This window comes from Microtus pennsylvanicus, chromosome 6, assembly GCF_037038515.1.
Source record: "Microtus pennsylvanicus isolate mMicPen1 chromosome 6, mMicPen1.hap1, whole genome shotgun sequence".
Lineage (NCBI taxonomy): Eukaryota > Metazoa > Chordata > Mammalia > Rodentia > Cricetidae > Microtus > Microtus pennsylvanicus.
Window position 1 is genome coordinate 87,814,115 of NC_134584.1, and position 70,535 is coordinate 87,884,649.

At 46.7% G+C, this 70,535-nt stretch overlaps 2 protein-coding genes across 4 annotated transcripts in view; one reads left to right on the forward strand and one right to left on the reverse strand.

Annotated features, from left to right (window-relative positions):
• Positions 1 to 9,388: 9,388 nt before the first annotated feature.
• On the forward strand, positions 9,389 to 41,107 carry Gpt2 (glutamic--pyruvic transaminase 2). 3 transcript variants are annotated; one of them, XM_075976775.1, is made up of 12 exons: positions 9,389 to 9,523; positions 9,740 to 10,004; positions 19,632 to 19,721; positions 21,643 to 21,751; positions 25,763 to 25,893; positions 27,987 to 28,230; positions 32,272 to 32,351; positions 34,398 to 34,534; positions 35,673 to 35,847; positions 37,816 to 37,971; positions 38,467 to 38,579; positions 40,851 to 41,107. In XM_075976775.1, the coding sequence occupies exons 2-12, from the start codon at positions 9,762 to 9,764 to the stop codon at positions 40,939 to 40,941; spliced, it is 1,569 nt and encodes a 522-aa protein (XP_075832890.1). In that variant the 5' UTR covers positions 9,389 to 9,523; positions 9,740 to 9,761; the 3' UTR covers positions 40,942 to 41,107. The 3 variants fall into 3 exon arrangements, with proteins under 3 accessions (XP_075832890.1, XP_075832892.1, XP_075832891.1); XM_075976777.1 differs by having other exon boundaries at positions 9,439 to 9,609; XM_075976776.1 differs by lacking the exon at positions 9,389 to 9,523 and adding an exon at positions 9,599 to 9,620.
• Positions 41,108 to 53,779: 12,672 nt separating this feature from the next.
• Dnaja2 (DnaJ heat shock protein family (Hsp40) member A2) overlaps positions 53,780 to 70,535 on the reverse strand; it is a 21,097-nt gene continuing 4,341 nt past the window's right edge. The window contains exons 4-9 of the mRNA XM_075976778.1: positions 63,807 to 63,887; positions 63,447 to 63,580; positions 61,369 to 61,565; positions 55,319 to 55,463; positions 55,071 to 55,198; positions 53,780 to 54,561 (exon numbers count right to left, since the gene is read on the reverse strand). Coding sequence (XP_075832893.1) covers positions 54,370 to 54,561; positions 55,071 to 55,198; positions 55,319 to 55,463; positions 61,369 to 61,565; positions 63,447 to 63,580; positions 63,807 to 63,887 — 877 coding nt within the window. The 3' untranslated portion in view covers positions 53,780 to 54,369. The remainder of the gene's footprint in view (positions 54,562 to 55,070; positions 55,199 to 55,318; positions 55,464 to 61,368; positions 61,566 to 63,446; positions 63,581 to 63,806; positions 63,888 to 70,535) is intronic.

Consider the following 70,535-nt stretch of genomic DNA (forward strand, 5'->3'; position numbering starts at 1 on the left):
GTGTTACCGTTATGCAACAAAAAATGTTCCTAACAGCACATGCTAATATCCGAGAAAGAGATGAGAGGCCTTTGGGGGAAACAAGATGCCAAGCCGGGACACAGGCTCAGAGAATTCAGCATTTGGGTTCTGAAATGAAGACAGGGGACACAATCATCTTTTGTGTCTCAGGCCTAATTAGCATATTTGAGGCTTGGGATTTAAAAAGTCCTATTCAGAAGGAGAATTTGCACTTCGTTATAGCAAATGTTCAGTTGGAGTCTATCATCTCCATCCAGCTGTGAGCTGTATTTGTGAAACAGCTGTGCAGAGAGAGAGAGAGAGAGAGAGAGAGAGAGAGAGAGAGAGAGAGAGAGAGAGAGAGAAGGAGAAAGACAAATGATAAATGGTTTGTTTCTTTATTGATTGATTGATTGGTTTTTCGAGACAGGGTTTCTCTGTGTAGCTTTGGAGCCTGTACAAGAACTCGCTCTGTAAACCAGGCTGGCCTCGAACTCACAGAGATCAGCTTGCCTCTGCCTCCCGAGTGCTGGGATTAAAGGTGTGCACCACCACCGCCCAGCTGAGAAATGATTTATTAATCGGTACACTGTATCACACAACACAGGCTGGGAACAAAACTGTGACTCAGAGTCCTAAGTTCCCGAGCAGTATTTGTGAATCAAACTTCACGTGGGACGGTCCATAAAAGTAATTATTTATTCATCAGCTCTCCTTGAAACTCTAAACCAGCCTCAAAACAAACCAAACTCCATCCTGCAAACGTCAGGAACTTGGAAGCAGATTGGGGTGGGGTGGGGACCGTGAAAGAGACAACGAAAGGGGGCGTTTCCAGTCCGTCTGTCCCAGACACTCTAGGAATCTGCTTGCATTCCCAATGTTCCGCCTCTCTGGCTAGAGTTGGTCTCTGTTTTAAGCAGCACATACTGGTCTTTGCACAGGTAGTTACGTATTTACTCGGGACTTGCTGTGTAATGATTACCCTATCAGGCCCTGTTACCAAATATGAGGTCACAGCAATGGCAGGGACTTATCTAGACCTTGTCCCATGCCAATCAAAGTTCTAAGCATATTAAATCAAGCTTGTGTCACAAGGATCTTAAGAGGGGGGAGGCTGATAGCTCCCGTTCACACAGAAAAGTTTGATACTCTGTCAAGGTCATCCATTCTTACTTGGGAACGCTGGTTTTAGAACGAAATGGTCTTTGCTACGGTCCACACTCTCAACCACGTGATATGCTATATGCTTCTTCTTAAGACAGAATGCCATCATCCCTGGCATGGTTCCGTCTGATACATATACCTGGTTTTCTACCTACCTCCTTGTTCAGTAGATTCCGAAGGAGCTGAGTTCTCCATTGCCACTCACAGCAGTGTAGCAGTGGATGAGACCCCAGCTGATCAGTGTTCCAGCTGTCCCCGACCTTGAAATTGTCTCGGGATGGAATTCTGACCCAACGAGAGCCAGAAATTATAAGGAGCTGCTGCTTAGGCTTCCGAGAAAAGGAAAGTTTGTTTTCTTTTCTCGGGGTTTTCAGCCTATGAGGAGCTCTCGCCTTAGCCCTTTGCTGCTGTGCAGTGCATTATCCAGGGGACACAAAACAGGGAAGGCAGATTGGAGGACACCCGTTCTGCACAGGCCGACAGCACTCAGTTCCGAGAGTCCAGGACCTTCTTTTGATTTGATTTATTTTTATTGATTATCATTATCATCATTGCTAATTTATTCACTTTTTATTTATTTCTTTGTTTACTTTGATTCTTTGAGATGGGTAACACCGTGTAGCCCTTGCTGGCCTGCAACTTGCTTTGTAGGCCAAGCTGGCCTTGAACCCAAAGAGAGCCACCTGCCTCTGTGTTTCCCCTGCTGGGGACCAAGGATGTGTTCCCACCACAGGCATTCTTCTAAATGTAGCCACTGCTTTTTTTTTTTTTTTTTTTTTTTGGTTTTTTGAGACAGGGTTTCTCTGTGGTTTTGGAGCCTGTCCTGGAATTAGCTCTTTTAGACCAGGCTGGTCTCGAACTCACAGAGATCCGCCTGCCTCTGCCTCCCGAGTGCTGGGATTAAAGGCGTGCGCCACCACCGCCCGGCCTGCTTTTTTTTTTTTAATCCATGAACTGGAGAGATGGCTCGTCAGTAAGAGCACGGGCTGCTCTTTCAAATGACCCAGGTTTTATCCCCAGCACCCATGTGGCAGTCCATAGCTATCTGTGACTCCAGTTTCAGAGGATCTAATGCCATAGTACGACTTTCAGGAGTACCAGGCACATAGTGCGGCACACAAACACACATGCAAATAGCTCATCTATAATCATAAAATAAAATTTAAGAACATATTTATTCATTTAACAGTGTCACATCCTTGACTTCCTCAGTATTCACCCAGAGCCCGGTATGTCTGTGGATGAACTTCTATATGAGGAAATGTAGCTGTTTTTTAAGTGTCCAATGCCCCCACAGTTTAGTTCTGTCAACCAATATACATTTTTGTTTTTGTTTCTGAGCTTGCTTCATTTCTGCAGTATCAGCTGTTGTACCCAGGATCTTGCTTATATTAGGCAAGGGCTCTACCACTGAACTGCCATGACCAGCTCTGTTTTATTTTGAGACAGGATCTCCCCGGTATGCTTAGACTGACCTGAACCCTGTCAGCCTCTCCAGTAGCTAGGATTATAGACACGGATCACCACACCTGGCCAAGGTATACCTTTTAATGTCGTGTTTTGCGCCAGGGTCCGGGAGAGAGGGGTTCAACCATTCTTGGTTGTTACACTTTTATCCAGGAAAGCACAGCAAAGACACAGATAATCCTTCAGTGCTCATTCTCATTCTCATAGCTGTCTTCTGTTAATGTTAACATTCCCCAAGTGCTGTCTCAGCAGGGCGAGGTCAGGGACCAGAGTCTACTGAACACAGAGCAAAGCCAGCTCAGGCATCAACAACAGCTGTCAATGGCGAGGTGACTCGGTAGCAGGTAAGAGCACGTGCTGTCCTTGCAGAGGATCCAAGTCTGACCCCGCGTACCCATTGGGTAGCTCACAATCACCTGTAACTCCAGCTCTAGGGGCTCTGTGGTGGTTTGAATTAGAGATCCTACATATTCTCAGGCGTTTGAACACTTAGTCCCCAGCCGATGGTTCTGGGGGTCTTAGGAGATGGAGTCTTCTTAGGGGAAGGTATGTCGCCGGAGGGTGGCTTTTGAGTTTACTATCTGCTTGGTCCTCAGGGTGTGAGCTCTCACAGCTGCTCTGCATGCTGCTGTGCCTGCTGCTTCCTCATAATAGCCATGATCTTTACCCTCTGGAACCCTAAGCCCAAATAAACCCTCCTTTCTATAAGCTGCCTAGGTCATTGTGTTGATCATTGCGTTTTATTACAGCAAAAGAGAAGTGGCTACTACAAGAGCCAATGCCTTACTCTGAACTCTGAGGATATTTGCACACATGTGCATACACACGCGCGCGCGTGCACACACACAAAGTCTTTTTCTTTTTTTTCTTTTTTTTTTTTTTTTTTTTTTGATTTTCGAGAAAGGGTTTCTCCGTAGCTTTTGTTTCCTGTCCTGGAACTAGATGGAACTAGACCAGGCTGGCCTCGAACTCACAGAGATCCGCCTGCCTCTGCCTCCTGAGTGCTGGGATTAAAGGCGTGCGCCACCACCGCCCGGCCACACAAAGTCTTTTTAAAGATGTAAAACATAACAATACATCATGAAGTGATTACCAGACAAATAATTTGCACAGCCCCAATCACACAGTTATTTATTTTATGTGTGTCTGGGTGATGGCATTTGACTTTTAGCTTTTTCCTTCTAAGATAGGGTCTTGCTGTGAGGCCATGACTGTTCTCAAACTTGAGGCAATCTGCCTGCTTCTGCACCCCAAGTGCTGGAGTTGTAAGTACATGTATGCTATCATGTTCAGCCACGTCTTAAACTGAGTATGCATTAAAAGGGGGGAACGAGCCACCAGCAACTTCATTACTTAAAGATACGCACAATTCGTACCGGATGACGAACATTTCAGACATTCTTATCTATTCAGATATCCGCAGAGAAGATTAGAATCTCACCTACCACTCCAAGCCCTTTCAGCATCCCTGTGGGGCAGGTATTGCCACCCTTGGTGACGTGTGAGGCTCACTCTATAGGAAGTTAGTCTTGTCGAAGAGGAGGTGCTGCTTCTGACATTCTTAGAACACTAAGTAGCTCAGAAATCAGATGGATATTCAAGACATTCTGCACAGAGGATCTCAAGGCAAAGACTGGGAACAGTCCTGTCGTGTGGTTATGCAGCCACCCTGATGATGAATTTGAAGCCGGAATTCAGACCTTTGAAGTACATTTTCCCAGCACGGCTCGTTCAATCTGGTTCTGAGTCCCTTATTTTGAACTTTAAGGGCATAGATGATCCCAGTTAAAGAGAATCTGTGTTGGTGGAAGTTAGTGGCTCTGAAAAGGTCTTATCTGTTAGTCACAGGATGCTAGGTGTGACCCAGAGGTGAGCAAGGAACGACTAATTAGGGGTTAAAGCTAGCCTGAAATAATTTGTAACAAGGCTCTGGATCTGCAGCATTCCAGCCCCCCACACCGCTGCAGGACTCATCCATCCATCAGCCTTTGCAGACTCAGCTCCTTTCCAGGGGTTCTCCACACCCCTAAGAGCTGCACCGACTTATAACCCAGGACCAGCACATAAAAGTTCCCTCTCCTCTTATCGAGGCCAGTGTGTGTGTGTGTGATACGAGCCTTCCACGTATGATGACATTCCACGTGAGATGACATTCCACGGTTTTGATTCGTACTTCTCTGATGACGATTAGTGATATTGAACACCTTTTCATATGTCTGTTGGTCGTTATCTTCTCTTGGGTGCCTAGTCAGCTCGCTCGTCCCTTTTTCTCATGTATTTATGGCATATGCATGTGTGTGTACATCTGTGTGCACATGTGCTTGGAGACCCGAAGTTGAAGACAGGAGAAGACTCTTGACTTTCCTCATTGGGAAAGGGACTCTCTGTTGCCCCCAAAGCTTGGTGACATGTTTAGTTTGACAAGATAGCTTGCCCCCTTTTCAAATCAGATTTTTTTTTTGTACCTCAGTTTCTTGGATATCTAGGTATTAATCCCTTATCAGAATTGAATTCTATATGTTGCTTTTTGGGGAGAGGAAGAGGGTTGTTTATTTTTAAATTACCACTGTATGTATGTGTCCTTGTGATGTATGTGGAGGGGCTTGTGTGCCTCGGTCCCATGCGGAGGTCACAGGGAAACCTTGCGAAGTCAGTTCTCTCCTTCAGCCTACACGGGCTGCCAGACTTGCACATGGCACCTTTACCTCCACCCCCAGCCACCACGTTGCCCTTTTCTTGTTTTTTTGTTTTGTTTTGTTTTTTGTTTGTTTTTTTTCTTTTCTTTTTTTTTTTAAATATTTATTTATTTATTTATTATGTATACAATATTCGGTTTGCGTGTATGTCTCCAGGCCAGAAGAGGGCACCAGACCCCATTACAGATGGTTGTGAGCCACCATGTGGTTGCTGGGAATTGAACTCAGGACCTTTGGAAGAGCAGGCGATGCTCTTAACCACTGAGCCATCTCTCCAGCCCCTGTTTGTTTTTTTTTTTCGAGACAAGGTTTCAAGCAACCTAGGCTGGCCTCAGACTTACTAAGTTGCTGATCCCCCCCCCCTTTTTTTTGATTTTTTTGAGACAGGGTTTATCCGTAGCTTTTGGTTCCTGTCCTGGAACTAGCTCTTGTAGACCAGGCTGGCCTTGAACTCACAGAGATCCGCCTGCCTCTGCTTCCCGAGTGCTGGGATTAAAGGTGATCCCCCTTTTTTTGAGATAGGATCTCATTAAGTAGCTCTGACTGGTAGGGGGGGGCACTACATCATTCTGTGGACAAGGCTAGCCTTGATCTCACAGAGACCTACAGGCTCTTTCTCCAGAGTGCTAGGATTAAAGACTCAAGGCACTATGCCTGCAAACAGGAGAGGTTTTTGTTGTTATTTTGCTTTCTTTATTTTGGAGAGGAAGGGGGTAGAGAGGTTAAAAAAAATGCTGCTTCCTGCCTCAAGAAGACTCCCCCACACCTTATCAATACTGCTGTCCTCTAGCTTCTCCAAAGCTCACAGACCACTTCTGGCTAATTCTCCCTCAGGCTTCTTGGCTGTCAGAGCCCTTTCTTCCCAGCAGTTATTACAGTGCAGTGTGTAATCACGTTTGGGTGTGGGATGAGCGAATGACATCTGCTTTTGTTACGAAATGGTCCTACACAGGGACAGCGTGTCTGACTTATTGATGTCTCACCACAGTGCCGAGGACATGATGGGTCTCCACAAAGAACTTGTTGAATTAAGGGATGAAGAAAAGTACCAGGTCTTCCGAACACACCACCAACTGCGTGGGCAGACTACGTTTGCTGTATGCTTGTGGTATTTACTCTGCTTTGGGGAAGGACGTTCTTGATCGTTTTGGTCAGGTTTTAGTCTCAGTATTTAGGCTCTTGTTCATACTGGTCCCCCGCTGAGAGAGAGCTGAAGAGAAGCAAAGTTCGCGGAATTGCCACCCCCTCTTACAAGTACCGTGAAGAAACTTCCAAAGCTTAGTGCATCGCAATCAACTGTTCAAATTTCCAAATTCAGAGCGTTACACAAGAGTGACTCTAGAGTTCCAGCAAATCAGAGGGGCAGGGGGGCATAGGTGATGGGGGGCAGACAGCTCCTACTCCACGTTCCTGACTGAGCAAGCTGCTTAACCAGAGTCGGCAGCGCAGAAGTAACACGCTTGCCCTTTTGTGGTCCGCACACACTTAAAGGTGGTTCACGAGGGAGGTGTTTGCTTGTTTGTTTGTTCTCAGTGCCCTCCCCTCCCCACATCAGAGTTGAACTCTGGACCATCTACCACTGAGTCACACCCCCAAGCCTGGGGTACTTGCTTATACAGTCTCAGAGACACAGTGGCACTGGACTTGTTAGGGATATGAACGATTTGTGTTTTGCAATGATGATGTGGGAACCAGCGTTAAGTGCGCAACTTGCTGGGTGTTGTTTTCTCAGTTGTACAAACAGCCTTGTGTTTACTTCCGGGAGACCAACTCCCAGATCCTTTATTCTTCCTGGTTAGGCTAGAGATAGCTGGGTTGATAGTACAATGGCTCAAAGGACAGTGAATAGGTCAAAGTTAAGTGTGATTTGGAGGTGAAGGGGTGTGTGTGTGTGGCTCTTCAGCTGGTCAGAGTGAGTTAACTGGACATCGAAGGCAGTGAAGTACTCAGAGGTTCTAGGCCACTGGGGGAATCTCCAACCTGGAGACCGAATGGATGGGCACTGAGACAAAAGCTGGGAAGGAGAGCTGTTGACAGGGGTGCTGGACAACTGAATGTCCAGACAGGGGAGTGGAGAGATGTCCAGTGGTTAGGAGTACTGATTGCTCTTCTAGAGGACTCAGGTTTGGTTCCCAACACTGACATGGCCCTTCACAACAGTCTGTAATTCCAGTTTCAGGGAATTCGACGCCCTCTTCTGGCCTCCATGGGCACTGCACCCACATGGTGCACAGACAAACATGGAGACAAGACACTAGCACACATAAAATAAGATAAAAATGAAAAGCCGGAACAGCACCTCTTTCTTCTTGCCTTCTGGGAGGCAGGCCACAGGAAGGGCCTGGCTCACCTCCGTGCTCCTCTGCCTTAATAAACGATCTCTTTTCTTGTAAGAGCAGAAAGATGGCGGAGACAATGACGATGGAGCAGAAGCAGAAGCAGCTCCTCTGCCACCGAAGCAACTTCTTTGACTTGAGGAGTCAGCCAGTCTGCTAAGATAGGAACACTCTCTGTGGTTTCTGCTCTCCCTGGCACATTTCTCTCTCGTGAATAATCAATTTGTTTGCTCAAAGCATTTGGGAATCTCTCAAGGAAAGACCAACAAGAGCGGTGTCAACTTCAGTATCCATGTCCCGCCAAGTTTCCTCAGAACGTTCTCCTCGTTTGTGCATGGTAGGTGCCTGTTACTCCCATTCACACATGGGGACAGTAACATGCTTAATTAAAGTTAGGTGACTCAGAAGTGGTTGTAGGGGCTGAAGAGATGGCTCACAGGTTAAGAGTGCCCTTCCAGAGGACCCCGGTTCAATTCCCAGCACCTACACGGCAGCTCACATCTGTCTGTAACTCCAGTTCCAGGACATCTGGCACCCTCATACAGACCTACTTGCAGGAAATAAATTAATTTAATTTAATTACATCTCTGATTAAAAAGTGGTTGTCGGCAGTTACTCTCAGCCTCTGATTTCCCGCTTCTGTTTCCCCTACACTGCTGTGTTTATTCCGCATCTTCTTCCCCCAACTCTCACAAGCTTTGTGTGTTTGTTCGTTGTGGCTGTGCCAAGCCCTGGGCTGTTCCGCCTGAAAACTCCCAGAATCACACAATTTCCAGGACAACAAGGTTTTTAAAAGACGGGCCATTTAACCTAGTTTATTTGGTAGATGTGGAGAAAGTCTGAGACTGATGTCTGTGGCACAGCCTGGGTCATCCTGCCTTTGCACCAAACGCACTCCCAACCTAGTCTGTCCCAAGCTTGCCCCTTATGTGTGTGCACCTTGCACGTGTGGAGGAACACACCAGCTGGATACTTCTGCCCAAAGCAATTAGCACCATGCCCTGTGGATTCATTGTTCAGCAAATATTTACCAAGTGCCTATGTGCAAGAGTTGTGAAAACAGGCAAGAAAGACACTGTTCCTGCCCTTCTGAGTGAGCACGCAAGAAGTACTTAAACAAGGTAATTATAGATGCTGAGAAGGCTAGAAAGAAAATAAAATGGAATTATTATAGGAGAGGTGAGGCTTCAGATAGAGTGGTATTGAAAAGCCTTACCACTCGGTGTGTGGTCCTTTCCGAGCGCTCCGCTCCCCCCACCCCCACCCCCATGTTTTTTGCTGAGAAGAACACTGAAATTGAGAAGGAGCCAGGGTGGCATATCAAGTCGCAGTGGCCCTACTCTCTAAACAGCTGCCCCTGAGAACCAAATGGCCTGGATGATGAAACTCAAGGAGAAAACTGCATCACCTCGCCGTCCACGTCCCCATAGGTGTCGCGAGGTGAGGGTGGAGGGAGGCGGGATCTGCGTCTAGGGAGAAGCAGCCAAGCAGCAAATAACTAAATTCCAAAAGCCTCTGGAAAGGACAGCTACCGCCGTACAGTCGGGATTCTCTGTCCCCTGAGAACCCGCCCAGACGACCGCTCCCCGCCCCCTGCCCAGCCTGGTCCGGCTTGCGCCAGGCCCTAGAGGACTTGTAGTTTATCCAGCTCGTCACAGCAGTGTTGGTACGGCCCAGATAACTACAAGACCCAGAAGCCAGCGCGCAGGCCCAAGGCGGAGTCAGCGGCGGTGGGTGTGCGAATGCAGGGGGCCAGAAGGTGCGGGTGCCAGGCGCCAGGATGCGGTGGCCGGCCACTCAGCTTGGGAGCAGCCCAGACGCTTATTAACCAGATCGGTGCGGGCGGCTCCGCGGCGACAGGCACGTTGCATTCTCACATTGGGTGCAGCCCGGGCCACCCGGCTGTGCAGCGTCTTGATGCTGCAGAGGCGCGGCGCGGGGTCCCGGTAACCAGGGGGTGGGAATCCAACCCCGGAGCTAGGCTGGCGCTGCTAGCCGAGAGCCTTGGGTTCTTGCGGGGACTGGTGTCCACCTGGGGCTGTGCGCGATGACTTGCTCTTGTTCTTTCTGGGCCAGGGTTATCCTCGGCAGGTTCGCGATGCAGCGGGCGGCGGTGCTGGTGCGGCGGGGCTCCTGCCCCCTTGCCTCGGGCCCCTGGGTCCGTAGTCACAGCAGCGCTGCAGCCGAAGCCTCCGCGGCGCTCAAGGTGCGACCGGAGCGCAGCCCTCGAGACCGCATCCTCACTCTGGAGTCCATGAACCCGCAGGTGAAGGCGGTGGAGTATGCCGTGCGTGGACCCATCGTGCTCAAGGCCGGCGAGATCGAGATGGAGCTGCAGCGGGTGAGCCCGGGGCCTGCGGGGCGCGAGGCCAGGGGGCGCTCATGGCGGGAAGAACCTTGGCAAAACCATTTGGGGTCCTCCAGCAGGACCTCCATCCCCGGCGTCCAGCTTTTTCATTGTACCATTTTTTGGCTGGAACGAGAGAACGCCCCCTCTTTGGCCCGTTACCCACCAGTGCCCCGCATCTGGCACAAAGTGAGGCCTTCCGACGGTTCACTTGTTGAATTGTACCCAATTATTGAACGGCCTATGCTGCCAGGCACTGCGTGTTCCCTGAGTGTCCTCGTGGAACTAAGATCCCTTGGAAGGAGGAAAACAAGTGAATATAGAAGTGAGAGTTTCAGATAGTGAACAGATGCTTTCAAGAAAGTAAGACGAAGGGACCTGGGGGTGGTGAGAGAGAAACCCTGTTAGGTAGAAACGGAGGGAGGAAGGGAGGTTGTGTGGCTAGTTTGTTCCCGAACCTTTTTTCAGGGCTGTGGCCGGTTGGGTTTTTGCCAGCCACAGTTGCTTGACAAGAATGGGACTCTGCAGAAGAGACTGGCAGAATTCCTTCTTTTGTACCTCGAGAACCGTGACTTCTGTAATCATAGAGTTGGGTCCTTGTGGTCTTAATAAGGGCACCCTGGTGATTCCAGGGATGAGGGCTTGAATCCATAGCTGTTGTAAAAATCCTGGGGTGATTTTTCCCTGCCCCAAACAGGGTGGTGTGGCTGTATGTAAGACATACCCTTGGGTGAAACCAAGTTCTTTGTGCTGGGGACAAGGTCTGGCTGTGTAGCCCAGGTTGGCCTTGGACTTCACATTCTCCTGCCTCCACCTTCCCTATGTTGGAACTTACAGGCACACTCCACAGCCCTGCATCCTAGGATACTGAATTTTAACCTGGGTGGAATTCGGAAGGCAGAGTCAAGAGGGAACATTAAAAGGAAACACTCCTGCCGGGCCGTGGTGGCACACACCTTTAATCCCAGCACTCAGAAGGCAGAGGCAGGCGGATCTCTGTGAGTTCGAGACCAGCCTGGCCTACAAGAGCTAGTTCCAGGACAGGCTCCAAAATCACAGAGAAACTCTGTCTCGAACCCCCCCCCCCAAAAAAAGGAAACACTCCTAAGATTAATAAGAAAATGTTAGCTGGGGGATGGTGGTGCTTGCCTTTAGTGGATCTCTGTGAGTTCAAGGCCTGGTCTACAGAGTGAGTTCCAGGACAGCCAGATCTCCACAGTGAAACCCTGTATCGAAGAAAAAACTAAAGAAAAGAAAAGAAAATGTTAGCAGATAGTTCGGACCCAGAATGTGAGTTTCTTGATTTTGCCCAGAGTCACCAGGTCCCAGTGTCTCCAGGACTCAGTATCCTTGAATGAGTGAGAGAAACTCTTCTGGTCTCCTCTTTCCATGGGGAGTTTGATGAGGCCTCAGACACTCGTTTGACTCAGAACAGTGAGTTAGACGAAAGGGAGCTAGCTCAGTGTCTGCTGCCGACCTTTATGGGGATGGGTTTGGGCTTTTTTTTTAAGATTTTTAAATTATTTTTAAATATGTGTATATGTAGCTGGGTGGTGGTGGCGCACACCTTTAATCCCAGCACTTGGGAGGCAGAAGCAGGCGAATCTCTGTGGGTTCGAGGCTAACCTAGTCTACAAGAGCGATCCAAAGCCACAGAGAAACCCTGTCTTGAAAAACAAAAACAAACAAAAATGTGTATATGTGTAGTTATGTGCACAGGTGCCCATGGAAGCAAGAGTTGGATCTGCGTTGGGTGGTGGTGGTGAACCCCTTTAATCTCAGCACTTGGGAGGCAGAGGCAGGTGGATTTCTGAGTTCGAGGCCAGCCTTGTCTACAGAGCAAGTTCCAGACAGCCAGAGCTACAAGAGAAACCCTGTTTCAAAAAACAAAGCAAAGCAAGAGTTGGATCTTCTTGGAAGCTGAAGTTACAGGCACTTGTCAGCTCCCTGATGTGGAAACTAAAGTGGAGTCTTCTGCAAGAGCAGAGTGTGGTCTCAACCCCCTGCACTGTCTCTCCAGCCCGCGGCTGTTAAAGGCTGGGCCCAGAGAAGCCTGGCTCTGTTCTGTGCCTGCCTGACACACTGGTGGGCATGGAGCATGTGTTTTCCTCTTCCGAACTTTGGGATCTGGGAGGCTGCAGCTGTCCCTCCTTGAGGCAACAGTCTCCCTGCTAAAACAAAGCTCGGATTAAAGTGTTCCCTGTTTTATCACGTCACAGCTGATTTCTCTGGTTCCAGAGCTGGGAGCGGTTCCAAGAATTCTCTCTACGTTTGCTAAAGAGCAGCTTCCGTGTTGGCTCTATAAAGCAGAGGATGGTGAGGACCAGGAGGTCCCCGACCTTAGGTTCAGGCTGCCATATTGTTGTTCCAGTTCCGTCTCCCCCGGCTCATTATGGTTTGGTGGGATTTTTCAGCAGGCAGAGGACATGTAAGAATGTTCCAGGAGCAGACAGAGGACATGTGAGAATGTTCCAGAAGCAGGCAGTGCTGTGACCAGTGGCAGAGAAGTTGGGAAGTTCTAGGTTTAGGGGAAGGGGTAGATGTGCTTAGTAGGAGTCTGTGTGGCCGAGGGAGGCAGGGTGGATGAGGTGGAGGAGCAGAAGTCGCTTGAATGACTCTGGACTTTACCATGCCTCTCGACTGGACATGAGGAGCCGGGAAGGGTTTCCGGCAGTGGTATAGCTCAGGCAGACATGTCTTGGTCATTGGGCCAGAAGCCCTACTTCCTAAACAGACATCCCACACATCCAAGTTTGAGTACCCCCAAGTTAGCTGAGAAGTTCTCTCTGTCCACCTACATTCTCTGATGTTTGTTTTGGTTTTAAGACAGGGTCTCACCGTGTAGGCTTAACAGACCTGGAACTTCCTAGGTAGATCAGGCTGGCCGGGAACTCCACAGAGGTCCATCCACCTGCCTCTGCTTCCCAGTGCTAGGATTAAAGGTGTGCACCACCGTGCCCTCTCTAGCCGTAATGGTCAACTCTGTCAGCTGTATTTGTCAGTTGTTTGTTTCTGGGGGGAGGGGAGGGTTGATGCTGGGGATGAATTTAAAGCTTTACTAATGCTAGGCAAGCCCTCTACCATTGACCTGGAGCTGTTCTGAGCCCTGTTACTTTTTTATTTATTTTCTGTTTGTGTTGGCTTTGTAAGGTTTGTTATTTCTGCCTCTGTTTTGAATTTAGCAATCCAAATTGGACGGGTGTTCTAAGGGGTTTTATCTGGTCAAGAAGTTTGTGTGAAGACTTGGGGCAGTTTCCATGTTTTCTCTGCACATTGGTTTCCCTAGTCTGTGAAGTAGACAAATAGCTTAGCTGGCCCACTTGCTCCATTCTCCAATGCCTTATCCTTAGGGACCTGAGGTGACCTCTATGATGGGTCCCAGCATCTTTTTTTAAATTTATTTAAATTTATTTTTTGTGTGCATTTGTGTGAAGGTGTCAGATCTCCTGGAACTGGAGTTACAGACAGTTGTGAGCTGCCATGTGGGTCCTGAGAATTGAACTCAGGACCTTTGTAAGAGCAGCAAGTACTACTTTTTACCACTGAGCCATCTCTCTAGCCCTGGGTCCCAGCATTGTATGCTGCTTATGGAATTGTTTCAGTGAGTTCTTTGCCAATAGTGCCGGCTAGACACGTGGCCCTGGTGTTTGTCTTCAAGGTGGCTGGCAGGGCTTAGTCCCCGTGCTTTTTGCTCCTCTGATAAGGTAGCCTGAAGGAAGAGGGGAAGAGGCTAAGGGGACCATTTCTCCTCGATAGCAGCTCCACCAAGGGAGAGCCTGTTTTGGGGTTCCGGATCCTATTGGTCATTGGGAGCAGCACTTTTTAATAAGCTGCAATTAAAGGGGGTTTGAGAGGATCTGACAGTTTCTCAACCTACTATTTTTTCTCTTGCTTGTTTAAGGGCAGGGATCAGGACTTGACACAGTAGAACGAAAGAATGGCTTTACTTTTCCAATTGTAAAAGTAAATACCAGCCAGGTGGAGTATTGGGGGGAGCTATAAATCTAGCTACTTGTCTGAGACAGGGGGATTATTTGAGTCCAGGAATTCAGGGCCAGCCTGAGCAATGAATACAGGAAAGTTCTGCTTCAAAACCTACAAATATAAAAGTGCTTGCCATATAAGCATGAGGGTCTGAGTTTGATCCCCAGAACTCAGATGAAAAAGCCAGGCCTGGGGGTGTGCACCTGTACCCCAGTTTTGGAGAGGCAGACAGGAGGATCCCTGGGGTTCCCGTGGCCAGCTAGGAGCCTACTCCAGCCAATGAGAGACCCTTTCTCAAAACACGAGGTGGATGGCTCCTGAGGAACCACACCCAAGACTGACCTGTGACCCCCTTGCACACATACACACACATGCACCTACAGGAACATAGACAAAGTAAGCAAAACAGAAACCAAAAGCTCTCAAAGAGCAGAAGGTTCAGAACTAGAGAAGTCTGATTACTTGTGTTACCTTCAGTGTGTGTTGTGTGTAACGTGGGACCCTACCACATGGCTGTTGTTCACTGGATAGAAGTTCTAGCCCTGGATGTGCTAAGCACAAGGGGTCTCTCTGGCCATCTTCAGAGCTGATATAGAACATTTCCAGGTGTGATGGCACTGGGGAGGCTGAGGCTGGATCTACATAGTGGGTCCAGGCCAGCCAAACAGCCAAGGCTGCAAAGAGAAAGGAAAAATTGAATAATAAAAAAAAAGAACTAGAAGATTTCCTTGGCAGGATGAATCCTGCACCCATCCACCCTGTTCTGGCCATAGACCTGCATCCCAGGCTTTAAGGGCTGTGGCCCTCGGGCAATTCATCCAGACTGTATTGGCCTGCACTCTCTTCTTCACAAACTGGTTTGCCGTGTTAGTGACAATCCTTTAAACAGAAGCCAATTAAAATCGTTAGAGTCTTTGTTCTTGGGTCACAGTGGCAGGGCCTGCAGTTCCAACTGCTCGGGCAGCAGAGGCAGGAAGATTGTTGAGTCCAGGAGCTCCGAACCAATCACGGGCAGCACAGCAAGACCCTTCTTTGTTCTGAAACTTTTTTTTGTTTTGTTTTTGTTTTTCAAGACAGAGTTTCTCTGTGTAGCTTTGGCTGTCCTGGAACTCATTCTGTAGACTGGGCTGGCCTCAAATTCAGAGACCCCCCTGCCTCTGCTTCCTGAGTCCCTGGGATTAAAGGTGTGTCCCACCACCACCCGGCTTTTTCCCAAACTACTATGCATTGCTTGCGTGTAAGAAGTGGAGATTGCTTGCTACCTCTGAATCTCTCAATGTGGGGCTTCCTGGGTCAGCTGCTGCTTCCCTGTAATAATGAACCTGAACGGAAATCCTTCAGCTTTCCTTACAATTTTTTTTTTAGATTTATTTACTTTTAAATGTTTATTATTTTATGTGTGTGTGTTTTGTTTGTATGTATATACTATATGTGAGGCCAGAAGACGGTGTCAGATTCCCCAGAACTGGAGTTAGAGATAGCTGTGACCTGCTGTGTGGGTGCTGGGAACCAAACCCGGGTCTTTGATAAGAGCAGCAAGTGCTTTTTTCCGATGAGCCATCTTTCCCACCCTGCTCCTTGTAAATCTTGACTTCTCTGGTTGTCTGTGGAGGTCAGAGGCTTGTTTGAGATGCACCTGTTTTCAGGGCCCGTGGGACCCGGTGCAGGTTTTGTCTCCAGAGCTTCTTTCAGGACTTCTGCCTACTCTAGTCTGGTTAATTGTCCCTTTGAATCTGGGAGCGAGGGGCCTTTCGTACGAGGTTTCTGGGGTCTGGGAAGGCCCCTCTCCCACCATGTACCCCACTCCTTTCCTGTACCCACTTGTGGTAAAGATTTGTGTGTGTGTTCATGTGTATGTGTGTAGAGGTGCCCACTGAGGCCAGAGGCAGAGAGCTGGAGTCCCAGGCAGTTGTGAGCTGCTCCCGAGAGCTGGGAACCGAACTCGGGTCCTCTGCTAGAGCGGGATAGCACACACTTACCCGCTGAGCCATCTCTGCAGCACCTACCCCTTCTTAGTCTTTACTTACAACATTTGCTTTGGTTTTTCTCATTGGGCCCCGCCTACCGTCTCTCACTCTCTGTCTCCTTATTTGCTGCATTGGGAATGTTTGTTGAACGAAGGGGAAACTCTGTGGGCTTCTTGAACACAGGTCTCATGAAGTGACTGGGCCGTCCTTTGAACAAGGAAATTAACTTGCTCTCGTCTCTGCCTCCTCTCCTCCCCAGCTCTGTTGGGGGTGTGTAACTGGCAGACGCAAAGTGTACGTGATTCAGATGTTCAGCACGGAGGCTGGAGAGACGGCTCCGTGCTTAAGAGCACTTGCTGCTCTCACAGAGGATCCCGATTTGATTCCCAGAACCCCTATTGGGAAGCTCACACCACCTGCGACTTGAGCTTCAAGGGATCTTGATTGTCCTCTTCTAGCTCCTGAGAATACCTGCCAGTGCCTCCCAAGCCCTGGGATTAAAGGCATGTGCCACCACACTGGACTAGCTCTTTTTTTAAAATAGCATTTTTCTCGTGTGTGTGTGTGTATATATACATATATAGGGGTAAACACGTGTAGGGTATCTGTAGAAGCCACAGAACAACAGTGGTGTCATTCTTTGGATGCTGTACACCTTAAATTTTGAGACGAGGGCTCCCATTTGCCTGGAACTCATTGATTCATCTAGGCTGGTGAACCCTGGGAATTCACTTGGTTTCCCTTCCCAGCACTGAGAGTGCAAACCATACATCATTGCACTTGAGGTTTTTGGTTTTGTTTTTATATGCAGTTCTAGGGCTTGAACTCAGGTCATTGCGCCTGAGCCATTTCCTCAGCCTTCCCTTTTTGTTACTTCTTTTATTTTGCCTTGTCCCCGCTGTGACTTGTCCACTAGTCTGGTGACCTTTAGTGGTGCTGAACTGTGGGCTGGAAGGACAATGATAAATCTTTTTCTTTTTCCTCTGAAGAAATGCTTCACTACTTTTGACCCTACATAAGTCCAAGTGGCAGGAAAGGAGCACCGCTCTCCTGGGACCCTCTCTCGGTGCCGCGTGGGATGCAGTTGTGGCTTAGACGTGTCCAAGTGTATCAGACAGAGGAACTCTGGAATGCTGGGAGAGACAACCAAACACTGCATGCTTGTTAGCCCCTCTGCCAAGGTGCAGAACTGAGGGCGGTGGCACCACTGGTGCACATACCAGGTCTGGATACGTACTTTGGGCCAGAATCTTTCTGGGGTACCTTAGTGTTCCCAGCTCATGCGGATCTTGTGTGCCCAGGACACCCTTCTGAGTGGTTGCTCGGCTATGTAGAACAGTCTGCTTGTCTATTCAAGGGAGCCACATCTTGGCCCAAACTCATCCATCCATCATGCAAAGTGTCCATGGTCTGTAGGCACAGTGACCCAAGAAAGGGGGTGCTCAGTGTTCCCAGGCTTTGTGTCAGCAAGCTCTGAATTGGCTAAATAGTGCGAGGGGGCAGGCACAGGAAAGGGACATCCAGGGCTGGATTCCAGGCATTATTTTCTTCTGTATTAGGCTGGCCCATGGCCCAGGCCTAGAACTGTATGTTGAGTCTTGGCCTTCTCGGCCGTGACAGATTTATTTCTTACTGAAGAATAGGCTCTGGCCATACCAGAGAGTCACCTCTGTTCAGTAGCTGTGGGCTTGAGAGCTACAATGGTTTAAAGAGTGATGGAGGGCTTCTCAGTCGAGGAACCCAGGCCAGCGCTAGGGTGTGCGGGCCTGTCTTCTGTATGCTATGACTTAGGCAGCTACCTCATAGCCCCCACTGTCCTGCTTGGCTTCTACCTGTGGGGTGAGCCTTGCAGCTATGCGTCCATCTCTCCTGCTCTCGCTTACCCAGCCTGGTGCAGCAAGCGCTGCTACCACCTGCCGTGGTCTAGAGATGCGTGACTGCCCAGAAAAAAGCTCCATATTGGCCATCTCTAACTAAAGATGGGGCAAGAGGCACTTGCAGGGTCCCCGTCTCCCAGACACACCTTTCAGAGACTTGGGCTCTGTTTGTGACACTCTGAGGCCCTTTCTCGGATTCTTTTCTCAGCCTACTATGCCTCGTGAGGCGAAGAAGAAGAAAAAAAAAACTTGGTGGGGCAGGGCCAAAGAGATGGCTCCATAAGAGTGCTCATCATGTGGGTGTGAGCCTGAGTTCAAATCCCCAGTGCCCAGACCTGGTCTCCTCTGACCCTGAAGCCCCAGTGCTGGTGGGAACAGGAGCATCGGGGCTGGCTGGCCGGCGGCCTGGCCAAAACCCAGCGAGCTCCACGGGCAGTGAGACATCCTGTATCAGAGCACCAAGGGAGAGCTGCGGAGACTAGTCAGTGTCCTCCTCTGGCCTCTGCGTGTTTGCCCATGCTCAAGCACACACCTGAGTGTGGCACACACATGTGCAGGGACACGCATACACTTGTACACATGTGCACACACTCAGGAGAACAAAACGTCACTAGTGTCAAAACCGCAGAACTGTATCTTTAATATATTTGGGAAAGCACAGCTGGAGATGGGGTGGGGGCTGCCAGGCCTTCCCACCCTCATCCCTCCTTCCTCCACAGTGGCACTAGGGCCTCCTTCCTGGACTAGCTGTGTGAGGCGGGGTTTGTTCCTGATTATCCTCCCATCACCCAGGGAGGTCTTTGAACTTGCTAGTCTATTCCTCCAGCAGCTGATGCTGGGTTTATCAGGGGGTTGTGTCGACTCCCTTATCTTCCATGTCTCCGAGGCAGCTGAAGTGTCTCCTCCACTCCCCAGGGACCTCCATCTCTCTTTCAAGCTTTGGCTGTCCTGGAACTCTCTCTGTAGACCGGACTGGCCTCGAACCCTTAGAGATCCACCTGCCTCTGCCTCCAGCGTGCTGGGATTAAAGGCGTGTGCCACCACCGCCTGGCTCAAATCCCTCTGAGTTAGTCCCTCTGTGATCCCTATTTAGTGCTCACTTCATTGTTTCTTATCCTTCCTGCTAAAAAGAAAGAAAAGGAAACTAGCCATTCTGCAAAACCAGGCTTGTGAGAGAACAAGGCCAGGTACTAATTCCCATGGATGGATGGATGTCTTCTGGAGGGGGCCATGAACTCCGTGTCTCTAGCCCTTTGCGGTTTCAAAGTGAAACTCTGTGTGGGCACAGGAGTAGGGACATCTGGCTCTCCCTCCCTGACTCTGGGCATATTTTGCTGCTGGCCTCTGCTCTTCCTCTACTCTGGTCCCTGTGCCTTTTAGACATCCCGGTGAAGTGACAGGCTGTGGATCTATCTGTGTCACGATGCCTCAGCTACCTAACAGTTCCTCCGGTTTGTCCAGAAAGTGGGGGGTGATCGAGCAGGGCACACTGGGGGACTGCCTTCCAGCGTTCAAACCCTAATGCTTGTGTTTATCAGTTGCGTGACACCAAGCGAGTTCGTTAGTCTTTTGAAACCTCAGTTTCCTCATTTGTGAAATGGGGTTGCTCCTAGTTCTTCCTCATGGAAATGGCTGTGAAGATTAAATGGGACCAGGCTTAGTTAGCGCTGCCTGACATTTGGTGAGGCTCAAAATAGGATTGCTTATTAATATCTTGTGGTAATTCTACAGCGTGGCCTCAGGAATGTAGAGTCTGAGTCCTTAAATAACCACCTGCCACCTTCTCTCTGCAGGGTATCAAAAAGCCATTCACTGAGGTTATCCGAGCCAACATTGGGGATGCCCATGCTATGGGCCAGCAGCCAATCACCTTCCTCCGTCAGGTGAGCCGTCCCTCCTGGAACCTGGGAGGGGCCGGTACATCATGCACTAGAATCCCTGAGGGATGTACCACCAAAGTAGCAGCCCTTTCGGGTACCTGATGTCCCCTGTTTTTCTCTCTCTCAGTAATCTCCTTCTAAGGGTATCAAAAATTCCTTAACCCATTTGTGGTGGTCTGGGGTAGGAAACTTCCAGGAAGGCTCTTCTTCCATGATAGATCTGGGGTCCCGACCGAGCTTCCGTGAGGGTGTTCGTGTGTGTATGTGGGGCAGAGGGCCCGGAGGAAGAATGCCAGGGTGAAAACAAAGGGAGCCCCTGTGCTGGAGTGCTGGCTGGCATTGTGCATTTGCCCAATGGAGCTCCCTTGAGTGGCAGATGGAGGTCTCACTCCAGCCCAGCAAAAGCTCAGGTTATAGCAGCAACTGCCTCTGCTCTCGGTTGCCTCCAACATAACCCACCCCCCTCGTAAGGGCTCCAAGTGGTGGTGGTGGGGGGGTTCGGTGTTTATGTCTGAACATCAATGACAAAACGTTGCGTGAGCTAACAATGAAGGATCAGCAGCCAGAAGGAGGGAAAGCATGGTGGGAAAAGGCCCCCGGGCAGCCTGATCAGGGGTAGGAGACCTAGCTATGGAAAGCCTCTTCCTGGAGCAGGACTGGGCCTGTTCTGGTGTACCGTGTGTGGTTATGGTTCACATGCAGGGCACAGGTAATGAACTTTCAAAATGGTAGCCTTATTCCATTTTCTCTCCCTGTGTCACCACCTTCAGAAGTGGCACACCACGGGGGTCCCCTCACCTTGTCCTTTGGGGCCCCAGCCCCTGTGTGACAGAGGAGAGCATACAGCTGGTCCTGCCTGAGCGATGTCCTGAAGCCATTACTGCTGACCTGCAGAGGACTGTGGAGAGGAGTGGATTAGGGCCCCGGATGCAGAGAGAGAGGGCCAAACAGTAGCTCCGTCAGAGAAGCAGAGGCAGGCGGAAGGCCGAGGTCCTTGATTGTTAGTAGAGGTTCCAGATGTGGACCTGGTCTCGGGTCGTGAGTTGGTTCCCAACGGTGCTTACCTTCACAGGCTGTCAAACTTATCCCCCGAGCCAACCCAGCCCTGGACCCCAGCTGTCCTAACTTGTCTCAGACGGTGGCAGCTACCTGTAACCTTCATCTGTCTCCTGTGCTCTTCATAATGCCCCTGGGGGAGGGGCAGGCTAGGTTGTTGCTCTTTATCCAGAGGAAGAAGAAACAAGCAGGGAGGTAGTCATGCGACTGGTATCCGCACCATGACCTGTTCTCCCCTCCCCGCAGTGAGCCTGGCGTGGTTCCTCAGCCGCCAGCTTTAGACAGGTGTGCGAGTTTTCCTGGCACCCCGTCACACACGGGCTTGGTTAATCTTCTCAGTCTGTGTGTTTAGGTGATTTTGTTACAGGGAAGAGGAGCCTTTCCGGCTTTCGGGTCTGAAGTTTAGTCTCACAGAAAACAGGCTGAGAAGGATTTCAGGCTGTGTGTCTGCAGGACCTCACAGCCTTCTTCCTGTCAGCCAGATTCTGCTGCCCACTGAGGCCTGGACCCTTACCCGGAAGACCCTCTAGTTCTTAAGATCCTGGGTGTTTGGGTCCACTGTTCTTCATGGATGGGTGGAGGCCGGGGCTGTGTAGCACCCTCACACTCCGCCATGGCACCCCCTTTGGTACCTCATTCTTGCACCAAGCCTTGGAAGTCGTGCCTCTTGGCTGTCAGAATCTCTCCTGCTGCAGAGAGCCAGAGTCTCCCTCTATGCTACCCTGAGCTCCCACAGCCTCAGCCCTCATGGGGAGAGACGTGCTATGACGTGGTGTTCGGATTTGGCATCTTCTCACTGTTCCTTGCCTAGTGTCCTGTGGTCTTGGGGGTACCACTTTAAAAGCTCAGCTGTACCCTCTTTCTGTAGGTGATGGCACTCTGCACCTACCCAAACCTGCTAAGCAGCCCCAGCTTCCCAGAAGATGCTAAGAAGCGAGCCCGGCGGATCCTGCAGGCTTGTGGTGGAAACAGCTTGGGTGAGGCCCAACTTGCAAAGTCCTCAAGGATGTGAAATGAATGTGGGTTCCAGGATAGGTCTGGGCCCATTAGCGCGCAAAGAGCTATGGGGTAGCTGCGCTAAAAGTGTGGACAGTGGCTGATGGGTCGAGGGTGCACAGATGCACATATGTGTACTAAGTCAGTGCTTTCCCTGCCGTCCTGTGGGGGGATCGGATACCCAAGGGCAGATATTCTAGTCTCTGATTTGGGTTTGTTCGGTGGCCAGCTGGAGGCCAAGTCAAAGGATAGTTCCCAGCTTAGCTGAAGCTTCTTGTGTCTGTGGCACTGTCTGAAGAACGGCTGCTATTTGCCGGGGACAGGGAGCATCCGTGTCCCCTCTGCCCCGCTTTGTTTGGCTTTCCTCAGTTGAATTGTCCCTGTTCCCCCTTCCACTCTGTTGTAACCCTTGCATCCTACCCCTGTTTCTCTTTGTGGAGAGCCCAGGCCCGGCCCAGGGCCAGCAGTCTGCCTCCTGGTAGAGGAAGGTACCCTCTGGCTCCCAACAAGGAGGTCCTGAATTTGACCTCTGTGGATGCAACAGTGATGTTCTCCCTCCCTACCCTGCTTAGAATCCAACTCTTGGCTCTGACTCTTTGTTCCCATCTCATTTTCTTTCCTGTTTATTTCCCCTTTCCCCCAGTGTCTGCACAGCATAGCTCAGTCAAAAAAAATGGTTGTTCTTTTTTTGTTGTCTAATTTTTATTTTTATTTTTTTTTGAGACAAGGTTTCACTGTAGCTTTGGAGCCTGTCCTGGAACTAGCTCTTGTAGACCAGGCTGGCCTCAAACTCACAGAAATCCACCTGCCTCCGCCTCCTGAGTGCTGGGATTAAAGGCGTGCGCCACCACCTCTCAGCAAAACGGTTGTTCTTAAAGCTTTCTTAGAATGTGCGCCCTAATGTTCTGAGACCTAGAGCCAAGAGTGAAACAGATATTTTTCTAAATTGCTCAATCAGGTCAGAGAATAGCTAAACTGCCCCTTGGTTCCTGCCTCCCTCTCTGCTCCCCTCTCTCCTTTTGTGCTTTGTCTCCTGTGGGCTCTGTGCGTACCTGCTGGCCATGGTGACCCTGTCAACACCCTTGGTATGGGTGCTGTGGTATCTGTCTTAGGAAGAGGCCAGTGCCCCTGCTTTCCTGCCTGCCTGCCAGCCTGGGGGCTAAATCTTCTGGTGCAGAGGAATTGCTTTTCCTTTACCCTCCTCCCAGCACGGAGGACAAAAGTATTTCTCAAAACCCTGTGGCCCTGAGGTCTCCAGAAGTTCCGTGGGAGAGGCAGGCGAAGAGGAGGGGAGTTTGCTTTGTGCGTGTCTAATGTGAGGGGATAGGGAGTGGACCTTGGTTCCACCCACTAACCCTCATTTGTTGACTTTTGTTCCTCTTTGTCAGCTAAGCGAGGGGGTAGTAAGAGGCTGTATCTGTGGAAGGGCTGCCTTGGGGTATTAGATGAGGAAACCAGTAGACCATAAGGGCTTTGTGGCTTACACTGGGCTCTGTCTCAGGAGCTCGTAAATACAGATGAGGGAAACACATTCTGAGCCTTTCCTTTTCATCTTTAGACTAGGAACTATTTTGTCTTCTCTTCCTGGACTTGTGAGAAAGGCTGATGTGTTGGCTAGAGCCTCCTGGTAGATGTCGAGACACAGCCAGGCTCCTCCCGCTGCAAGGAGGAGTTAGTGTCCTCATTCTAACGGTGATATTGAGCGGCCAGTGAGAGCAGAGCCTTCGGCAGCCCAAACTGTTTTCCCGCCATAGAATTAAAAGGAAGTAGAATGTGTCCGTGTTTTCTAGGAACATGCTGACCAGAGTACCAATTGCTGAATATACATATGAAGGGTTTTAATTTTAAACATTTTTATTTATGCCTATGGGCATTTTTGTCTGCATGTATGTCTGTGCACCACTTGTAAGCCTTGTGTCTGGAAGTGAGGAGAGGGCATTGGATCTCCTGGAACTTGAAATTCGAGATGGTTGTGAGCCACTGTGGATGTGGAGAGTTGAATCCAGGTCCCCTGGAAGAGCAGTCAGTGTCCTCAGCCACCAAACCATCTCCCCAGTCCATTTTTATCTGTTTTAATGTATGCGTATGTTTATGCTTGCTTCTCTGTATGTGCCCCAGGTGTGTGCATTGCCCATGGGCCAGAAGAGGGGGTTGACTCCCCTGGAACCGCAGTTCCAGGCAGCAGTGAACCACCACGTGGGTGCTGAGCATTGAACCTGGGTCCTCTGCAAGGACAGCCAGTCTTCTTCCCTGCTGAGCTGTCTTTCTAGGCCCCATGTGTGAAGCCTTAGAGTTCAGCCATGCTTTTCTCATGACTCTTAAAATCGTGTTTTACTTGGCAGGGTGTGGTGACATGCCCTTTAACCCTAGTAGTCATGAAGCAGAGGCAGGCAGGTTTTTTTGTTTTGTTTTGTTTTTGAGACAGGGTTTCTCTGTGTAACAGTCCTAGCCGTCCTGGAACTAGCTCTTGTAGACCAGGCTGACCTTGAACTCACGGAGATCTGCCCGCCTCTGCTTCCCAAGTGCTGGGCGTGTGAGATAGACAGATCTTATAAACTGGAGGCCAGCTAGAGCTACATGGAGACCCTGTCCTTAAAAAAAAAATGCAAGTGTGTTTCTTACTAGTGCCTTCTTTCTTGTCCACCTGACAAGCAGTTCAGGCCTTAGGTTGTGTCCTGGCTTAGTATTAAATAAATATTTAATATCTAAATATCCAGAGGCAGTGGGAGCTGTGAGCGTTGTCTGACCTGACTCTGGGCACATAGCATGTCCCAGCTGCTATTCCTCACACTGAGGGACACCAGCTATTGAGGTGAATAGTTTGTGTGCTTGTGGAGTGTACCGCCACTTTTGAGAGAAGCAAACACTAACAATAGTCCAGGGCTGGAGAGACGGCTTAGCCGTCTGTACTGCTTTTGCAGAGGACTAGGGTTCAGTTCCCAACACCCATGTTAGGCTGCTCACAACTGCCTTTAACTCTTGCTCCAGGGGTAGGGGGTGGGGTGTCCTTATGGCTTCTTCAGGCACCTGTACTCACGTACATAGATACATACACATTCATGTAATTCTTAAGAAAATAATTATTATGAATTTTATATGTATGTGTTATTCCCAGCCTTCATGACTCATTGGATAAAGGACAAAAAGCTACAGGATTACATCAAGGGGACCTAATGTAGAGGGAAAGTTTAAGAAGGCAGATTGGAGCTTGATGTGATAGTGCACACACCTTTAATCTCAACACTCGGGAGGCAGAGGCAGGCAGATCTCTGTAAGTTTGAGGACAGTATGGTTTACATAGTGACTTTCAGGCCAGCTTAGGCTACGTGTAGAGACCCTGCCTCAAAAAAACAGGAAGAACAAAAGGGGACAGGTTGGCATGCGAGCTCAAGAAGAGGATGAGCAAAAGAGAGGTTGCAGGTGCATGGCAGACAGAGGGAGCGTGTGGGTAAAGACCTTGGGGTGCAGCACCGGGTTATTCCGGGTGGCGAGGCAATCTGGCAATGGTGGTGTGTGCCAGTTTGTAAACTGGAACATGGGATTAGCACTCAGGGAAGTGACTTCTAAGCTGAGGGGCCAGTGGTGGCTAGATACTCTAGGGTCAGTCTCCAGAGCTTAGAGCCCTGAGCTCCTTTGGAGGACTAGTATCAACCCATTCTCTCAAGTTCTGTAGGCCCATGAGTAAGCACCTAACTAAAGCATAGAAACCCCAGATCTAACGGGTACTGTGTCATAAAGCATGTCTGTATGGGCACTGCCGGCATAGTAGAAGCCAGGGCTTACTGCGTAATAGATGCTCAGTAAACACTGGGTGGAAGAGCCCAAATGAGTAGGTAAGCAGCTTGCTGTAGTTCCAGAGCCCGGATCCGTGGGAAAGAGGCCCTACTTTGGTGTCCGCAGCCATCTTTACCCCCAGCTAATTATACGGGTGCCACACTCATTTCGTTGCACGAGACATCTTACCTCTAATTATCTCGCTTGTTGTTTCACAGGGTCCTACAGCGCCAGCCAGGGTGTTAACTGCATCCGTGAAGATGTGGCAGCCTTTATCACCAGGAGAGACGGTGTGCCTGCCGACCCGGACAACATCTACCTGACCACGGGAGCTAGCGACGGTATTTCTGTATGTACAGAGATGGCCCATTCTTAGCCCGGTGTTCATTCGCGAGATGAACAAGTTAGGGCCGGGGGTTTGAACGAATTGGCCAGGAGACAGGCTCGGTGGGCAGAGTGAGTCGGTCTCTGGTATCTCTGTCCCAGTAACATCTCATGACCCTGGATACCAGCACAGCTTCGGTTTTCTTCCAGAGGATCGATCCACCAGCAGGCCCAACTGGTGGGGAGCTAGCTGTAGGGTGTGAGGGTGCCCCTTGGCCTCCATTGTCCTCCTCTGCTGGGCGTTGTGCTGGGTGCTGGGGAGACCTTAGGTTCACTACTTGGCCTTGGCCTACACGCCAGTGTTAATGACAGTCTAGCATTGACACCGCATACGTAAAGGTCACCTCATGAGTTTTCAGTTTCTGTTAGACCAAGTGCTGCCGTGGCCGCAGCAGGAACTGTAGGAGGCTCCACTGAAAAAGACTAAAAGATGCAGAAATGGACTGGGGAAGGTGGGAGAGGGAGAGTTTTCTTAGCTGAAGATCGGTGTATGAAAAGAACTTGGTCCGGAAAGAGGCTCAGTGTTGTGGGGATGAACTCAAGGTGGGTAAGCTCACACAGTGAAGGATAGTGACCAGAAACAGGATCAGGGAAGCAAGTAAGGCTAGTTCTGTGGATCCTAGAGACCGTGCTAGGGATTCAGGTCAGCCTAAGAAGGCTAGGGAACCATTGCCACCTCAGTAAAGGGAGGGAGGCCCCACGACTCAGTATTCAGTTCAACGTGGGCCTTGCCAGGAAGAGCCAAGTAACAGGAAGTGAGGAAGCACGTAGGAGGAGAGAGAAGAGCTGGCTCAGACTGGGAGGCAGTCAGGAGGGCACGGGCATGTGGACTGGAATCGGTGGTTACACGGCTGAAGAGTCAACAATGGCATAAGGGTGGTTGGACTGGAATCCGTGGTTACGTGGCTGAAGTCTGAAATTCTAGGCTTGGGGAAAGGGCTCGTGGCCTCCTGGGCTTTGTTTGTCAGCTTGTTTTGTTTCCTCTTTAGTGCTGAGGGTCAAACCTGGCCCTCGGTATACTAGGCGAGTGCTGGGCCACTTAGCTGCACACACCTTGGTCCTCCATTCACCTTTGGTGTGTTTCTCTCTGGCTCCGGTTCTGTGCTAAGTGCCATTAGCTAGTGTATTCTTCCTACGTGAGCAGCTGTTATTATCCTTTCTGACTTCCTGGGGGCCTTTGTCTCCTGAGCTCACAGGTTCTTGTTTTGATGTAGAGTGCTTGTTTCCCAAAGCCTTTCAAATAGATAAGTTGATCTCCTACCTCCTGGAACCCCTGAGGAAGTAGGCCCAGAGAGAGTGAGACGTCATGTTTCCCATTCTGGTGGGATTCTCGCAGCAAGGAATTGAACCTGCTCGCTGGTGGTGCCATTTCAACAGTCTTCTCTTTAGAAGTCCGTCCAGCCGTTATGGGCAACTGATGGTTATTGATAACGTAGAGTTTAAATGAGATTATCAGGGTGAGGTCAGAATAATTCTAGGGCAGGACCAGCTGGGATACTGTTTTTTAGAAAGGGATTGTTCGGTTGGTTGGTTGGGCTTTTGGAGACAGGATCTCACAATGTAGCCCAGGCTGGCCTCATGGTCATGCCTCAGCCACTGCTGTTATTGAACATATGTTGCTCCACACCTGTCAAGTGGCCAGTCCTCTACTACATGCCATATATAAGTCAAGAGCTTTAACACATGTGGGTTTTTTAAAATATTTATTTATTTAGTATGTATACAATATTCTGTCTGTGTGTGTGCCTGTAGGCCAGAAGAGGGCACCAGACCCCATTACAGATGGTTGTGAGCCACCATGTGGTTGGTGGGAATTGAACTCAGGACCTTTGGAAGAGCAGACAATGCTCTTAACCTCTGAGCCATCTCTCCAGCCACAACACATGTGTTTTGTACTGCCTACTTCAGCTCTCATGTTCCAGCTAAGGAAACAGAAGCAGGCAGCAGGGCCCCTGGTGGAGAGAGAGCTGGGGCTGGGCCACCTCAGGCTTGTCTGCTTGTTGCCTCTGGAAGGATGAGAAACAGCAGGGCCCCTGTAGATGTTACCTTTTGTTGCAGACGATCCTGAAGCTCCTGGTCTCTGGGGGCGGCAAGTCTCGGACAGGCGTGATGATCCCCATCCCCCAGTACCCCCTCTACTCCGCGGTCATCTCCGAGCTGGATGCCATCCAGGTGAACTACTACCTAGACGAGGACAACTGCTGGGCCTTGAACGTGGACGAGCTCCGGCGGGCGGTGCGACAAGCCAAGGACCACTGTGACCCCAAAGTTCTCTGCATTATCAACCCCGGGAACCCCACAGGTCTGCGCGTCACTCTCTTACCGCTTTCTCAGGGGGCTCGGAGGGGCTGGTGTGTGGACGCTTGGCCACTAAAGAACTGAAGGACGCAGGTCCTCTCTGTGCCAGTTTCCTGATTCAATTTACATTTGCTAACAGCTATAGAGCTCGCTTCAGGCCACCTCAGGAGATGAGAAGCAGGCAGCTTTTTGCTTTTTTTCTCTTTCTTTCGTTCTTTCCTTTTCTTTTTTTTTGTTTTTTGTTTTTGAGGGTTGTGTTACCAACAGGACCTGCTCTTTTTCATAGTCTACCTCCATTTGTAAAGTCTCATCTCCTCTAGATTCTGCACACAAACATCACCCTCCAGCCCGGGGCACAGCACATTTACTTCCTCTTGTTTTTCTCACTGGGTTTCAGAATGCTGGTGTGTGGAGTTTGGTTGTTCCTTTGAGAAGAAAATGCCATATTAAAAACAAGCAAGCAAACAAACAAAAAAGCCTCTTTCTAGAAGTTGAAAAAAATGCCCCAAATTTTGCATGTTTTTCTTAGAAAAAAAAGTATCCAGTCCTGCCTGTTTTGACCCCCAAGCTGCTGGTTCGTGTGGCTCCAGGGTTATTTGGATGAGAGAACAGGAACTCCCTTCTCTTTCTTTGTTGAGCTAAGTTGGAGTGGGGCCAAAATACATCAGAATTGATTGTGGAATCTGCTTTTCCGAAACGTGAGCTGATGCTTCAATAAGCTGAAAACAACCACTTGAATTCCTAAATGCAGCCAAGGTGCATCTGGTGCAAACACTGGTGTGCGTGCTCCAGTGCCTTGTAGCAGGGATGAAGAGTCTAGTCTACCCATGATGCAGTTCAGGGAAAAGACACGGGACTCTGTTCTCAATCGGGCTGTAGATCAGTATCACAAAGCGAGCTTGGAAAACCTCCCAGGTCAGCCCAGATGTCAGTGTTCTTAATCCTGAGACCTGCTTCTTTAGGACACCGGCTCCTAAACTTTGAGCTCGCTAAAGTACAGAAGGTGGACTCCGCTCACCCGTGTTTTAATGACTGGGGTAGGGCTGGAGAACTGGCAGGTCCACCCAGTCCAAGATGACACTTGTGCTGATCCCAGGGCCGCGCTTGGAACGGCGAGTCCGGCAGCACTTGTCTGCTGAGTCGGCTCTTGAGTCAGTTCCTGTCTGTTTCTTTGGAGACAGTGAATTTCTATCTGGCCTGTACTGGCTGTGTCATCCAGGCAGACCTCAGAGTCACAGCAGCCCCACTCTTCCGCCTCCGAGTGCTGAGATTACAGGCATAAGCCACGCGCATGTCTTCTGAGTCAGGATTTTCTGCCCTGTAAATCTTTTTACCTCCCTGCCTGGGAGGACATACCTCCACCAAAGACTTGCCTGTTGTGAGTAAAGGGACTCTGTGAATGTGTATTATTATACGTAATTCATTCTCTCTCTCTCTCTCTCTCTCTCTCTCTCTCTCTCTCTCTCTCTCTCTCTCTCTCTGTTTCTCATTTGTTTGAGGTAGGGTCTCTCTATGTAGTCTTGGCTGTCCTGGAACTAGCTCTTGTAGACCAGGCTGGCCTCAAACTCGCAGAGATCCGCCTGCCTCTGCCTCCCGAGTGCTGGGTTAATACGCTACCACCGCCCGGCTTTATAACCCTTATGAAGAGTGATTTATGAATAAGCACCATCCGCCCGTCTTCTCTGAGGCCTTAATGTTTGGAAATCAGTCAGCTGCTAGGGGAGGGTTGGCAGGAAAAGGAAACTTCCCAACTACATACCATAACCAGCTCAGCTAAAGATGTCAACATAGCCAGGGTGCTTTGGGTTTCAAGAGAGAAACCTGGCTCAAAACTGAAAGGCCGTATGGTGGAACTTGACGTCTCGTCATAAAACGGTCATCTGAATCAGCTTTCGTGTGGGAAGTACCTCAGTTCACATCTCAGCTCTGCTGTCCTCTGAGTCGGATTCCTTCTTCGAATCTGTCCTTGGGGGGCCTTCAGCAACTCCATCCTTGCTCATCAGGTGAAACCTTAGAGTCCATCTTTCCCTGTGATTTCACTGAGAGTCCTAGGGTACTTACTGGCCCATCTCCGAACCAGTCAAATCACTAGGACTTTGATAACACAGATCTTTATTCACTCAGAAGTCCTTCTTGGGCTGGCCTCGAACTTGTATCTCTCCTGCTTCAGCATACAGTGCTTGGATTAGAAGTGTGCATCTAGGCCAGGACCTTTTATCTCCTGCTATGTGGTCTTCACAAGGCAGCTGTGGTATGCTGCAGGAGGGAGGAGGTAATCACAGATGTTCCTGTCCGTTTGTAGGGAATTGCTTAGGCCCGTCTTCTGGTGTGCTGCTCTTAGGGGCCGGCTTTTTGGACCTGTAAGCAAAGTTGAGTCTTATGTCTCCCCCAGCTGGGCATAACATGGCCCCTATAAAACCACGTAAATTATTCTCCATAACTTTTCATGTTTGTCTCTTCAGTGTCTTCATGGCTGTGCCCTAGTGATTGCTGGATTCCGGGCCCGGGGTAAACATAAGCCAGTTTTTTATCTTCAAGTGTGCATTATGTATATCAGTGGAATCTTTGCATCCCTTCAATCTCCTTTCCACCACCAGGCTGAGTTCATTTCAAGGCTCTGGTCCTTCAGTTTCTCTTTGTGTTCCCCTTAGCATTCTGTGGACACGTGTTTGCACATTCTGATGCTCACATCTCTGCTTGCATTCCTGTAGGATGAGGTTAGGAGATCACAAGACCCACAGAAGGTTTGTCAGTAGGCTCTACCCACAAAGAGGTCAGCCCCTGTCTGCGAGAGTAATGCTGGTTCCGTATAGAAACCAGGGCCTGGCACTCTGCTGGAGTCTCAGAGTCCTGAGCTCCCTGCTTAGGAAGCTTGGTTGGCACTCGATGGCCAAAGAAAAGTCAGTCCCTTACTAAAGAAACTGGCTCATTGCTTAAGTAGTGGAAGGTAGAAATCCTGGCTGAATCATTATAAGATACATTTCTGTTTTTATAGATATTCTCATATCATTCCATAAATAGGTATATAGACATTTTTTTTTCTTTTTAGTCAAAAGGTAATAGTCTACATGCTTTTCTGATTTAGGCTGTCTATACATGCAGGAATAATACATGCATATATGTTTATGTTTGTGCATATATGTGTCACACAGCATATATTTGCTGTACATACAATCAGCCCGATTGAGCACACCGGAAATCCCTGGTGTCCCACTTAAAACGAGGAGAAACTACAAGGAAAGCTCCACCTCCACCCTCTTCCCCTTTGCCCTCTGCTCTGGTGGTGTGCCCGTAGGCCGCTGACTTAGCCATCCTGCCGTTTGCACCCGTTCTCTGACATGCATGGTAGGTGTCTTCCCTGCCGGTGTTGAGGCACGTCCTGAAGGAGGCCAAGGAGAACCGCAGTGTGCTCTCTCAGGGTCCCCAATGGGGCCAGTTCTCTGCAGTAGCCATTGGCAGGGGACACCAGCCTGGCTTGTTCATTTGGTATTCTGCAAGTACCGCTTTGAACACTTGCCAGCTCTGAGGGTAGATGATGAGCTGGGATGAGCCTGTCGCTTCCTTGTGGGCGTGTGCACCTGCCTTTCTGGGAAGACACCCACAGTTCTTCAGTAACTCCAGCTCAGTTACCATATCAACCAATGCAGTTTTGCATTGCTTGCTGCTGGTGCCTAGTAGAGGAGTCGTGGGGAGCTAATGAAGTTAACGCCTTTGTTTTATTTTCCTGCTCACTGTGACGTGTTCGTGCCTTTCTGTCCTCCAGAAAAGACAAACACATGTGCACACCCCAGTCGTAAGACTAACCAAAAAGCTAGGTGTGGAATACTTTTCCTTGCCCGTGCCTGGTGTCATTAAACTAGGCAGGAGTGGAGCCCGTAGGCATGACCGGGGCTTGGTTTCACTGCTCGGCAGAGCAACTAGGAGGGCGGTCTCCTGGGATCTCCAGGGAACTTAGGACACCCAAGTGATTTGGGTGGGAGTATTACTTGGGGACAACTTCAGTAGCAATACAACCTACATTTTGGTTTTTTTGGGGATTTTGTAGGCCAGGTACAAAGCAGAAAGTGCATAGAAGATGTGATTCACTTTGCCTGGGAAGAGAAGCTTTTCCTACTGGCTGATGAGGTAAGAGCAGTCCCAGAGATGGTGGGGCAAGCTCAGAGAGGGAGGGGGCGAGCCTGCTCTTCTAGGGGAGGGATTCAGATCTGATCATTCTATAGCCAGAGAGAAGTTTCTAGGCAGAATGATTCTGGCAAGCAAAGATGAGGATGTACATTCTTAACCTATGAATTTGGACAACGAATTATCTCTCTGTTGACTTGGACTCCAGCTATAGTGTACACACACACACACACACACATGTTCTCCATGTATACGGAGATGGGGAGAGGGAGACTGAGACTCTGCTATGTAACCCAGGCTACCCTAGAACTTACTGTGTAGCCCAGGCTGGCTTTAAACTCACAGCAACCCTGGTGCTTCAGTCTCCCAGTGCTGAGAGCTTTAAAGTTGTCAGCTTTAAAGTTGCTTTCAACTTGGAGAATGATGATGATAATGATGATGATGATGATGATGATGATGATGGGGTCACAGGTCACAGGCTAGATCCTGGACTCAAATTATGTCTTCCGAATCCTTCTTTCATCTCTGTGTGTCAGCCCCATATCTTTCCAGTCTAGCTTTGATCCTTGTGGTTCCAGTAAGTTTACGCCTGATTGATTCAACTTGAGCTACGATTATTAAAGCAATCACTATTGCATGGGGTTGTAATATGCAGATTGGCCAGACCTAGGCAAGGTGCAGGATGTCTGCCCTGTTCTTCCCCAACGTCCACCCGGAAAGCCAGGGAGGACCTTCCCGGAGGGAACTCCATGGGCTCCTACCTAAGAGCCGGCTGTAGCTGCCCTGCGGCAGAGATGGCCTATGCCACTCCCAGTGTACAGTTTTTTTTTTTTTTTTTTGGTTTTTCAAGACAGGGTTTCTCTGTGGCTTAGGAGCCTGTCCTGGAACTAGCTCTGTAGACCAGGTTGGTCTTGAACTCACAGAGATCCGCCTGCCTCTGCCTCCCGAATGCTGGGATTAAAGGCGTGCGCCACCACCGCCCGGCCCAGTGTACAGTTCTGAGCTCTCTTGGTAGTTCTCACCTTCTGTCTCATTTACTCTCCAACTTCTGGCGAGCCTGTGAGGACCTCGGGTCTGTAACTGTAATTTCTTGAACCCCAGTCGTGACTCCTAGGCTCACCCATTCTTTGTCCGCTCGGGAAGAAGGAAACCGAGGACCCACCGTGTTCGTTGTCAGTTTATCTTTGTTGGTTCATGTTTTCTGGTTAGCCGTAGTTTCGAGCTACTATTTTCTCTCCTCCATGAGCACCCTGCAGTATTACCACATTTAAGTAGTCATAATTAACCACGGATCTAAAAGCCTTAATTTCTAAAAGGAAAAAAAAAAGGCAACAGAGAGACCTCGGGATTAGGACAATGTACTAACCACCCCACTGGTCTGGGAGGAGGGTAGGTCCTCCGCCGTTGAGGTGGAAGCTTGCCTGATTTTCCCACTGGTCCCGAAAGCCAGTTTCCCTGGCTATGGAACCGGCAGGGTGGTACTTGTAGGCCTTGAGTGCCAGATCTAGACACGGGAGAACGAAGCGCGTGGGCCCTGCTCTGGCAGAAAGAGCAGAGGCGAAGACAAATGGTCCCAAGCCTGGTAAGTGGCACAAAGCACACCTGACGGAGTGTAACCCCTACAACAGAGAGCGGAGGACAGGGGATGGCTGCGTCACTAGACAAGTGAACAGTGCTTTAGAAGAAGAATCTGTGTGGGAGGCTGGCAGTACCCGGTGCCATCACTGACCCGATGTGTCAAACAGGCAGGCTGGAGATTGGGTATGGGAAGCGTAAGGAATGTCAGGGAAGCATCCAGCCTAAGGCTTTTCCCTTGCTTGGTCTGGAAGGTTCCTTCAGGTACATTCTGGCTTATCTGTGGAATTAGCCTTGGAAGCTGGGCTGGTTGGTTTGTTCAAGGCTGGACTTTGTGACCTACCTCTGACCGACAGGTTCACGCGGTGCCTGTGCACCCCTCTTGGGTGTGGACCCTTGGCTGCTCTCAGCCACAGCCTGCGTTTGTCCAGGCCTTCCAGGAGACCTCACTGCCCTGTCATGTTCCTGCTGCAGGTCTATCAGGACAACGTGTACTCTCCCGACTGCCGCTTCCACTCCTTTAAGAAAGTGCTTTACCAGATGGGGCACGAGTACTCCAGCAACGTGGAGCTCGCGTCCTTCTACTCCACCTCCAAGGGCTACATGGGCGAGTATGTCGGCCTCCCCTCCTCTGCCGCCGCTGGCGGGCCTGTTATCCCTGCACCGCTCCCTCCTTTCTGCCTGGCCCACGGGTTGGAAAGCAGCCCCTATCCTTGGCTGCAGCTCTGAGAGTCAGGAGACAGGCCGCACCCCCCTGGCAGATCTAGTGGTGTAAGAGCAGGGGCTCAAGTGACCTGCAGCCGTGCTCAGACCAGGCTCTGGGTAAGGGACAGAAATGAATACAGTTTCCCATAGCAGCTCTGAGCCTGGGATCTTCTGCTCTGACCCTGACTGAAGTCTGAGGGCCCATGAAGAGAGGAGCTGGGTGGACAGGTACCAAGCTCCACGTCCAAGGCTGCCTTAGCGTAGGATCGTAAGGCTGAAGGACCAGTCTGGGGTCCATCTTTATTTATTTGACTAGGATTCACCGAGCACCCCGAGTTTGTAGCACTGTAACATACATGTAGCACTGTAACATACATGTAACATACATGGCCAATATGTTATTGAGGAGTGAAGAGCAAAGAGGAAGGTCACGTGGCAGGTGGAGAGCTGAGGTCCCAGAGGAGGTAGACATGCCGGAAGCTGGGACTGGAGTTGCAGGAAGGGAGACATTTGGAGGAAGAACGTCCTGGGCAGAGGGAATGGCATATGAAGTCCGAAGGAATATTTTGCCTAGGTCAAGGGAACCGTCTCCTTAGATTGTTCTTGACTTAATTTGATGTAGACTAGTATGTGGATTAGGTTTCAGGCTAAGCAGCTATAACAAAATGGCCCTAAAATATAGAGGCTCCAAAAGGGTGAAAATCTATCTATTTTTGACATAATGCTTCAAAGAATCCAGGAAAACAAGGCTGTGCTCCTCGGGGTCATTCGAGGACCGTGGCTTGCGAGTCTGCTTCCTCAATACGTGGTCTCCATCTTTAGGGTGAGGGCTGTCTGTAGTCTCTGTCTCTGGCTCCCCGGAAACAGGAAGGGAAGAAAGGAAGGCGAGCACTAGCTTCTCTCTGTAGGAAAGTGTCCTCATCCCAATACCTGTTTCCCTACCCCTGGCAAGAGCTCAGCCACAGCTGCCTGCCTGGTACTCAGGGTGTGGCGGTACAGAATCTGCCTTCCTGTAACTGGTGCTCCCTCTCGCCGATTCTGCAGGTGCGGCTACCGAGGGGGCTACATGGAGGTGATTAATTTGCACCCTGAGATCAAAGGGCAGCTGGTAAAGCTACTGTCGGTTCGCCTCTGCCCGCCGGTGTCTGGACAAGCCGCCATGGACATCGTCGTGAACCCCCCTGTCCCAGGCGAGGAGTCCTTTGAACAGTTCATCAGGGTGAGTCCGCGTGACCCAGCTGCGTCACTGCTGTAGTCAGGGTCACGGTTCCTGACCAGCCACATTTGATGGTGTGTCTGTGGGTGTCCGTCCGTGTCCATCCTTCAGGGGTCACCATGATGTCTCGTGGTGGCTGAACCACTCTCATGAGTTAAGTCCAGAAGTGCAACGGAGTGTGTTTAGAAGTGGGAAGAATGTTCTCTTCTTTCTCGCCTGTGTGCATTGTAAGTGAGGAGGATCCCAGGAGAGCCCCGTGTCTGGCAGACATTTTTGTTACTAACCTGAAAAGAAGGGGAAGTAGATAGGCACAGAGTATCGGTTTAAAAAGCAACAATAAAACCATTTTAGATTGTACAGTCTAAAAGTCAGTTCCCAGACGGTATAAATTCATCTCTCTCTCTCTCTCTCTCTCTCTCTCTCTCTCTCTCTCTCTCTCTCTCTCTCTCTCTCTTTCACACGCACACACACACTGGAGGGTTTAATAGCCCTGTTTTTGAGTTCACGAGCCTACTGCTTCAACCTCTTAAAGGCTAGGATTCCAGGCATACACTACCACACACCCTTTCCCCCTTCACCTTTTCTCTTTCTTATAGTAAAATACAAATAACTAAACCTTTGCTCTTTTAAAATACATGGTTCTAGACTACTGTAGTGAATGCCTTTAATCCCAGCACTCAGGAAACAGAAGCAGAAGGGCCTCTGTGAGTTTGAGGCCAGCCTGGTCTACATAGTGAGTTCCAGGTCATTCAGAGCCACAGTGATACCCCGTCTAAACAAACAGTTAGCTTCATTATGGAAAGACATTCAGATTGTGTGCAGCCATCTCTCCCTTCCATCTCAAGAACTCTTCCATCATCCCCAGCTGACATTTCAGATCCAGTAAATGCATAGCTTCCTGGAAGCCATCGTTCTACTAGGTCTCCATGAGTCCCCCTAACATGTATATGCAGAGGTGGAATTATACAATGTTTGCTCCTCTGTGCCTGGCTTATTCCACTTGGTGCAGTGTGTCAGAAGAGCAGAAGTCTCTTTGGGATTGAGGACTGGGTCGTATGTCGTTGCATGGCTGTGCCCCCTTTTGTTTTATCCACTCATCTTCAGGACCTACCTTTGGCACGGTAGTACTTGCCGAATGTCCGATTGATTCTATTCCGGCTGTGGACGCTTTTCCAGCTCTGCTGACTCTCTTCTCTCTGGGTCTGTGTCCGCGTATACCACACTGACAGAGACTGCAAAGGGGTAGTCCCGGATGACATGATGGGACTGGGCTGGTCTCCAGGAGGACCCGTGACTCTCACAGATGTGTTTCTAGGATATTCCTTCCAGAGTCAGGTCCATTTAGATTGATGAATGAAAAAAAAAATGCCTGGGAACTGGAGAGATGACTCAACAGTTAAGAGCGCTGGCTGCTCTTTCAGAGGTCCTGAGTTCAATACCCAGAAACCAGAACCATCTGTAATGAGATCTGGCACCCTCTTCTGACCTGCAGGTGTACATGCAGACAACTATACATAATAAATAAATAAATCTTTTAAGAAAAAAGAAAGAAAGAAAGAAAAAAAGGAAAGAAAGAAAGAAAGAAAAAAGGAAAAAAAAATCCCAGCCGGGCAATGGTACGCACACCTTTAATCTCAGCACTCAGGAAGCAGAGGCAGGTGATCTCTGTGAGTTCGAGGCCAGCCTGGTCTACAGGAGCTAGTTCTAGGATAGGCTCCAAAGTTACAGAGAAACCTTGTCTTGAAAAATAAAAAAAATAAAAAAAAGAAAGAAAAGAAAAGAAAAGAAAGAAAAAAATCCCTGCAGAAAGCCCTGTCTGTTCCTATCCACCCCTTCCCCTTGCCCTATTTACTGTGCTATGCATACACAGCTCATTTCTGTCAATGTGTTCTATTACCTATGTGTTGAAAGTACAGCCTTCCATAGCCTTACCTAGGGTTATTGATACTTGTGCTTTCTGTCCATCATCAGGAAAAAGAATTCGTTCTTGGTAATCTGGCCGAGAAAGCGAAGCTGACAGAAGATCTGTTTAACCAAGTCCCAGGGATTCAGTGCAACCCCTTGCAAGGAGCTATGTATGCTTTTCCCCGGATCCTCATTCCTGCCAAGGCTGTGGAGGCGGCTCAGGTCAGTGGAGGGTCGGCTGTCTTCCTGGCTTCGCTTGAGCTGTCTGGGTCATGGTTGGCGTTTGCTTTGGTGAGCAGCGCTGCTGGCCTTAGGGGTTCTGAACTCTGTGGGCCTCTTGGACAGATGCAGTTTACCGTGTGTCCTCGAATGTCTGGGCCCCAGAACCATCTTCTTGACCGTGACCTGATATCCTGCTTTATTTTGCAGGCAGGACCGGGGGAAGGAAGGGCTCAGGCACAGAAAAGGGGGCCTGGCATTCCGCATTCTGGTTCTATCTGGCTTTGATCGCCACCTCATGGGGTCTTGATTGCCCAGGTGGGGCTGCACTATGTAGCTCACTTTGGCGCTGAATTCAAGTCATTCTTGTTGAAGACTCTCAAGTGCTGGGATTATAGGTGTGAACCAAAACCAGCTCTGGCTCTGGTTTTGGTTTTAATGTGTGCGGGTCTAGTGTAGAGCCAGACATGAAGCTCAAGTTCTGTCCTCCTCCCGCAGGCCCATAAGATGGCCCCAGACATGTTTTACTGCATGAAGCTCCTGGAGGAGACCGGCATCTGTGTCGTGCCTGGCAGTGGCTTTGGGCAGCGAGAAGGCACCTACCACTTCAGGTAAAATATCTTCTGTGGAGGCGGGCGGTGTTGGTCCCTGGCTTGTCCAGGGCAACTTGGGTTCCTGCCTTAGAGACTGAGGGGTCTGAGCCTCTGTTCTCCTTGAGCAATCCCACCATGGCAAGCTGAGACCCTGTCAGAGAGAAGGAAAATGGGTACACTGCACAGCCGTCTCCTGAGTGTTCCTGGGCTGTTCTCTCCGCCGCCTCCTGTCTCTGTCACACTCCGTGCTTCTGGGTGCGCGGGGCAAAGCCTGTGCGTTAGTTGGGTTTCAGTTACTATTGTCAGCCCCATGATGAAAAGCAACTCGGGGAGGAAGGTGTTTATTTGGTGTACAGGTTACAGTCCACAGTCAGGGGGAGCCAGTGCTGGTCCCTGGAGGCAGGATCTGAAACCATGACCACAGAGGAGCCCTGCTCACTGGCTTGCTTTCTACGGTTCGTTCATCCTGCTTTCTTATATAATCCAGGATGTCTGCCCGGGGATGGCACTGCTCGTGCCTGGCTGGGCCCTTCCACATCAATCATCAGGCCAGTCTGATAGTTATTTTCTCAAGTGAAGTTCTTCCCAGATAACACTAGCTTGTGTCAAGTTGGCAGAAAAAGCAACCAGGACAGCCTGGCGCAGGGCAGGTGCTCTGTAGCCCCCTTGGCTGCACTATGGCCGTGGCACTACCCTAGGCCCCAAAGGCTGCCAAGGCTCCACGCTGACACAGAGGTAGCTCCACATTCTGAGAGGCTGTTCACAGCCATGCCTGGTCCAGCCCTGGACAGACATGAGCACGGATTCCCAGAGCTGTTCGGCAAGGGTTCCTCCCCAAGGCCAGCTCCGTTCAGAATCCGATCATTTCTCCACCGCTCCTGTGTCTGTGTATCTTGTAGCAGATGCTAAAAAAAGAAATGTCATGAGTGGCTGGCATCTGGAGCCAAGTCTTTGCTAAGTCAGAGGACACGGGTTGTGCCCTAAGAGGGACACACTGCCTACCTGGCCCTTTTACCTTTGGTCAGGGTCTCTACTGTGGTTTAAGATCCACCGGAAATGTAGAGCTGAGATTGCGGTGTAGCTCGGTGGTCGATCATGCGACGAGTGTGAGTCCCGGGTTCCATGCCCCGCGTGCCACCCAAAGTGTTGATGAGCCGGGAAGTCTGTTGTCGGGGCCAGAGGGAGAGCTGGGTTACTGTGGCAACTGGAGATGTCTGTGAAGTGAAAACTGAGATTTGAGGCTGGCTTCCTGTCAGAAGCTGGATCCTGGAACACACAAGCACACCCAAAGAGTCAATGTTTAATTTCTGAAGAAGGAAAAGAAAAGAGTAAGAGTCATGCTCTAGGATTAGAAAATAGTTTGGCCATTTGCCTAGCATCCATGAAACCCTAAATCCAATCCCTAGCACCACAAAAATGGGGCCATATTCTAGAAAGTTCTATACTAGTCAGAATGTGGTGCCCTAGCTGGATGTGGTGGTGCATGCACTTTAAGATGCTGAGGCAGAAGAATTACTGTAACCTCAAGGCCAGCCTGAGCAGCAGGTGAATTCCAGAACAGCCAGTCCCATATGAGACCTTGTTTTATAAAGGAGGAAGAAAAGGTGGGAGTAGGGGGTAAGGGAGAGTCCAGGGCAGGTAGATCTCTGAGTTCAAAGCCAGTCTGGTCTACATAGCAAGTTCTAAGGACAGCTGGGGCTACATACAGAGACCCAGTCTTAACGACAACAAAACCCGATAAGCAAAACAATGGTGCTGGCCTTTTGTAGTAACGAAAGATACATTTTGGTGAGTCGATCCAGTTCGTTGCTTTAGTAGAAAGGTCTCACCGTAGTGAAAATGTCTGTGTACAAGCCACTGTGGAGGTATGTGTCTCTATTCCCAGCTTCCTGGAGTCTGAGGCAAGAGGGTTGCTGAGGCTCAGGGCTTCATGGCTCTTCTGGACAGCTTGTGAGATTGGGAAGAAGACCTAGGGGAGACAGTAGTTTCACAAATGAGAGGCTCTCTCTGAATCAAACAAGGTGGGGCCCTGTGTCCACACAGGGATCTCCCAACCTCGTCATTCTCCCGACCTCGTCACCCTCCCGACCTCGTCACCCTCCCGACCTTGTCACCCTCCTGACCTCGTCACCCTCCCGACCTCGTCACCCTCCTGACCTCGTCACCCTCCCGACCTCGTCACCCTCCCGACCTCGTCACCCTCCTGAACTCCTCTTCACTCTGCAGTGCAAGGAGTGTTGTTGTTCACCCTATGAACAGCCCGGCTGATGGTGCTCTCTTTCCTGACAGAATGACAATTCTCCCTCCCGTGGAGAAACTGAAGACAGTGCTCCATAAGGTGAAAGATTTTCACCTCAAGTTCCTGGAGAAATACGCATGAGGACACCTCAGGCGCCAGAGGGTCTCGGTCCCGATCCCACCCAGGCCTTCCTCTTGGACTCTGCCTCAGACAGACCTCATGCAGACCGTCAGCCCGGTTCATCATCATGTTTCCCAGGAGACTTTCTTTGTGCCTTGAGCAAACAGTGATTTTGCAATGTCTCGCAGGCCCTGTTGTTTTTTTTCAATGCAGCCAAAGTAGAGTCACCTTGCTCGACAGATGTGGCTGGGATTCTCTGAATCACCTATCCTTCTTGTGTTCGGAAAGTTCCTTTGGGTTTTGAACAGCCAGGGTACATTGAAATGAGAGCGTTCTTACCTACAGAAACAAGCAGGTGTTGGGAATGTGTGACTTTACATGGTGAGGACCGGAAGCCCAGAAATCAACAGTGAGATCCCTTAGCAGCGTGGAGACGTACGTTTTGAACAGTAAACCTGCAAGTCCGGCAAGCACCCAGAGAAAACTTGTCATTCTGGTCTGGATATAGACAGCTCCTCACAGACCAGAATACTGAAGTCAGTAGAGGCACGGGGTCACATCAGATTCCAGGCTAGATGGTACTGAACACAGCATTGGCAGGGGCCATGACCTTGGTCAGAGGTCCTGAGGGGAAGTGGGGGGAAAAAAGGCTGCAAGTTGAGCTGGGTCTTCTGAGCCGCGCAGCAGGTGCGGGATGACTCAGCACCCTGAGCTCTGCCATGCTTTTGCTGAGACCTTGGTATAAAAGGTCTCCCGGGCTGCAGGGACACCAGGGAGAGCCCTGAAATATCTTGGTGACGCGAGGATCCATCCCACTTGGTTACCTAGGGACAGTTTTCTCCCAAGGGCTTGTCTGAGCCTTTGTACCGATTGCCCTCTGCTGGTGGCAGTAGAGATAAGCAAAGGCTGAGAAGAGCCCTACATTAGGAGCAGGTGGATCTTTTTAAAAATCTGAAGTGCAGCCCCTGCAGGTCTTCTAACTGTTTCAAACTAAATTTGGCTCATTTTTGTGACTGTAATCGATGACGGTGCCCGCTACACCAGCTGCCAGGAAGGGGTGTGCAGTCTGAGTCAGCAAACTTCTCCTACAGCAGTTTCCTGCCTCCCTCCCCGTCTGTGGACAGGGTCCCACGTCATCAGCCATCCCTCCGTGTCACAGTAGCCGCCACCAAGCAGGCATAGTCCTTAAATACCGCACCTGGGTGGAGCCAGGTGCATGCCAAGGAGACAGGTGCTACAGGGAGCAGCAGGCCGGGTTTTCCTCCCCAACATCCCTTGGCCGGTCTACCTTCTTCATGAGAAGTGAGGGAAGCCATGACCAGCTCAGGGGCCCATGGACCCAGTGAGTCTGGGGGAACGCAAGGAGCTAGAGAGCAATGCGTAGGGCTGTGGGGTCCTGTGCTGTGATTCCACACTGGGTCTGTGCAGGGGGTGCAGTTTTTAAAAGAGCTTCAAGCTGCTAACATGAGATTACTGTGAAGGAAGCAGCCATGGTCTTATCAAAATGAAATCTTCTGGAACTTTCCTTAAAGAGTTGAAAAGGTAGCGTGTATGCTTGCTAGGCATATACATTCTGCGATATCTCAATGAATGGTTAACTAGAAGCTAGACTATTTTTTATATTTTTGTAACAATTGCTTTTTTCATGTTGGGGGGGGTGGGAGGGTTAGTATTTATAGTCCTAACAAGTCCAATAATTTTTATAAGTCTCTTCAGATTATAAATAATCCTCCAAATTTTGCAATGTTTACATGTTTTTTTTAAAAAGATGATAAATATGCTACGTTTGCTTTTTAAATAAAAGCTTAGGTGTTCTGAGAGATTAATAACGTCAAGTAGGAATACTGGTTGTGGCAGTTTGGGTTTTCCACAGAATCTGTTCCCACGCCTTTTCTCTCCCAGCGTCAATGAACACAGTTGTTTGTCGTTTGGGGTTTCCCTTGGGAGTCGATTCCTGTGAGGTTGCTGTTCCTCCAGAGATGGGGGTGGGTGGTGCTGTGGAAGCCTGGGCCAGGCTGGACCTGGGTCAGTGACACCCAAAGACATTGTTTGCGTGGGGTGCGAGGGCAGGGGCAGACCTGCCTGTTCTCGGCTATTTCCCGTCCCGGTTCTTCAGGCCTCCCTGACAGAGGTCCTCGGTAATAGCTGTGCCGGGAAGTTCTGAACAATAAACTATGTGCCCAGAATGGTGACTGTTTAGCTCTGTCGATTAATTCTAAGAGTTGAATGGGGAGGAGTGTGATTCAAGTGCACTGCAGGGCAGAGGCTGGGTGTCTGTGAGTTTTTGTCCTGTCTTGAAACAAAATAAAAACAGTCAGTGAATAGGTGAGCGGATGTCACCAGCTTATATTTGTTCTGAACAGCAAATCTGTGTAAACACCCCAAACTTCAACCAACAGCTTCTGGTTAGGGTTCTGCCCTAAAGACAGAAGTTGCCGAGCTAGGGAAGCTTCAGGCCTCTTTGTGTTTTTTCTTTGAATCAGGGTCTGGCTGTCTGGCCGCCTAGCATAATACTACTGCTGTGTGCCCTGCTGACTTCAGACTCACGGTGCGCTGACGACCTTGTGTGTGTCCCCTCCACTTTCTGAGTGAAGGCCTGCACCACCATCCCCTGCTCTAACAAGACATTAAAACGAACGTGGACTTGGGCTTCTGCTGGCAGTGAAGTGAGAAGTGACAGAGCCCAGCAGTGGTGGCGCACAAATCCCAGCACTGGCAGGGGAGGGGGCAGAGGCAGGCAGAGTTTGAGGCCAGCCTGGTCTGCAGAGCAAGTTCAAGGACAACCAGAGCCACATGGAGAAACCCTTTGCTGAAAACACACAAACACACATCGTCTCATGTCTCTGTCGTGCCTGGTTTTAACAAGTTGAGTTTTTTCTTCCAAACTACTTAAAAGTTAGTTTTAGACATTGACTATTATCCCTAGATAATTGAATGTGTGTTTTTCTCCTAACCCCCGCCCCCAGTGTTTTAGAGGTAGTGTGTAAGGCTGGACTGGATTCACCACACATCCTCCTGCTTCAAGGTCGCCAGGATTATTGCTGTGCACCATGACATTAAGAAGGTCATTGTGCATCCTTTGAAAGGACCTTGCTTATTTATTTGAGAAGGGCCTTGTTATGTACTGGCTGGTTTGGAACACGCTATGTAGACAGTGATCTGCCTCCCAGTTGTTAAGATTAATGGTGTTCACCACCTTGTCCTGTGTTTATGTGTGGGATTCTTTTCTTGTGGTGGTTGGTTTGTTGTTTGTTTGAGACAGAGTCTCACTGTGTAGTCCTGGCTGTTTCTGGAACTTGCTGTGTAGACCAGGCTGGCCTCGAACTCACTGAGATCTGCCTGCCTCTGCCTCCTGAGTGTTGAGATTAAGGATTAAAGGGACGTTTTCATGACTTTAATGCCAGTATCACATCTAACAAAATTAACAATCTATATTGTGCATAACCCAGGTTATTGTCAGATTTTTATGAGTTATTTTTTTCACTTTTTTAGTGTGTACATGTATGTGCATATGTCACGGTACACATGGGAAGGTTAAGAACAATTTGGGGGAGTGGATTCTCTCCTTTTTCTATGTGGGTTCCAGAGACGGAGCTCAGATCATCGACTTGGCAGCAAGGACCTTTGTCCAGTGAGCCATCGTGCTGGCCCCTTCCCTGTCTACCGCTAACAATCAGGGCCGGCCTCAGCTTTGTTACCGCGCTGACGAAAGGACAGCTGCAGCTGTAGACACACGGCCACCTCCCAGTTCTCTTAACTAAAAATTAAGCTCAAAGACAATTATTTACAGAGCACTTTTCCCACATTAAGGTAAGGCTGTTTGTCTGAAAACAATGGAAGCTGAACTGGAAGGAACAACCACAAAGACTTCACTGGCTCTTAAAATCAGGGAGCCAAGAGCCTACCTGGTGGCACAGGCCTGTACTCAGGAAGGTGAGGCAGGAGGATTGACAAGCGCTCAATGACGGGCTATACTAGAGTGAGCCCCATCTCAGTGTTTTTAAAATAAGAAAGAGGGGCAAGAGAGATGACCCAGCAGAAAAAAGCATGCTGTGCTGCTCTTCCAGAGAACCAGATTCAGTTCCTAGCACCCATGCAGCCAGCTCACAACTGCTGCAACGCCAGCTCCGAGGCCTGCGTGTCACGTGTCGTCGTCTGTGGGCGCCTGCACGCTTGTGCGCATGCCCATGCAGACACACACATACTCATCGTTTTCAGGACTGAACTTTAAAAAGCCATATCGGGTGCATTAATAAATTATTCCATCACTGACATCATGCCATAGAGCAGCGCATTCTCTAGTAATCTGCTGTGGATTGGTGGGTAGGGATGTCAGAGCTAACCCCTTTGTTTCTAATGTAGTAATTCTCACTCTGCATGGCCCAAATGCAGCGCACTCCCGACAGGTTCTTAGCGCCACCTGGCACCCAGGAATGCTAAACAGGCGCCCCCCTCCCTACACACACTCTTTACTATGGAAGATTGGTATTTCCCCTTCACGTCCCAAATCTTTCTGGGTAACTGCCCCCCACTTGCCCTGGTGTGTTGTACGGAGCACTGAATCCAGAGCCTTGCGCATGCTCCCTAAACCTTGGCTCTGTGGACATGTTGGCAGTGCCACTGTCAAGTCCTGCCGTTTAGGAGAAAATGGCGCTCCCTCAAGATTCCCAGTTGAGTATGTGACCAGTCCTGGCTAATCAATGTCCCCTGGCACACTGACCACAGTGATTAGCTCAGAATGACATGTAACGCGCATGAGATCAATAAGAGTCCCAGTCAAGATTTATCTTTTTTAAAAAAATATTTATTTATTATATGTACAATATTCTGTCTGTATGTAATCCTGCAGGCCAGAAGAGGGCACCAGACCTCATTACAGATGGTTGTGAGCCACCATGTGGTTGCTGGGAATTGAACTGAACTCAGGACCTTTGGAGGAGCAGGCAATGCTCTTAACCACTGAGCCATCTCTCCAGCCCTCAAGAGTTATCTTGGAAGTATAGAGAGTTGCTGTTCTCCTGGGGAGGCTGGTGTGGCTCTTTGGATGATGTTGAAATACAGGGCCTTTGGAATTCAGACTTGAACTGGAATTTCTTCTTCACCATTGATCAAGTGACCTTTCTTGTTCCCTTTTAAACATCTATTTTATATTTTACGTGTGTGTTTGCCTATGTGTATATTAAGTGTACCAAATGTGCACAGTGCCTGCAGCCTCCAGAAGAGGACATCAGATCTCCTGGACCTGGAGGTACAGATGTTGGCGAGCTACCACATGTGTGCTGGGAACTGAACCCAGGTCCTCTACTGGGCAAGTGCTCTCAACTACTGAGCCATCTCTCCAGCCTCCTTTTGGAAATTTCTTAATCTCTGAGATGTGGCTTCCTTGCTTATAAACAAAATCAAAATCCTTACTTTATAGGTTGCTGTCAGTTTCCAATGAAAGAGCATATATAAACACTAAATGCTGAGCTTGGTATGTATAAGTTATTCTATATGCGTTGCCTGTTAGACATGGTTCACACCAGCCTGTCAGCCCACAGCACTATTGTGCACTTATGAATTTACCTTTTCACTGTCAGTGTGTGTACAAATGAAGTATCTCTGGTGGGGAGGGGGTGCAGCCTGGGTTTGATGAGAAAAACTTTTTCAGACATTTGGTCCCACTGACAGAAAATACGGCAGCTTCTGGCCAGTGGGGTATAGTCCTTACCTATCTCTGGTGCAGAAAGACCTGCCATGCATGGGAGGTGATTTGTGCTAAGCCTGCCTTCTGCCAGGCAGGACGACGTTGTTTGTTAAGGGATGGAAAACTTAGCCAGTCAATTACAGGATAGCACTAATTCTCTGGACTGAGAATTTATAAGGCTGTGGTCTCTTAACAGAAGTGGGCAAATTTTTTCCCTAGTGGATCAAGATAGTAAAAAGTCTAGAGAGCATAGAGTGAGAGATGATTTGGATCTTATATGTCCCCCGAAATGCCATGCATTCAAGCTTGGTCACCAGCCTGTGGCACTCTGAAGAGACGGTGGACCTTGTCGGAGGTGGGCTCTAATGGAAGTAAGTGTGAGGTGGAGGCGCACCCTGGACGCGATGTTGGCTTCCCAGTCCTCTTCTCACTGTGTAAGCAGAGCCCAGAAGGAGACACTGAACCTTTAAATCCCACCAGATTCTGGCTCTGAAGACACTGGCAGAATATTTACCAGAATGTGACATGAACGGCTCCATCCTCAATCTTCAATGGATCCTGCTGCCCCCTGGAGCCCCGTGAACCAGGCCTCTGTTGTCCTCCTTTCATTTAGTCTCCAGACTCCCACGGGTGTGGCCCATCAAACTCTGCTTGCAGGATTCAGAGGGTTTGCTAGCCCTGCATGCCAAACACTTCTGCTTGCAGGATCAGAGGGTTTGCTAGCCCTGCATGCCAAACACTTCTGCTTGCAGGATTCAGAGGGTTTGCTAGCCCTGCATGCCAAACACTTCTGCGTTTCTCCATCAAACCAGTTCCAGAGCCAAGCACGACACAGCTGGGTTTATCACGGCAATAGCCCACTTATCAATATTTTTTGTACTATTTTCCCAATTGCCATGATAAAGCACCCCAAAACAGGCATCTTAAGGAAGAAGGGGTTTATTTGGGCTCACAGTTTGAGGGCACAGCCCATGGGAGCAGGGAGTCATGGAAGCACACCCTTTAATCTCAGTGCTTAGGAGGCAGAGGCAGACGAATCTCTGAACTAGAAGCTAACCTCGTCTACATAGTGAGTTCCAGGCCAGTCAGTGCTATGGAGTGAAACCCTGTGTCAAAAATAACAATAACTGGGCAGTGGGGGTGCGCACCTTTAATCCCAGCACTTGGGAGGCAGAGGCAGGCAGAACTCTAAATCTGAGGCCAGTGTGGTCTACAAAGCAAGTTCCAGGATAGCAGGGCTGTACAGAGAAACCCTGTCTCAAAAACAAAACCAAGCAAACAAGTAATACAAAAACTTTAAGAAGCACATAACCATAGCAGGGAACTGGAGAAATGGCTCAGCACTTAAGAGGACTTGCTGCTCTTGCAGAGGACCCAGGTTTGGTTACCGTACACACAACCATCCATAGTTAGTTCCATATGATCAGATGCCCTCTTGATCTTTCAGTGGCCTCAGAGGACCCCGACTCCTGGTGGTATCGAGATTGGCACAGGGTTGGTTCTGGGCTTTGAGTGGCTGTCTGACTGCATAAATACCTATCTTTTCTCAGCTACCTACCCAGCATTCTACTTGGCTGAATCCTGTACCCACCCCACCCTGCACTGCCCAGGCTCAATTTATTGTACTAATTGAGTATCACATAATGGGTTGACATCAGCTTCTTCAGACATGTGACAACAGACGAGGTCTGGTATTTTAGAATCTGTTTATGTTGCTTTCACGGCGGGAGTCTTTCTAGGTCTTAGAGTGTAAAATCAACAAAGCAGTCTCTCTGTGCAACCATTATACAATTCATTCTACCCATGAGAAAGAAAGTATTAAGAGTCTAAATGTTTTTTTAATACCAACAATGTGGAATTGGCTGTTAGTTTCCGGACCTTCCATGACTTACTTTAATCTTTGTTCAGGTCACAAATTCTGCAGTGTTCTCGTGTATCCTCTGAGGTAAACATCGTTACAGATCCCCCATTTTATGGGTTTGATTCTATTGTAAATTACGTCACAGTTTTCTATATTTAAAATTGTACTTAAGTACAGAAGCAAATAATCACTACTTGTTTGAGAAGTCAAGTATTTCAGCATGAGAGCCTTGATGGTTAAAAAAAAAAGTTTATAAAAAAATTGCTGGTGTCCAGTACTGCAGTATGACATCCATTTTAAAGGGATTTGAGAGCCAGGCATGATGACACAAGAGATTAGTCCCAGGATGGGGTGATGAAGTGGAGGAATCACTTAAATCCAGGGATTTGGGATCAGCCAAACACCATCTGGAAAAAAAATTTCAAGCCTAGAATCCACAATCCCAGTACTAGGAAAGCAAAGGCAAAGGGATCTTCTTAAGTTCAAAACCAGCATGGGCTGCCTCTGTAGTTCCAAGTCGGCCACAGGACACACACACAAAAAGAAGAAACATGATTTGTTCTGTCTGCAATCCTCCTATAATGAAGGGCTGTATTGTTCTTCTAGAATTTGTTTTCAGGTTGTTATTTCAGATCACCCATATCTAAAATTTAGTTTAAAAAGCACGAAGTACTTCCATCAGTAAATATTTATTTACACTCTACTTTGTTCCAATATTCTGTACACTAGGAAGTATTGTGTTTAGTTCTGCAGACTCAATCCAGTGCCTTACTCATCCAAGGCCAAGTGCTCTGCCACTGAGTTCCATGCCCAGCCCTAGAAACTTTACAGTCTGGTTCACAACCATTTATATATACCTCCATCCAGGGGAACTGACACCTCTTCTGGCCTCCGCACAGACACCAGGCACATAGAACACAGCAGATGTAGTTCACAACCATTTATATATACCTCCATCCAGGGGAACTGACACCTCTTCTGGCCTCCGCACAGACACCAGGCACATAGAACACAGCAGATGTAGTTCACAACCATTTATATATACCTCCATCCAGGGGAACTGACACCTCTTCTGGCCTCCGCACAGACACCAGGCACATAGAACACAGTAGATGTGCAGCGGAAACATACACACACAAAACACTGGTTTAAAAAAATAAAGATGTAAGATGGCAAGTGAGAAAGCCGGGAAGCCACACACAGGGTCTGGAAACTTGGAGCCACAGCTGGTATTCACGGTGTGGTTCAACAGAGTAACCCTACAGTGGAGAAGCCGAAGAACAGACCCACCAGCATCCTCTACAGGAAAAGAACTGACAGCATGAAAATGATTGTGGATTGGCTGGCATGATAGGAATTGAGGAGGCCAATGAGGGCCAACAACACAGTAGCTCCTCAGTCCAGAAAGATGGTTACTTCAGAAGTCTCAGTCTGGCATTGGAAGCCTGCAGGATTAATTCCTGCACATCTGAGTTCAGAGGTCACGTAAGGATGCAGCAGCCAGGTCAGCAATGGGCCAGGCACACCCACTTAGCAAGAGCCAGTGCGGGTAGACAAGCAACACTGGTTTTCTTCTGTGCCAGCTGCCAGAGGGTGCTGCCTGCCCTTGGGGAAGGGCTTCTTCCCTTATCCCTTCCCACGCAGACATGCCTGCCCCGAAACATACTTACTTAAGATACCATCATGTGGACAATCTGGATTCACCAACACAATGGGAAGTTCACTGAGGGGCACTGTTTTGGTGCCATTCGAGAGGCCCTGCACCAGAGGAAGTACTCAGCTGCTAACTTCAAAGTCGAAAATTAACTTGTTTTTGCTACTGTCACAAAACCAGTTGGTGAACAATGGCGGTGCCTAGGGTTAAGTCTTGCAAAGTATCATCCTAAAATGTGCCAAGAAAACAAGTGTTGAGTTATGGGAAAATCCCTTAGTCAGTGTGAGGAAGCGGCATTTTGACATTGTTACTGAACTTGGTGGTTACAACTTGTGCCCCAAGTCTGGCCACTCATTCTCAATAAACCAATAAAAAGAGCCAAATTAACAGTGGAAAGCAGAAAAAGATCTATTTATTCAACGTGGCCACATTGGGAAGTGGGGCTGTTAATTTCACTGGTTGAGAATAAGACAAATACCAGTCTAAAGTCAAAAACCAAGCTTTAAATTCTGACCAGATTGATGAACTCTCTGGCCAGGTCCATCTCTGGTTTTCCAGAAAATGGCACCAAGTCACATTTTGCAGGGGCTTAAAAAGACCACCAAACCCTTAGTTCACTGCATTTCCCATGAGGTCCAGTCAGAGGCAAGCAGACGGCCTGATGTACTTCCTGCTTGCCAGGGTACCTCCCACCTCGGTTCAATCAAGGGAAAAGTATGTATTCTGACATAGTTCCTGCTCACATGTGATCAAGCCCACATCAGTGCAGATGGGGGCCAAACCAACTTGTTTAAGGGAGTGAAAACAGGCAGCTTGCTATCCCCCATAAACAATAGCCTCCAGCATTTAAGGAAGTATCTGTCCTTGGACAAAGAAGCATATTTGCTTCATGGATCTCTTAGGCATAGTGATTAATTAAAACTTTAAAGTTTAACTTTGGCTTTCCCACAGGACAAAAGATTCAGCAAATCCAAGTCCATCTTCAGTGTCCTCAAGTGAAATCAAAGTTTATTAAATAAAGAGCCAGGGATATCGCACACCTTGGCAGTTCAGTCATGGTGTGGTCCCACCCACTACGGACCCAAGGTTGGCTGGGCTTCAGTCTCATCACAAATCCTTATGGACACACTGATTCCTACTTCACAAATGAGCTGTGGACCCCGTGACAGAAGGTGAGCCCCTTTACATAGAGAAAAACACAAAGGTACAGCGGTACAAGGTTAATCAGGTCAGGGACTCAAGATTTTATCCAACTGTTCCTCAGTTCCAGGGCTACTTATTGACCCATTTGGTTCTAACAAGTGATACTTACCTTCACAAATTGGTCTGTATTTCTCGCCAAGCATTTGATATCTTACTGTGTATTATTAGATTTTCTTTGCTCTATTTTTTTTTTATTCTTTTCAACAAAATTCTTACTTGTTGACACACAAGCTGCCCAGTCTGCAGGACAAAGAGAGTGGAGAGAGTTTCCTGGTTTTTCACAGCCAGGGAGCAGCTGTGCAAAAGAGCCACCCTCCTGAGCTGGCGCAATCCACAGACCTACAGCACACACACAACAATCCAATTTAAGGGAGTAGAGGAAAGTGCTAGCCCAAAATTCAAAAGGAATTGTTGAAATGAAGGGTAAGAAACTGGACCCAGGTCAGGAGTGGTGGTGCACATCTTTCTGGGAGGCTAAGGCAGAACTACCCTGAATTCTTCAAGGGCAGGCAAGGAAACAATATCAAAACCCAAAACTCAAAACAAATACTCCTCAAAAGTGTCTAGAGCCCTCAAAAATCAAGGTATGTTATACCAGTCGGAGCCAACAGGAGCCTACGCAGAGGATACAGAATTCTGAAACACGGAAAGGGGCAGTAGGAATAATACTTCTTCAGATATGTAACAGTCAATTAAAGCACATGGGAATTAAAGCACATTTATTAGTCAGCAGGGAAATAAAATTCAAACTGCTTTATAGCCACTAGGATGACTGTAACCAAAGTTTTCTGCTGCCAAGGCTGTGGGGATGTGGGTCACACTGCACACTCTCCCTGCACTGCTGGTAGGATTAAGGAACAGCCACCCTGGTTTGGTAGTTCCTCAGATCATTAGTTACCTTGACCAAATTCCACTCCACCACGAAACTTTCATGCTTCCATAGCTACAGTCTGGATAGTATACTCCAAATGTCCACCAGGAAGTGAGTAAAATGCATGGCATCCTCATACCCAATACTACTTGGTTTTAAAAAGTAAAGCTATATGCTGGATAAGAATAAAACTCAAAAACACAATTCAGTACAATATTTAGAAACAATTAGTAATTGCATAAAGGGTTGGAAGACAACGACATGGGACTAATTAGGACTCGGTGTGCTTTTTGTTTTGCTACACAAGTCTTGATATATGGAAACCACTGAAATGGGCATTTTCTTAAAGATAAAACTTTATGGCATAAAAACCATAAAATGATGAAGTTAGAGGCACTTCCAGGTCAGAGTTTCCATGCTTGCAAATTTTGTTCTAGTAAAAAAGGTGAGCAGTTGGGAGGTTGCTAAGCTGGGAAAGCAGCTGCTTGGTGGATACATGGGCCTGAGTTCAGTCCCCAGCACCACACACACACACACACACACACACACACACGGCAAAAAAAAACTGAAGACTGCTGAACAACTGTTTTATAAACCTTTATTGGAAAGGCTACAAAGTTTATATTATCACTGCATTGCTTAGGCTTAAAGTGTTGTGGGGAAATAACCTCAAATACAAAACTATTATGCCGCTGAACCTTGCCCAGGCTTGTTGCAAAGTATTTTTGTACAATGGAGGTAGAGCGAATAGGGCAGTAATTTAACCCTCACAGGTCTTGATTAGTTTGGGGACATTCTTTTCATCCAGGTTCTAATATCTCTAGAAATGAACCCAAGCACTATTAGGCTCAGAGATGGTATAATAACACTGAAAAAAAATCTGAATTTCCATTTTTGTCCTGTTGTTCCTAAGACAAATGTAAAATGTGTGTAGCTGGTGTTGCTTGGACCTCAAATGAACGTGTTTTTTAAAAAAATACTTCAGGGAGAAAAAAAGTAATCACCAGAAGATGGAAATGCATCCTTTCATTTCATTAGGATGGTTGTAATTAAAACTAGGTGCTGACCAGGACATGGATCAAACTGAACCCTCTCACCGCTGGCTCAGCCACTTGGTGAATGTTTGCTGACCTAAGAGTCTTAGTTTTCTACATAGATTATCAGTCAATGCTTCCCTAAATTCAGATATTCAACTTAATGAGACAGCAATTTTTCATAATATTTAATAAAAACTGCATTTTAACAGGTCTGTGTAAACATGGTTCTACTATTCATCTGCCATTACCTTATTTTCAAAAAGTGGGGTACAAGATAACTGAGGCCTGGGCTTGTCCCAATTTTCAGGGTAACCTGGGAGTTAGATGATTGATTTGGATGTTCTTGATGCTACAGAGTATCAACTGAAATCAATAAAGCCTGTTTCAATCAACTTTAGTGTTTGCAAACTATAAAACCGGCAGGCCCTGAAGCTTCAGGCCAATGGATCTTTAAGGGCTGTTTAAAACCAGAACCAGAGTCCCTCCTCACTGTAAGGATACTTGTTTACAGTTCAAAATAGGCTCTTTCTAAAAATGTGACACAGAATAATTTACACCAACTGCTTTTTATTATCAAGTTTCAGAAACCTTTCACAAAATGGTTTTTTAAAAAAAAGCCAAAAAACTTTACAACCATGGCTAATGTAATTTTTTCTACTGTTCCCAGACGGCTTCAAACCCATTGTGTGCAAAGCCCATTTTTCCATGCATCTAAATGATAGATACAGGCTATGAATTCTTTATTCTATTTGTAGCAGCTTATGCAGGTGCAGCCAAACACAAAGCTTCAGGACAAATTGTACAAACTTTACAATGCTGGATTTGAGTTTAAAATATGAAACATAAAGTCTACACAAAACTGATAAAAATCAAGCAGATACCAGGACTGAAACTTATAACCCACATGTGAAAGGGAGTCTTATTTCAAGTGCTTTACTCTGCTACAGAACAGTCGAAATGAAGATGTAAAGCTTCGTGGTTAGTTTAAATTATACACTCTGTGGATACTATACCAATTTAGAAGTTACACATAGATCAACAGATGTCTGTCAGTTCATCTGGACTCATCAGGTACTCCAGCAGCTGGCTTATCCGGGAAATGTGGAACGAAAATCCACCTGTGCAGCCGCCTGCAGTTTACTGATGGGCACACTGCACTCCAGGTCCATGGTGGCTGCTGCTTTCTTCATCAGAGCTATCGTTATAGGCTTCACGCCTCTGACCACCTCCAGAGCCTCGAGTACTATCAAATTCCTGAAGCTCCACTTCTTCTGTCTCTCCAATTACATTAGGAACTTCTGGTCTAGATGGCAGTAGATCTTCTAATTCCTTCAGGAAACAAAGAACAGGAGATGTGTCTCATTATGTAGCTGACAGTCACACAAAATAAACATCCATATTTAAACACTAGAAAACTACATGCAGAAATGTTCCATGGTACTTCTAAACAGAATGCTATCTGAAGGATCTGCTCTCCAGACAGTTCAAAGACTCTCACCAGCCTGGATTAGCCCCATAAACATTTCTATCAGCCAACTTCATCTTCAGAATGACCAGGAAAAAAAAAAAAACCATCAACCATGGAAACATTGAAAAAAGCCAGCATGAAGACACAGTCTCAAAAAAGCTGGGCATGGTTGGTTACATCTGTAACCATCAAAAGGCTGAAAAAGAGGAACTGCCTTGAGTTGTAGGCCAGCCCAGGGTGCAGACAGAAACCCTACAATAAAACAAAACAAAGAGAAAGAGAAAAGCAGCACACAGGAAGCAAGGAAGAGCGAGAAGCAGCAGAAGGGACATCCATATTAGCTGTGTGAGGAACTGCAAAAACAGCTTACAGAAAGCTTGTCTGGGTTGATCCAGTTGTTTTCAGGAAACTGCACATCAAACTTTATGTAAAGATCACCCTTTTCAAAGGGATTACGATACTGCGGCATTCCTTCACCTCGAACAACACGAACACATCCTATTATTTAAAAAAATTAAATAAGAATATTACCCGAAAGGTATTCAATATTTTTTTTTACCCACTATAAATAAAAATTTTAACAATACACGAACAACCTGATCAGATGAAGTCATTTACCTGGCTCAATTACTTTGCCAGGAGGATATTTTACCACAATCTGACGAGCATCAAGATGCTTAAATGTGAACTGAAATCCACATAAAGCTTCAACAAGTCCTATCTTATACGTCATATGCAGATCATTCCCATCTCTCTGGAACACCTATAAAAAAAAGCACAAACAAAACATATTTTTAAAAGATTATGAACCCATAACATCCTATTGCACATTTCTTAAGTCAATATCAGAATCTTGGAAGAACCAAAATGCCACCGTCCCTAATTTCCAAAATTATTATTAGCAAAACTAGCTATTCTCAAGGGGTATGACAGACACTTCTATTAGGACAGCTGACTACTAAGAAAAATGCGGACGCTCCTAATAGTGCTTTTGCTGCTGCCATTGTATTCCATTTCCTAACACCAAATAGATCCTACAGGCTTCCAAAGAACAGAGTCAACCTGGAATGTCCCCCAGACATGATCTCAATGAGGCAAGAAGGAAGTCCAAGTTCAGTGTTCAAAAACCTCAACCAGTAAAGCCACATACAATGGAGTGCCATTGCACTTAAAATTCAAACTTGGGCATGGAGATGTCAGTGGTAAAGACTACTTGCTGCTCTTGCAGAGGTTTGGCTCCCAGCACCCAGAAGATGGCTCACTACTATCCATAATAGCAGTTTCAGAGGATCCAAGGGCCTCTTCGGACCCTCACTGAGCACCAGGCACACATACAGTACATGCAGAGAAAACATCTATACGCATAATTAAAAAAAAAACTAGTACAGATATAGTGACTGGTGCACGCCTTTAATCCCAGCACTCAGGAAGCAGAGGCAGGTTGATCTCTGTGAGTTCAAAGCCAACCTGGTCTACAGACTGAGTTCCAGGGCAGGGAGTACTGTTACACAGAAAAACCAGATCTCAGAATACAACACCAAACAAACAAACACCTTTAAAAAATTCAAACTTGCTTAATGTAAATTATATAGCAAACGCTAAAGTTGGCTTATTCCATCTTACAGTATACGCTTATAGACTATACATGCTGATGTGACTCAGATACCACCAGAACACTGCAGGTTCAAAGCCTGATGACAATTTACCTTAGGCTACCTAAGTCCCCCAAATTAGCCAATTGCCCACTGCTGTGTCAGACCTAACATCCTTTGACTTTACAGATAAAACCTTTTGGAATTTATTAACAACAAAACTGTAGTTTCTATCAACCCAAGGCTAGGAGTCATGAGAGAAGACTCCGAGGCCTATTGCTGAGGTTGTGTACTTCGCTGTAATTGTCTACTTTCTCCAATGCATTTGGATAGCACCTTGACTTATGATTTTCTCTGTTCTATTACTGCTCCGATGTTAGAACAAGGGTTTTGCTGTAACCACAATCCATATTACAGGTTATGGTCATTCATTTAGCTCCAGAATAGTCTCTTCTTCCCTTGGAGTTGAGTTGTGTTTCTGCACCAACGCTGCAAACGTTACTGAATAAGTGCTGAGAATGTCCTGAGCTTTGATGTGGGGAAAAAAAAAATCAATTTAAAAATATTCAACTTGTAATTTTTACTTAAATTCGCCAAATCTATACTTAAATTTTGAAATTTAAGTTGAAATAAAATTAACTGTACTGAAAAGGTCACCAAGATTTGAGTGTGCTGGAGCCAGGAGCAGTAGCACACATCTTTCCTTTTATTTTTTTTAAGATTCATTTATTCCTTCCATGTGTGCCTGCAGGCCAGAAGAGGGCACCAGATCTCATTATAGATGGCTGTGAGCCACCATGTGGGTGCTGGGAACTGAACTCAGAATCTCTAGAAGAGCAGTCAGTGCTCTTAACCTCTGAGCCATCTCTCTAGCCCTGACACTGTGTACTTGTGTCAAAGTGTTCAACTGGCTGGACAGTGGTGGTGCATGCCTTAAATCCCAGCACGTGGGAGGCGGAGGCAGGTGGACCTTAATGAGCTCAAGGCCAGCCTGGTCTATAGAACAAGTTCCAGAACTATTATACAGAGAAACCCTGTCTTGAAAAACCAAACCAAACCAAACCAAACCCTCATCCCCACCACCAAAAAGCATTCAAAGCAACTACAACTATAAAATACCATGGTGGTTGCTGTCATTTGAGGGGCCGGGGAGGGGGGGGGTGATATGAAAGACTTGATAATTTAACACTAACATTTAAACAAATAAATGCCTAACTTCTCCCCTGAAGTTAGCAAGTTAGAAGTTACCAAGCACCACATAGCAAAACACCCAGCAGTTATTGAGGAACACAATTAAAACCCTGCACTTTCACTGTACAAAAGGACACCAGACTCACAGAAGAGCAGCGCAGCAGGATGAACGCACACGACACAACACTCAAAGCTTTTAGTCACATGTGTATGGATTCAGCCCTGCCCCCACTCAACCTAAATATGGCCTCGTCTTCTTCAGACAGCTATTTGGAGTAAAGAGAGAAGGCCCAAAACTTAACCAATGCTTTTCTTAAACAACAATTCTAATCCCAAGCATTGAGATTAAAGGTATTTACAACACTCTAACACCCTAGTGATATCTGTTCCACAAAACACCGAGGCTTAATCTACTTTTAACGATTTAGCTCATTGCTATCTGGTTAGCTTTCCACTTCTTATGTCTTGTAGGTATTGTGGATATTAATACTGAATAAATGAGTAAGTAGCTAAAAAGCCATCAAATAAGAATCTTGAATAACAAAATTTAGAGCTTGGAGATGTGGCTCAGAGACAGAGTATTTTCTTTCTTTCTTTCAAAAACATAGTGGTCCTTTTTAAAAAATTTATTTATGTGCATTGGTGTTTTGCCTGCATGTGTCTTTGTAAGGGTGTCAGATCTTGGGAGTTACAGATAGTTGTGAGCTGCCATGTGGGTGCTGGGAATTGAACCCAGGTCCTCTGGAAGAGCAGTCAGTGCTCTTAAACGCTGAGCCATCTCTCCAGCCCGAGACAGAGCATTTTCTAATACCTTCTTCATTTAAGACCCAGACTTTATATCAAAAAGTAGTCATGAATATTTCATCCTTTATGACCTTAATGCAGAATTCTGGAAACTGTTATTTTACAGCCATCTAAAATATGCCATATCAAAGAAAAGTCAAAAACAAAACAAAAACCAAACCAAAACAAAACAAAAAACAGAAAACAGTAACACCCCTCTTCATAAGATCAGTCCAGGGAGCAAGTTGTAATCTTCTGAGGATAGATCAACTTCTACAATGTGCTTTTCAATATAACCTTGTTCTCCACTAAAATTTCAACGTGATTTTACTTTTAAAATTGCAGCTTCTTCCTTGGGAAAAAAAACAAACAGTGAATGGACCAAGGCTTGGGAGGTCACAGTGGCTACCAGAGGATCCAGTGCTGGGGTTGTTGAGCACTTGGAGGCAAAGCTTAAGACAAGGAGTGGATCCTGTAACTAAGCTAGACTGCCTGTCAAAGTCATGAAGATCAAGCCCCAGAGATCTACTTGTCCTCTCTGCCCATCAGAGAATCTGAGATTACTGAACTTTACCTAGCAATTGTCTCTATTTATGCTATGTTAATTGTGATGACTACTCTTGGTTGTCAACATGACTGCCTAAAACCCAAATGGCTGGGCACAAAGATGAGGTTTTTCTTTTTAAATCATTTGAGATTGGAAGATCCATTTCTAATCCCAATCTCTGAGATTGGGAAGATAAACCTTTAATTCAGATCTTTTGAGATAGAAAGACCCACCTCTAGTCTGGGCCACACCTTCTGCTAGCAGCCTATATAAAGGACATGAAAGAATGAAGCTTGTTCCTTGCTTGCTTGTTCTCACTCTTGCTGGCCAAGCCCATTCCTTCACTGGCATTTGAGCCTACTTCTTTGGGATTCCCTTCTAGTGTTAGACTAGCTGGACTAAGTTATTATAATAAATCTTTGTTATACATACATACACATTCTCTAAGTTTAGTTCCTTTAGAGAGCCCTAAGTGCATTAATCTTATTTCTATGTGTTTGTGTATGTATGTGTACCACATGTATGCAGGGATCTGAAGAGAGGACATCTGATCCTCTGGAAATGGGAATTAAAAAAGGTTGAGCTGCTATGTGGGTGCCAGGAACTGAACCAGGTTCCTCTACAACAGCAGCAAGTGCTCTTAACCTCTGAGCTATCTTTCCACTCTCCAGCAAGCATCTCAAGGATGAGGTTTCAAAAGGTCATGCAGGTGCAGAAGCAGACTTGACTTGACCAGCAGACCAAAATCAAGGATACAGGGGGATCAAGATTAGAAATCCCTACACTATTCTATGCAAGGTGATGGGCCCTGTGGATCTGTGTGGTATACTTCATCCTTGCCCCCGGAGGCCATGGCATTGTCTCTGCTCCTCTGCACAAGAGGTTGTTGCTGACAGCTGGATCAGATGCGGCTACAGGCTGCATGGCCAAACTGCCAAGAACACCTCTGATGCCATCTTTAGGACCTACAGCTACCCAACTCTGACCTCTGGAAGGAGTCCATGTTTTCCAGGTCTATCAGGAATACATCAACCATGTTGTAAGAACCCACACTAGTCTCCATGAACCAGCTGTGGATAGCATGTTTTTTGTTTTTGTTTTTCAAGACAGGGTTTCTTTGTGTTAACAGTCCTGGTTGTCCTGATCTTACTCTGTAGACCAGGATGGTCATGAACTCAGAGATCAGCATGCCTCTGTCTCCTGAGGACTGCAATTAAAGGTGTATACAACCAGTGCCTGGCTTAATGAGGATTTGTTTTTGTTTTTTAATTTTACATGTTTTATCTGCATGTATGTCTGTGTGACGGTGCCAGATCACTTGGAACTGGAGTTACAGACAGTTGTGAGCTGCCATGTGGGTGCTAGGACTTGATCCCTGGTCCTTTGGAAGAGCCGCCAGTGCTCTTATCCACTGAGCCATCTCTCCAGCCCTGCACATAGGCTATGTATACAAGAAAAACAAAGTGATTCAAGTCTGTCTAAAATAAGTAAAACTAAGTGCAATCATTTAGAGAACTCTTAAATAAGTCTCCAGTACAAACCCTGTCAAGTGTTCACATGTAAGTACTGCGTGTTTCCTGAACAGCTTTATCAACCAAGAGCCACAGACATATTCTTTAGGACAGAAGTAGACAAGATACTATGTAGGGCATTAACTTTGTTTGAGAAGAGTCTCCCTGTAGTCCTGGTTGACCTCAATCTTGCTCTCTCCTGTCTTGGCCTCCTAAGTTCTGGGATTATAGAAATGGGCCACCAGGTATTACAAATTACAGGTGAGCTAAGCATGGCCAGACAGGACAGAGAAAGGAAGTACGATCAGAATAAAAACAGCACACAATGACCCTCACTGCTAGACAGGTTCATTTTGCCTCAATCATAATAGATATAACCAATACACATTCAATCAGGAACTAATTAAAAGATGTTTTAAATCTCTAGAACTTGGGTCAGTTAGAAAGATCGGAAGATAAAAGTGCTTGCCACAAAAGACTGACAACATGTTTGACCCCCAGAACCCACTGGGGAATAGTGACTCCAGAAAGTTGTTCTATACATACTGGGACATGAGGAAGACCCATGCTCCCATCACACCAATAAAACAGATAAAAACAAACAAACAAACAAAAAACAACAACCAAAAAACCCTGACCCCAGCAAACGTAGCTAGTACAGTAAAATTAATGGAGAAGTGCTGAGGAGTGAACCTCTACCCACCCACCATGCATCCAAGGAGCTCTATAGTGAAATTATGTTGCCTAACACTACCTAGTTCAATGGCTTTATTTACATAAAGGAAAATGAGGTGCAGAGACAATAGAATCATTTAAGGGCAGAGTGCTGAGTTACAGCTATGACAGGGCACAGACTAATAGACGGCGTTTCTCTAAGTAAGCCACGCTCACTGTGAGCTAAAAATTAACTCAGTCACATTTCCCTTAACAACTTCATTTGTTTTCAGTTTCACTCCAAGGCATTTATCCTATTTTTCACAAGCAAGATCAATTCTGAATAAAACAAAAACGGGGAAAAAAATGAGTAAATCAAAAGTAAATTACCTCATGTTCTTTTTCCTGTAGCAAAAGAACAATATCTCCAGGTTCCACTCCTGGGGCCTGGTCTGCTTCCCCAGTGAATGTAATTCTCTGTCCATGTTTCATGCCTTTGTCTACATGAACTTCAAGAATCTTGACTTCTTTAATCACCTTCTTTCCTTCACATTTTTTACAGCGGTCTTTTTCATTAATGACTTCTCCTGCAAAGAGAGGTCATTCAAGCTTCCAGTAAGAAAGAATACCCCAATCTTAAACTGAGTCTTGACAGTGCCCTTAATTCAAAAAGATACATTTTGGGCACCAATGGTTATGGTTACTGCAAATGACAAAACATTTTACTAAAGGTCACCCAAAGGGTTCAGCTACCTAAGATTACAGAATCAAACACCCTGACATTTCGTTAGTTCCTGGCTCTACTCCCTAAAACTAATGAACAAGGAAAAGTTTGGACAGTCAGGTGCTGGAACTTCTACAAACACTTCTGCAAAAGTTTTCAGTTCTAACTCCAAGTAGGTTACCATTAGAGACAGCGCAAGTCAAACTTGAATTGTTCTTCCCAGTAGGGGTTAGTGAACCTAAATGTTTGCTACTGGTCTACATTCAATCCCCACATATCATTGATGACTTATTACTGAATTGTAAAGTTGGTACTCGAGCTTATTTCAAAAGAATAAATCTTGCTCAGATATTAGCTGGGGATTAGCCCCAGGTCTTTGCACAGGTTCTACCACTGGACTGTCCTCCCACCTCCAATCCTGCTTCTGTGTAGTTTCACTGTAACTGAAAATTCTCAAAACCAACTAGAGCACTGAACACTTCTGTACCAAGGTTAGGGTAACTGTTTTTCTTTTGAAGATATTCCCCTCTAATATTTGCTTATGGTATAAGAAATTGGAACTCCAGAGTATTTAACAATGTATGGGGGAAAAGGCAAGGTTTTCTAATCACAGAGCACTGGTGCACTTGTGTTTAAAAAGGAGTCTTGTTATGTTGCACTGACAAACCTGAAACTCACTGTCCTGCTCTGCTTCTCGCTGTTAGGTTTCAGCTGACTTTGGCTTCTTGATAGTGAAGCTAGGAATTTTAGCAAGGTACAATGCAGAGACGCCTCAGAGGAATATAACTTGCAGTCGAGGAGGGTGACAACCTCAGGTATCATTTCTCAGCAGTCCTCCACTCCACTTTTTATGACAGAATCTTTCACTGACCTAGAGGTTAGCAGGTTAGGCTGGCCAGCTGGTGAGCACTTGGGATCAACTTCTCTCCTGAACACGGGGATCTTAAAGGTGCACTACTTGCTTTTCTAACATGGGTTAGCCATGTACCATGGCTAGGTCCTCCTGCTAGCGAGGCAGGCACTTTACCAACTAAGTTATTACCTTAGCCCAATATATACCTTCTGAAAATTATCACCTCCAAGAATTTGGGAAAGAGAGTTCTACAACTATACTAACAATTAGCCAAGGGAAAGGCTGGGAGTGTGGCTCAATGGTAAGAACCCTAGGTTTAATTCCCTGTACCAGGGCTTGGGTAAGCATAGTAAAGTAATTATTCAGAATGAGGGCTAGTGTTCAATACTTGCCAAGCACCCTCATGGACTTGGGTTTACTTTCCAATGCTGGTAAGGAAAAATTCTACCACATAAATTAATCTAATTAAAAACTTAATTTCTTAGTTACACTAGACACGTCTCTCCTTCCCTTTTTAAAGCAACTTCATTTAAAAATCAAACTATTAAAAATAGACTTAGAGCTTGATTTAGGACTTTTTAGAATGCCCCCGAAGTCCTACAAGTTAGGTGATAAAGACTCATTTCAGCTGGGTTGGAACAATACCTCAGCACTTCAGAGGTAAAGGCAGATTAAGAATTCAAGATCATCCTTGAATACACAGTTTAAGGTTGGCCTAGGTTAGAGATACTATGCTCAAACAGTAATGGTATAATAATTGCAATCTTCCGTTAGATATCATTTTTAGAATAAAATGAATATAAGCATACTTAGTTAAATTGTAAACGTTTCCAACTTCTATGTTCCCAACATATTCTATTATAAAAGCAATGAAAGCACTGGTACATTTACCTTCTCCATTGCAATCAGAGCACACAGACTGCATCTGCTGCACCATCCCTGGAGCCAGCTGTCTGATCATAATGCGCACACCTCGACCCCGACAAGCACTGCATTTCTGAACAGCTCCAGACTTTCCACCTTGGCTAAAGCAAAAGTATAAATCACACTTTTGTCTACAAACCACTAGTCATTCAAACATAACAAATTGTGCTTCTCACTCCCCAGTGTAACCACTTTAAAGGGTCTTTAGAGGAAACAGAAAATGCCCGGCTGCTTATTAAGCTTTAAATGAAGAATATGTTACCTGGTGTAGATTTTGAGCATGCCACTCAAAAAGCAGACAGCCTGCCTAAGCAACAGCACACTTACCCACTGCATGCGCTACAGAGCACATTCTTGCTAAGTTGTAGTTTGGTTGTCTTGCCATTATACAAGTCTTCTAAAGAAACTCTGCAGAAAAAAGAACATGGTTCAACCAAATTTTGCCAATATTTTTAAAAGATATATAGAGCTTACAGACCAAATTTCACTGACTTTTTAAGATAGAATCGAAGAAAATCTTTATGAATCTGGACAATACACGTGGTGTATTTGCTCTTCAGAGGCAAGTTTCTCAACCGCACACTGGAACCACCTGTAACTCATCTCCAGTTTTCTCAGGCACTGGTATACACATATTTACAGGCAGGGACTATCTGTGTAGCTGCCCCTGGAACTTGCTCTGTAGACCAGGCTTGCCTGAAATTCAGAGGTCCACCTGTCCCTGCTTCCTGAGTACTAGGATTAAAAGTGTGTGCTACCATCGACCAGGAAAAAAATAAATAAATTCTTGAACCTACAGGGCTGACCTAGCTAGCAACTTGCTGCAAATTATGCACTGATGAGCCAAGTCATCAATAACACTATAAAGACAGGACTTTATGGTTCATACTGGCTTCAAAATGCAGCCAAAAATCACCTTGAACTTAATGGATATCCATGCCTCTACTTCCCAAGTGCTAGATTACAGTCACATACCATCTTGCCCAGTTTTATATGGAACAAAGGAAGCCCAGGGACTCATCTGTATCAGACACGCACTAAAGCAATTAAGCTACATCCCTAGCTACTAATTGTAATTATCATCCAGTTTTATGCGATATAACTGAAGCAAGGAGAAGTTAACTAACTTGACCAAGGCCAGAGCTTTATTGTTGCGGGGGGGGGGGGGGGGAGAGCTATAGATAATTACATTACATTTGTAATCTAATACATATTAGATTACAATGTATACTTATATTATAATTAAATGTATATTATAGCTTAAAATAGGCACTTAGGGAGCTGAAGAGATGGCTCAGTGGCTAAGAGCACTGCTGCTCTTTCAGAGGACCTGGATTCAAATCCCAGCCACCACATGGAGGCCCACAACTGTCTGTAACTCTGGTTCCAGGACAATTGACTCTCTGCTTACCTCCACAGGCTTAAGATACATGTGGTACACAGACATGTATGCAAACAAACACTCATACACAGAATTTCTTTAAGAGGCACTTAATTGTGTATGTTTAAAAAGCTACTCACTATTGCAGAGAGGGAAAGAACATAGCTTCAACAGAGAAACTTAATTTTTTCAGTTTCTAAAGATCCTGCCAAATCATAATAAATACTGTATATCTGAACAACTTTTATTTGCTTATTAATTTTGGTCTCTAAACAATTAACTTCTGCTGGCTAGGAGGTGGACGTCACTATGGGTAGATGAACACAGAACACTGTATGCAGCAAGGCTCCAAGAATGGCAGTCCAGATAAGTCAGACCAGTACTCAAGTGAAGACAGAAGCACTGCAGATCTGGTTAGGCAAGTTCAAGTCACACAGCTGATTTAGATCTGGTCTGAGCTGATGCACACGCAATCAGGCCACTAGGTCATATAGTAGCTTGCTACAGGAGTGGCCAAAAGCACTGTGATGTACTGGGTCAGCTTGCTGGTGGCCTGTACCAGCTGCTGGGTGAGCGAAGAGGAGGCCCTCTGACATGGAGGCAAGGGCACTTTGGTGTTCATGATGAACACTGGCATGGCGGCCATGAACATCTTTTAATGTATCTTCAAAGTATCTAACTAAAAAGGCAAAAAGCAAAATTAAAAAGTACCAGTCGACTGTAAATTCAAACAATATTTTATATATTCATACCTCAAAAAAGTGGTACAGGGGGAAAAAAAGGGGGTTTTAAAAATATACATGAAGGCTAGAGAGAAGATTCAACCAAGTTACTTGCTATTCTTTCAGAGAACCTGGGTTCAGTTCCAAGCACCCACATGGTGAATAACTGTCTGTGACTATAATTCCAGAGGATTCAACACCCTCTTCTGGCCTCCATGGGCACTCACAGACATACATGCAGGCAAAACATCAAAATACATTTTTAAAAAGTAATAAATGGGGCTGGAGAGATGGCTCAGCGGTTAAGAGCACTGGTTGCTCTTTAAGAGGACCCAGGTTCGATTCCAATCAACCACATGGAAACTGACAACTGTCTATAACTCCAATTTCAAGGGATCAGACACCTTCACATCAATGCATACAAAATAAAGTTAAATAATTTTTTTTAAAGGTAAAAAAAACATTTCTTTAAAATATAACAATTTGCTGTACGGTGGTGGCAGTGCAGCACCTTTAATCCCAGCACTCGAGAGGCAGAGACAGGTGGATCTCTAGGAGTTCAAGGCCAACCTGGTCTACAAGAGCTAGTTCCAGGACAGACTCCAAAAGCTACAAACTGTCCCAAAAAACCAAATAAGTAAATAAATAAATTTGAAAAGTGTATTTGTCAGGTGTGGCAGTGCATACCTATAATGTCAATACTGAGACAGGCAAACTGTCAAAAGTCCAAAGCAGCCTTTTCTACATACCAAATTCTAGGCCAGCAAAGTTAAACCAAATAAACTATATGGACACGTGTGTATATGAACATACAAAACTTAAAAAAACACAATTCAATTTCCAAACTAACTTCAAAAAACAAAAGTCCCACCCCTCCCTAAGGAGTTATTGGTTGCTGAGGGAGGGGACTTATATTCTTAGCAATGTTGCCAATGGTAAGTTGCCCTTGTTCAAATAAATAACCCACCATCCCTGTTCATGCAGGAAACTATAATTAAATACAAAGGACAGAGAGAGCAGCAGACCAGAAAGTGGGAGGGGCTTGTTGGGAAGAAAGAGTTGTTCAGCTGGGAGGGAAGGTATAAGAAAAGGTAATAGAACAATCATTTGTGTATGAAATTGCAAAAGAAATTCTAAAAATTATTTACCAATACCACCCATCTATATTATAGTTTAATAATACTCTTGTGTGTGTGCTGATTGGTTTGTTTGGATCTGGCTCTGGCTGTGTAGACCAGGTTGGTATCAAACTCAAGAGATCCGCTTGTCCCTTTGTCCTTAGTGCTGGGATTAAAGGTGTGAGCAATCACACCTGGCTATTCTTGTGTTCTAAAATCTTTTTTCTCCCATGCTCCTGAGGGTGAACCCAGGACCTCACATATGCTAAGCAGGTGCTCTGTCACTCATCTATGTATAACCAGACTTAAGCCTTTCTTACTATTTTAAATCCCTTGAATTTAGGTAAAGGAACAAATAGTTCAAAATCTTTCTCCAAGGCACATCATTTTGTGGTGTTCAACCTTTCTTTTTTCTTTTTCTTGAGACAGGGTTTCTCTGAATAATAGTACTAGCTGTCCTGGAACTAACTCTTGTAGACCAGGTAGGCCTTGAACTCAGAGATTTGCTTGCCTCTGCCTTCCCAAGCAGGCCACCAACGCTCAGCTGGTAACAAAAGTGTTACTTTAAGCTCAAACTTTCCTATATTGTAGGCAGTATAAAGAAACAATTACAGGAGGGCAAGATGGCTCAGCACTTGCTGGTGACCTAAGTTCAATCATGGTGGGAGAGAACCAACTCCCACAAGTCATCCTCTGACCTTCACACCCTCTCCCTGGTTTGTGTGCACACAATAAACATGTTAAAATCCACTTATGAACGAAAAATTATCAACAACACACCATCACACCGAATTTAATGATATACTGATCTATGTCTTGAGTCTTACAAAACAAGGAGAAAGAGTAACTGTTGGGAAATATTATTTTCAGGTGTGTTACTTTTGTTTATGCTGCATTTGTGATTCTTGCCTGTCTAAATGGTCCTAATTAAGAGATGTATGGCCAATAGCAAGGCAGAAGTAAGGATAGGCAGGGTTAGCAGACAGAGACGATAAAGACAGAAAGAAGAACAAGAGAAAAAAGAGAGAAGGACATCAGGGGCCAGCCAACCAGCTACACAGCAAGCCATGGAGAAAGAAGTAAAGTAAGGTACACAGAAATAAAGATAAAAGCTCAGAAGCAAAAGGTAGTTGGGATAATTTAAGATAAGAAAAGCTGGCAAGAAGCAAGCCATGCTAAGGCCAGGCATTCTTAAGCAATAATAAGCCTCTGTGTGATTTATTTGGGTGTTGGGTCCCTCAAAAAGCCAAAAGAGTAAAACAGCCTACAACATTTTGGCATTCCATCATAGGGTTCGAAAAATCCATCTAGAGCCTAAGAAAGCTGAAGGAAAAAAAATGTGGTTCCTTTAAGAATTTGTGCCTGCTGGCAAGTCCTAGAGCAGCCAGTATGGAAAGAAGTAACAAAAAACAAAGTAAAAATGCCTGCCACAGCACACATATCAGCATTCTAGAGCTCTAGGAAGGTTGAATGCAGTTTCTGGTCATGTACCTCCAACCTGGCTGCAAGTTTTGAGCTGGGCTTTCACAACCCAACCCAGAGTGGGCGGAGCCAGCTACTAGAGCACACAGGTGTAGTTCAACAGTCTAAAGTTTGCTCCTGCGGTCAAAAAAAGGCTAAAAGATATGCAGTGAAAGAGGTCCAGAAGGCAGAGAAACACCTCTAAAACAGGCTCCAGTGTGTTCTATGTAGAATTAAAAAGAAAGAAAATGGGTACAGACACTTACAGAAAGTAAGTTTTTAAAAAGTAAAATAAAGTCTTTACAGAGACAGTTAAAATAATGTAAAAGAAAAAGAGCCACGTAAAGATTGGAAACACACAGGGAGTCTGGATCCTGTAGAGCACTGTGTTGATTTTGAACTTTTTGATTGCTGAAAAGCAAAGGACAGCTGCTAAGAGACCTGGAATTTTAAGAGGGAGAGAGGGACTGTAGAAATAAATGAGCCTCGATACTTTAAAAATGTCAAAAAAAAAAAAAAAACCTTTTAAAAAGTTAAGAAATGTACTTCTCAAGTGGAAAGCAAAAATGCTTTGGAGAAGGTTTTGCTTTTGTTTCTAAAGGAAACAAGAGGCTGTGGATTCATTCCACGTTGATTTGGATCTGATTTGATCAAGGGAGACCTCCTGAAACTTGACAGGTGATACTTGTCAACAAAGATTATAACTGCTCTTTCCAAAACTTGGCCATTATCCCAAATTTTCTCTCTGGAACCCTAAAAATACTTCACCCACATTCAACAGGAAGCAGACTAGAGAAAACAATCACATTTCCAAGAGTGGGATGTGGGAAGCTATTGGCTATTTTGTGGATCATTGATGTTTGTTATAATTTAGGGGAATATAGGGGAAAAAAAAAGAAAAAGAAAAACCAAGTACTCTCTTGGTTTATGACTTTGGTATATGGATATAAATTCAAAGTCAAACTTGTTACACTGTGTATATGTTTTTACTCTTGTTTAAAGGATTTTTGTGTATTGATACCAATTTAAGGTTATTTTTGTTACAACACTGTATATATGCTTCTGATCTTGTTTAAGGTATTGTACCTATGCAGTTCATTTAAAAATGTAAGGTAAAATTCTAGTTTTTGAAAACTATTATGATTTAGGATAATCAAAAAACACAGGTCAGTAGTTAATCATCTATAACATCTATAATCATCTATAACAATCGAATCTGTAGATATGTTAGGTATGTTTTCTATATCATATAGAGATATATTTCAGATAGATGATCTTCAAATATTTCAAAGACCTACAAGATACAGCATTTAAAATGTCTGTTAATTTAGGGCTTTTCATGAATAGCGATATCTGCTCCTAGCAGCACCAATGTATTTCAGAGATGATGGGCATCGAAGAAACTCCTTATGGATTTTGCTTTTAATGTGGCAAGGCTAGCCTTTTGGGCAAAAAATTGCTCTTGCCTAGACTGCTTCACTGTCTGTTGTATAAACTGGATATGCAGGACCCACAGGGAAGTGACTGCCTGCAAATTTTGCCAAAACAAGGCAGGATGGTCATTCAGGATTCCTGATTCACAGAAGAAACTGCCAGGCATTCTGCAGGTCCAAAAGAAAAGTGACTGACAAACTGACAATATGGCAGGACAGTCTTCCAAATTTCCTGCTTTACTGAAAAGTCTGCCAGATAGTATGGCCTGCAGGCTGAAATGGATGACCCTATGTGGCAAAGGAACTTTAGGTTGACTATCCAAGCAATCAGATGTCACTTTTACTTCTGCAGTTTTTGGAAGTCATTTGCAATGCACTTTTTGTTTATTTAAATACTATTATATCCCTCTGGTGTCTTTGATGGAGTTGAAGACTAGTGATAGATGTAGTTTTTCTTAGATATGATAGCAAGTAAGTTATGAATAAAATTTTGGATTTATTAAGATAGGATAGATAACGAAGTACTTTCTTTAAATTTACTATACAACAAATGAACTGAAATTTGGTACATTATGAATGTAATCTTTGATAATTGTTCTTATTGTGTACAGTTTTACTATGTTAAAGTTAAAACTTCATTTTTTAGAAAGAAAAAAGGAAGCATTGGGGAATATTAATTTCTGGCGTGTTACTTTTGTTTAGGCTGCATCTGATTAAGTGTAAAGCTGTGATTCCTTGCCTAAAACACCTGGTGGTCCTAATAAAGAGACAAATGACCAACAGCGAGGCAGAAGCAAGGATAGACAGGGCTAGTAGGCAGAGAGTACAGAGAAACAGGAACAAGAGAAAAAGGAGAGAAGGACATCAGGGGCCAGCCAACCAGCTACACAGCAAACCATGGAGAAAGAAGTAAAGTAAGGTATATAGAAATAAAGATTAAA

Excerpts from the sequence above, each read along its gene's own strand:
- Gpt2 (XM_075976777.1), top strand. The coding sequence starts at position 9,581 with ATGCTGCAGAGGCGCGGCGCGGGGTCCCG. Across the intron at positions 9,610-9,739 it reads AGGCGCGGCGCGGGGTCCCG|GGTTATCCTCGGCAGGTTCG; the intron begins GTAACCAGGGGG and ends TTTCTGGGCCAG. Across the intron at positions 32,352-34,397 it reads TTTTCCTACTGGCTGATGAG|GTCTATCAGGACAACGTGTA; the intron begins GTAAGAGCAGTC and ends TTCCTGCTGCAG.